Below are 60,671 nucleotides of genomic sequence, written 5' to 3' on the forward strand. Positions count from 1 at the left end.
TAAATGAAGGCTGTCGCAGGGTGAAACAGAGTTCACCCCAGCATACATCACTGCAGTGTTGATGAGTGCCAGCCACAGTTAGGAATTATAACACTTCAGTAGAGTCATAAAGAGACTTGTTGTTTGGGAAGGTGCAGTAAGGGACTTGCAAAATGTTAGATATAATTAAGTTAATTATTTTTGGATTGTATTCCTAAACACAGGCTCACTTTATGTCATATTTACTTGTCTGTACGCTCCTATTCTTTCATTTTAAATCATATAAATTCTTTTTTTAATGTTTTATAAGCTTATATTTTTCTATGTACATGCAGACATTTTTCTATATACGTGCTTATAGTTCTCTATATTTTTACACTTTTATATATCTATTTTTGACTGGAGAGAGAAGCCTCTTAAAATGTCATTGTAGCTGGATACAATGACAATAATGCTAGCTACAGTATGTTTAACTGTGAGTATCACACTTTAACACAATCACTACTTTCTTTAAAAGATTTGCAAACAACTGTATTTCCCCAAATTCCAAGAAAAAAGAATGACGTTTTAAATGTTGAGTTTAAGTGTCTCTGAGGAGATTACATAAATACATTGAAAAACTTTATTCTCCCACAGTTAGATAATGTTAATGACTAGTCACTGTCTGACTCTATGTGGAACTCATGTCTCATGAACTGTTCATCGGCTCAGCACTTGTGTATTGTAAGTAATAAAACCAAAAGTGACAGTATATTGTCGAACAGTTTGAAGAGGACTCACTAATGACAAGGAATAATTATGAAGTAACTCCGGAGCATAAACACAGACCAAACAGGCAGGTTTAGAACAAGCTCATGTTCTAGTGTTAAATAATATACTGTTCTTAATAAGTACAGGTAACCAAACTATAGTTGATACTTCATATGATGGACTATCTAGATAATTAAATAATGTACAACAAGATTGAGCTGTGATAGCTAAATTTGTGTCGTAGCTGTGGTTTACTGTTGCCTTACAACTGTGGGGAAGTTGCCATACAAATGTGTACTCGCATACTTTATGATGCTTACAGTTTTTGTCCTTGCGGTAGTGTTACTGCATTTTCTACTTTTAGATTTAATGTACTGTGAAAAGTGTTTGTATCGATGAATAGTAAAGATGAATACTTATGGTAATGACTTTCACGTGGTATGCTTATGGTCAGGCAGAGGGAGTGGTTTAAGGAGGTTTCTGCACAAAGACAACAAGGATGTAAACTGCAGGTTCAGCTCTTATTCATCAAACGAATCCATGGTAATTTAGTTATATTATGGTAATTACTTACTATTGTGCAAAAAGTATTGGATGATGCAAAATATTATAATTTGCAGGGAGATGGGGGGGGGGACGTAGTGTAAGAAAAAGCTATAGAGTAATACACACTGCATATTGAGTATTCTTCTCATGAGATTTTAGAAGGATGGTTCCAGTCTCTATTGCCAGCACCCAAATGCAACTACACGAAGGGAAGGATTGTTGTACCACAATTAAAACAATTGTGTCATTGTTGTATTTGGACTTTGAACTACTCGCAGTTTGAAAGTGTTAAGTGGGGTCATTTGTGTGTAGATTGAATAGAATAAGCTGCTTTAGCTGTAGCTGCATTTCCAGATCACACTGTTGAATTTGCAGAATCTCATGTTATTTTCTATTTAAGACTAATGAAAACTAGGATTTCACTCAGTATAGCACATACCTCTGCAAAGGCCCAACAGCCACATTTAAATTCACTACATCTAGATGATTACTTGGATCTGCATCAAATTGCACACGCTCATAAAGAGCATTCATCTAAACATGCATGATTTTTTTTTCGTGAAGACGTGTGAATTATTCTATAATAAAATTAATGAAAATATCGAAAGAAAGTGAAAAAAATCCTGGATCCAAACCATGATCCAGATACATCAAAATTGAATGGGTTCCTCCCTGAGCGCCAACGCATCCTTCCACCAAGGTTCAAGGTAGTCTAACAGACTAACAAACAAATGCAATTGAAAGCATAACCTCCGTGGCTGAGATAATAAGACCCCCCCCCCCCCTCTTTGGGGAACTCCTTTTACCCTTTAATAACTCAACTGATCATTCAATTATTTTTGGAACTTAACAATAAATTTGGGTTGTCAGTTGTTAGAATCTAATCTGTGAATTGTTTCTAGTGAGGGATTCCTTTTATCCTGAACTCCATGAACCCAGCCAGGTAGTCTGGATTTAGATTCCCCACACAGGACCTGCGTCACCACACACCAAGAGGCGTGACGGCTGAAAAACAAGGAAGATATGCGTCACAGTGGCAGGACCGGGGAGATGAGCAGGATGCGTGCAGTGGATGACTCGCGGATTGGAAAACTCTTTCACTATATGGCGAGTCACGAATGTGTCTTTTTTTCTTCCTGCAGCCGTGAGGATAGTCCTTTGAGCTGGGTGTCGACAGAGCAGTGGCGTCACTGCATGGGTTACACCTTGTCATACACACACACACACACACATGGATTGCCTGCCATCCTGAGGCAACCACGACTCCACAAGAGAGGCGAGGAGAGAGAGAGAGAGAGAGAGAGAGAGAGAGAGAGAGACAGAGAGAGAGAGAGAGAGAGAGAGAGAGAGAGAGAGAGAAGGGGAGTCGATGTATGGGTGTGACTGTGAGTGAGCTGACTGTGAGACATAATTACGGCAGATTAGTGAAGCCACACTGAGAACCTGAGTCGCAGCCGTCTGGACCCAGAGACAATGACCTCTGGGAATGACGCACTCTGTCACTCACACACACATACATACACATCATATCCTGGAGATTTACTTTCAACTCAACTACTACTTGCCTAACCTTACCGGACCTTTCACCTGAGAAATTGATGTTAATTGCTTTATGAGGACTTCCTTTTATCCCCCTATTTGGTAAACAGGTCTCTATACTGAGAGTTAAGAGCACACACAAACAAACACTCTTCTCAAGATCCTCATAAAAAGACAGAGTTAAATGGAGAAACAACCAGGTATCTTCACGCTTATCTCCTGCCTGTAAATTCCATCCGGAGCTGAGCCTGTCAGCTAGTTTGTCACTTTGTGAATCCCAGCGGTATCACAAAGTTCCGACGTGAATAACATCTGTGGGACAACGATAAGAAATTAGGCCACTTTGGTGAATCATCAGTAGACGTGGACCTGTAAGGCCTCAGACTCACATACACATGGTTCACATGTGCTAGAAGAGGCTGCTTCGGTGATAAATGTGGTTTCTGGATGGATCTCCTGTAAATCTGGTGTGACAGTTGCTTTGCTCCAATTAAAATGCAACATTAAGTGAACTAACTGAAACTGAGATCTGTCATCAACGCCCCTGTTGTCCAATCTGAACATCTGGAGCCTCTTTCACAGAAAACACTGCATATAAACAGACTTGGAGATGAATTAGAGTCCTTGAGGGCTCATGCAAGGGCCCATTTGTTTGCATAGGTGAACATTTACAGAGCAGGAAATAGTGTCATTATACAAATTTCAGTTTGTATGTTGTATTTGTTTTCTACCTTGTTTGTTTACGAGGCTTGTTTTACATTGTTTATTTCATATGAAAATATTCAAAACAACAAATTTGCCTTTCATACTTAATACTACAAAAAGTTAGCATTCTGTTGAAAATTGAAGGTGTGGTGCATGTTTTCATAAACACAGGAAGACTCTGCTTACAGACATGTACTGAATTGGATAATGAAATTATGTGGAGGGACTATGTGAGAATGCAAATGTCTGAATCAGAAAAAATTTTCCTGCCGGCCCTCTTATTGAAAACTCCAGATAATGTCTGAATGAGCCCATGTGAGAACACAGCAGGAAATTATCCGGAGAATTTACCATGGGCATGTGCCCGGTTTAAATATGTTTCTAACACGCAACCGTCAATGAACTGAAACTGTTAATCATACAAATATCTCAAAATAAAAAAGAGATACCACACACATACAAGACACAGATTAAAGATGTCAACTTGGACAGGCAACGAGATATGAGGCTTTTTCTGATAGGGGCCGAAGCTGGCTGTGCTATGCTGTAAACAGAAACATGTGATCACCAAAGCAGTTATGACCTCGCTCCTGCATGCGGCTCCACCTTTCCCCTGAATGCTACGGAGATGTTTCCACTGTTGTGAACGCATCTGACTGGAAAATTGGGCTGCTTTCTCAATATGTAAAAGGAAAAGTCTGTACCCGCTGTAAAGTCATTTTCTGGAGTTCATGTCTGAAAATGGCTTTACAGAGTTTGAGGTACTTTGGACTAAGCAGGGAGTCATGCAGACTTTACTACTCGAAAAGGGAATAGTTTAGAGAGAGGGAGCAGAACTCAGGGATCTGTGGGAACATAAAGTAACGTGTAAGGAAGTCACTCATTTTGTATATATAGAGATGTTTGTCATCTGCGAAGAAGTGAAGACAGATGTAATATTTGCAGGTTTTATAAACTGATGTCATCATATGCAGTCATAAAGAAAAAGGCAAAGGACTGAACCCTGGGGCACACCGACATAAGAAATGTGACTCTTTTTGAGTAAACTAAGGAAAACAATGTACTCTCAAACGAGGCCTATAAGCCTAATACAACCATTACATCCCTGCGTCTATCTGTTTTCTCCAGCGGAATGAGCCATACACTGACTTTTATTGTTTGTTAAGATTAAGGCTATATACTCTGATACTTAAAAAAGATACAGTGGGTATAAGCAAAAAAAAAAAGCATGTGTCTGTGCAGTGAATAAGAACTCATGTTACAGGTTCAACAGACAGTTCTGGGAACATGGTGTGTTTGTTTGTCAGAACAAAGGACTTACGGCCTTCTGTTTTCACTCACTTCTTCTCTCCCTCCTATGAAAGAATGACAAACAACAAAGAATACAGATTTTTCTTTTCTTTCTACAGAATGCCTTTTTTAATATCCTTCTCATTGCTTTGTGTGTGTGTGTGTGTGTGTGTGTGTGTGTGTGTGTGTGTGTGTGTGTGTGTGTGTGTGTGTGTTTGCGTCTGGGCAGCACTCCAGTCTGTCATCTCAATCTGATCTCTATCACCCATGGCTGTCTGGCTGGAGTTATCTCGCCAGAGGACCACCCCTGCTGAAAGGAAGACGAGTGCAACACCAGAGCACCACTCGGCTTACAAGCCTCTTTAAAATCTCTATTCCCACTTCTTATTTAGCTTTTTTTAATCATTCCTAAACATTTGCCACACTCTCCTTATATTTCCCCCTTTTGCTCTCTATTTATTGTCTAACTGCAACTCGTGTTTCATTCACACACACACTGTACTTGTTGAGACTTTTATAGGAAGATTGATTAAAGTAGCAGCTCCCAGGCTTAACACTAAGTTGAGCTAGGCCAAACACACTCCTTGTTTTAACTTAATGTTTAATGGACAAGCCAATATGCAGATCATGTATGATCTTAACCGATTTTGCGGAATGATTAGAACATAAGTCATATGTTTCTAAATGTAGATTGAGGTTTTGCATGTAACTTCATAACTTTATCACTTTAATAATAAATAGAAACATATGCACTTCATGTGTACAGATATAAATGTTAGATGTTTTTACAAATGTTTTCATTGAATGTCAAATCATTTTAAGGTTTTTTTTTCCAACTTATTCAGGTACATACAATATACCTAAATTCTATACCTCAAAGCTAAAGGAAAAACTGCGTACACCCAAACAAGGTGGTCTCACGTCGCAAGTGGCCCACCCTTTGTGTCAGTGTTGATGGTTCCTTCCTCACTTCCTTGCTGTGAGATAAGGAGTTGGTCCGGCCCTTCACAGGGGCGTGTGTCTTAATCAAGATCCCTCTGAACAGAAACACAAGCAGAGTGAACAAATTGGACTTGGCAGAGATCGGGGGGTGGGGGTGTTATTAGGATTGGGATCTTGGAGGGCGTACACTATAGTGATTTGGGTGCGTGCCTATGTACAAATTTATCCATTTCAATTGCCCATATTGTTTTGTCTGCTGTCTGACCTGGTGGGGCAGCCAACGTTCAGGCGTAGCGTTTCCGTCTTAATGCAGTAGAAAAAATAATTGGAGGGGGGTGTTTCTTTCTTTATGACCAAATACACTTCAGTTACTCTACATCCTTCAGTTCCTCTGTGTTTGTGTCTATTTACCTGATTAATCTATTCTTCAGACTCAACATCTGGCAAATTAATCTTCAATTCATCCCAGGCTACGATCCAGGATCATATTATAATCCTTTGATCATTAAATCTACCAGTGAGAGCTGAACTCGACAGAGCCAGACTGATCTCTTGCATGGCTAGGCAAGGTGATTGCATGTGAACTGTCCCACAGCCATTCCCCCCCTCAGTAGTGCTCTCTGCATATCATACTTAATAACACATACAGCAACACATGAGAAAGAGCTGACAGCGCACACACACACACACACACACACTCCACACACTCACATGAACACAAGCGCTGGCTTTCACACACACAAAACCCCTGAAGTCAGCTCCGAATGCATTTTCTGTAGCAGAAAGTGCACATTAACACATCTTTAAAACCTGACATTTATATCGCTCCCTCTCCGACTCCCCCTCACAAAATTGTTTGCTCTATCGGCTGCGGTGTTGTTGGCTTCATTTGAATCCCCAGCTACTAATTAGGCATTTGTTTTGAATCTTTCTCTTGATTCTGCCCGGTTGTTTCTTTTCCCCACATTTGCATGTGAAGCGCGGGGTACGCCCAGCCATTAAAACTATCTCAGGGCTGAAGGGGGAGAACGACACATTGATGACACGTGAGAAAGAAAGACGGAGAGGCGACAGATTATCAAAGCCACATTCCTCAGAGGCTAAGAGGAGGAGCGACATGATGATGAATGTGTTGTTATTTAGAATGGAAAGCACTGTTCACAGGAGAAGTCCACGCAATCACACGTTTCAAAAGTCCCCCAGCACAATCTCGGAGAGCTAATAGGAAGCAGACACATTGATATGACCTCAATAGAAATCTCGTTTCAGGGTGTGATTTTCCGGTGTAACGTTGAGCACGCTGCATTGGATCCGTCACTTCCAAAGTCTGAGTCAAAGTAGGACATTAGCTGTGAGTCTTAGGATACAGCGTAGTGTAAATAAAGCTTTCACACGCTTCCACCTTTAGATTCCCACTCATCAGCTGAAGTCGTGAAAAGGTCCCTCAGCTCCAGCAGACAAACACTCACGCTGCAAACAGAACTATGGCGACGTATTCACCACACAAGTCTGAGCATGTGCGCACAATGCAAACTACACACATTACCTGTGTGTGTGTGTGTGTGTGTGTGTGTGTGTGTGTACTCCTACGTGGGTGGCTCCTGTGTTGCCTTGACAACCTGCTGCCGTTTCCCTTTTTTGTTTGCCCTTGGAGCCGAGAGCAGGTTCACACCAACGCAAGAGCAGGAACAGAGGGAGGACGGACGCCGACATCAGCCGGAGCGATTCATCTCACCACTTGAGCGAGCAGCACCCACGGCTCTCCCACCTGCTCTTAACTGTCAAGCAGCAAATGGAGGCAGATTGTGCTGATATGTCTGGAGAGAGGAGAGAAGGAAACGTTGTGTCATCTGTGGGCTACTATTCTCAGAGATTTGCTGGAACTGCCAAACGATATGCAACATAGGACGCTTTTCAGATATGAATTCCAGAAAATGTCCAGATTCTGAGATTTTGTTCCCACAAACAGCTCCTCTAGAAAATGTCCACACTTCCGTGCGTGTCAGGAGGCAGCTGTAGAGGTCGAGGTTTGAGGTCAGCTCTTATATCTACTTTGACTTAAAGTAAACATGATACATAAAAGGAATTGTTCAACATTTGATAACCTACCACTTTCACAAGCTCAGTTCTAATAACATGTTACATAAATAAAAAAATCGTACAAAAATACTGCAAGTTGCTGTTTTATGTTTCCGTTAATTTCTTGGCTTGCTAGTTACCTCAACTTTTCTAATAATCCAAGCTAGCTGCTTCCTCATTTCAAGACCTTTTAAGGCTAACTGGATGCTGGCTGTAGCCTCATGTTTACCATACAGTTGTGATAGTGGTATCAATCCTCTTATCCAATTCTTGGAAACAAAGTGATAATGCTTAAAATGTTGGACTCTTAAGATCGGCATGGCCAAGAGGTCAGGATCTAGCTGCCATGAAGGCAAGAAAATGACAAAAAATAGTGCAGGTTTAAGGAGATAATGCTCAAAAAGGTTGGGCTCTTGCTTTAAGATCCACGGCCCCCAGAGGTCAGGGCCAGCTACAGAACAGTTGCCATACTGTTGTGGATATGCTGCTTTGGGCCGGGGACATCTGGTCCAGGGGCAAGAAAAGGACAGAAGAGAAAAGAAAAGACAATGGAGCGGAGCCAGGCGGTGTTATCTCTCGCTACACTACAGTCGTAACCTGGTGTTTGTTTTTCTGGGCATGTATACTGAGCGAAGTGTTGCTCCAGATGTCAGAGCAGATGCAAGAATTTGAAAAGACAGAACAAAGGAATCACTTTATGAAGGAAAAAATGGGCCATCTATTGTATTATAAAACCAACCTAATCCCATCTTCTATGACAGTAATGTTTAATAAGTACAGTTTTCGTCAGAAGCTTCACTAGAAGAAACGTGCTGATGCATACATGTGACTACAACGATCTTATCTCGTTACCACAGCCTTACACTGAGGAAATTATAGATTGTGCCGATCATGCTGGTTTCCACTTTACCCCACAAACCTCATCTCAGCAGCTGTGTTTGGCAGTCAACATCACTTGACTTGTGAGTACAAACAGCTTAACACTGAGTCAGTGAAAATGACCTGAAACACCCACCATCCTCCACAACAGGAAAGCAAAGAGCGTTGTGAATAGAAACAGTGCAGAACGGAGCAGGTAAACCTGCCCCCCCCCCCCCCCCCCGTAAATACAAGGATCTGTTCCTGGACGTCTGGCATTTCTCTCCCTCCATATCCCCCTTGTTTAGGGCGTGTGCACGATATTTACCAGAGAACCAGATACTGTGGCCCTGAGCCCCCACCTTCAGCACCTTGTCAAACTGCAGCATGTGTGTGCGTTTGTGCGGGTGGTTGGGTGTGTGCACATGTGCGCTATTCAATCAGCCGGGACATTGTGACTGCCAAACATATATCAGATGATTGGGGACCATGACAGCTCCGAGGCTTGTTGCCAAGGTTACGAGAGAAAAGAAATAACAACAAACATTTAATAAACATCCCGCAGACCGATGACAGATCCACGCGGGCAAGCTTGGCCTCCTTTGTCTGCATCCACAGTAACGGCCCTTTGTTTAATGCTGTGAGTCTGTCACACAAAAAAGTGAACTTCTGCCTTTGTGCTCCAACAGGTCACATGGTTCCTACTGTTCTGTTTCGGACTAACTTTTAATGTCAGACATATTTAACAACTAACATAATTCCTACATGGTCACTAGCAACTTTGTTCATCTCATATTTCTTTTAGTACAGAGGTTTGATAGATGGTTGACACATGAGTTGATTATTTCCTGATATGTTGTAGTTGAGGTTGGTTTTAAATCAGGCTTTGTTGCTAAAGAAACTGTATTGAAAAAAGTGTTTATACATTCATTTGTTTTGTACTAATATTCATCATCTTTTCCCTTTCACAGTTTTACAAAATTATCAACTAATGCAGTTCAGATGCATTTGCATCTCATTATTAGGTCACATAGTCGGCGTAACGGCGTGATTAATCCATAGAATATTTTCCCAATTTATTTTATTGTCTATTTCCCTATCTTAGGCCAGAAGAGACTTCATCAGTCAGACCACAAACTAAACGCATTTGAGCAGGAACCAGAGGCTTTTGGATTTTTCTCTAGTAATATTCACGATTATCAAAATTGTTACTGATTCATGTTTTCTGTAAATCGCCCAATCGCAGCCACGACCGGGTCGCTACCTGTCACATGATGCTACAACCTGTGATTTTGCAAAGCATTTATTAGAAAATTCAGGTCAGTAAGTCTGTGATTCATTTGATCAAACAGACAAATGCAGCCTGATCACCCCGGTGTATACGTACATGAAAGATGGGTGACTTGCTCTGAAATGTGCACAGAAATCTCTGAAGGATTCAGGTGAAGGGTGAAGCAACAGGCAGAGGCAGGACACGACGCATTCTGCTGCAGAGACCACGTGTTCTTGTTTACAGCCAATCGACTCCGGTGTCGGCTTTTATAACTCAAAGCTCTCCTGACATCTCGTCGGTGTACGTGTACGACACCACTTTTTTCATTCTTTTTTGATTTTTTGCCTCTGTCACATGCTAGACACATGTTACGCACCTGGCCTAGGGGCGCCAAGACGGGAGACAACAGTTTCCCAATCAAAATAAGTATTTAATCAAACCAAACCAATCCAAGTGCTCAACTTATAATAAAAGTATGGGATGTGGAAGTCAGTAAGTCCGTATGGTGGAGTGTGTATGCATGAGTGGATTATAGGTGTGTGTTGTTTCAACAAAAGTGTTGAAAGGTGTGCATGGCTATGGAGCTGCAAAGAACAGAGAGGGAAGGACTGGGGAAGCAGACTCTTATAGGGCGTTGGCACCCGGGCCCAGGTGCACGCCAATCACTCCTAATGACCAATTAAGTAGGTCTCTGCTCCCCAGTCCTAGAAACAAATGGAAGACACAACATACAGGGAACCGTCACACACGTCATCAACCCCCCCACTCGCTCCCGGTGAATCCTGCAGAGGATCTCCTGCTGTAACTTCTCACATCAAGTCCTGCAGACTTTTTACTGTAAGGAGACTGGCCGGACTCACTCGGACATTAGTGTTCACACACACAGCCCCTCCAGAGAATGTCAGAAGGATCTCCGGAGTTCAGTGCATGTCTGGAAGCAGCATTTAGCTCCAAATGGCAAAGCAGGGTACAGATCATGCAGGACTGACTGCAGAGGGCTGGAATGCAGGCCTGCTGTGGCTAGTTAGCCAGTGAGAGCTGAGCAGCATGCAGCACAGTAAATAAAGTGCAGTCTTTGCTGTTCTGGTACGTGGTCTGTTCTCTTCTGGTGTCATAATCAGGACGACTGGAGAGCAGCTGGTTTTTCCCCTTTTTTTGAGGGGGTGTGAGAGTGAAATAGTGCAGTTTTTACATGGGAAAAGAATGTGGATGAAATGAATGGAAAGGGAACAGGCCTGAGGCTACAAGTCAAAACATAAAGAATCCAGCCTGACAGGAGCTGCAGTGAGGATATAGGAGTTACACACAGATATATGGTTTCTGTTCAAATTGAACTTTTAGTATTTTTCCACCTTTAGGGATTCTCCAGGAAGAGGAGAGGTCACGGCGTGTAACACAAAGGTTAACGCTGTAATTCTTGAACTCGTTCTCAGGACTCCCCTGAGATCCCTCGGTATGTGGCTCATGCTATCGTGGCAAGAGGTGACGTACAGCGCTAAGCAGTGGAATCACCGGCTCTCAGTCAGGCGTGATTAGATCATGTATACTCTGTTCCATTCAATACACTTGTCTCCGTCTCTTTATATCTATCGCTCCGTTCCATATCTGACCTTTTATTCTTACCAGAGCCCAAAGGCCCTTTCCCTCCGCACCAGTCTTTTTCATTCGCATCCTCTCTTTCTCCTTTAATCTCCCTCACTATCTCAGTGTACAGCTCTCCCTCTTGCTGCCTGAGTGACTCCTGTCCCGTAGAGGGCGGGAAGCAGGGGGGGAGATTGAGGGAAAGAAAGAGGGAGAGAGGGAGAGAGGGAGAGAGGGAGAGTGGGAGAGAGGGAGAGGGAGGAGAGAGGGAGAGAGTGAGGGAGGGAGAGAGGGACAGAGGGAGGGATAAGATTCACAGACGTGCCACAAAGCTGTAGACATTCCTCAAGGGCTGTGCATCCTGTTCTTTCGTCCCCACCTCCACCAAGGCTCACACACCACGCTGCACGTACGCAGGCCTCACACTCTCAAGTCCTGCACCTCCATCCCCCAGCCCTCCTCCCACAATGGTGCCCACTCTTCCTCCAAAATACTTCCTATATGAAAGAAAATCGTGATTTTCTTTCCTTTCTTTCATTCTTTCTTATTTAGTCTTTCTTTCAAATGGTTCTTTATTGCATACTTGTTTCTGCTCCATAGCCGCAATCTGTCACTGGTTTTTGCCATGAAGAGCTGTTTCCCATTTCACCCTCATAGGCTGAGGGCCTGGGCGATGGGGAAACATTGGTAGAATTACATTATATATAGTTAAAGTATCACATTCAGGCAAATTGACCACACACCGATGTCAGACGCACATTTTCTACAAACCAATACATTTCAAGTATAGGTTGACTCAGCCCATCTAGATGATAACGACAGGATGTGTTTCATACAAAAGTCTGCTCCCTAAATTGCAACGTGAAACCAAAACAACCCCATCGAATTATGTAAAAAAGACATGAACCTCGGTTGGGACATTGCTAAAAAAAAACTTGAGGTCAGGTAACTGGAAAATGGCAAATCTAAAGAAACAATTTAACCACATTATGACACACCACTGAATACACAACCGTTTTTTTTTTTTATATTTATTGCCCAACTTCTGGATATTAGATGAATGAATCAGAAGGTCTGATGTTGCTCAATAGATTCACATTAAATGGTTCTCAGCCCTCTGCCAGTAATTCCAACCCATTGGTTTTTTAAATCATGAGTGAAGCATATGTTTGGGCCTGTGGGTCATCAGGTGTACATGTGCACATTTGGCAACATGTCCTTCCTGAATCAGTGTCCTGGTTCCACGAGATTATGCAACTCACAGATACTGGTTCCAAAGAAAATCTATCACAAGACACTCCTCACAGTCATTTCAACAAATAGAATATAAGAAGCCATTTCATCCGCCAACACAGGGATGTTGAGTGAAGTGTAATTAACCACACCCTAATAGTAACCACTTTGATACATGACACAATCTTCACTGATAACGATGTATGCTTTTTCAAATTGGGGTATGGGCATTGGATTGCTAATTAAATCGTATCTGTTTATTAAAAGTAATCGGTACCTCCACTCCAACCGCCACCACCAAAAAGTGATGCAAGAAGAAATATCAAAAGCACAAGAAGGTATCTTCTAAAGACCTGTCGTCCTGTCACTTATTGCTGCATTTCTAATGAGAGCACACAGAGTATATGTGCGATCAAATGTGCTCGATAAATAAAATTACCACTTTGGACACCGCGGCTTTTTCCGTGGAGCAGAGGAGCTTCTGTTCCGTTCGGGGGACGAGAATGAGCTGTAACTCATTTAGCCTCAGCTACAGACTTGGAGGGAGGAACAAGACAAACAGGTTCATTTATCACGCCGGGAGCGGCCATTAGGAAACCCTGCCGTACACAACGTGATAATAAGGATGGGTGAGCTGATTCACAGCCAGTTGTCATTTGGCAAGTGCTGGAAGTTTAGTCACCCTACGGTCTAATTGTTCGAGGTGTAGTCACGTCTGAATAAATAGAGGGTGGAGGAGATTTATAATGTTCTGGGTGTGAGAGACGTAAAAACCAAATGTCTGAGCAAACAAAATTCTGTAGAAGACTGAGTTATAGTGAGACTGAGCTCGCCTTTGTGAAAAGCCTGTGTGTGCGTGTATGTGTGTGTGTGTGTGTGCATGAGCTATAATCCTTGAGGCCTCAGGGAGGTGCACACACATTCAGTCTTTTCCTGTTGCTTCCCATTAATTCCACCTGTATACACTGGGAATGAGCCCCTGCTGGCCCTCACCCTTCCTGCCTCCCCCACCCTCCCTCTACTCCTCCCGGACTCTAAATCCCCAGATGTGGGCTCACACCGAACACCCAGAAAGATCTCTCTGTCTCTCTCACACACACACAGAGACACACGCCACACATTGTGTTCTCAGCCAGCGCTCCACACATCCCAGTTTGAATGGATAGGATGAGCACATTCAAATAAATCACCATATGAATGGACATGTCAATGGAACATGTAGGACAGCTACCACATGGCTGCTGAACTTTTAGATAGTGTTACCATGGGAATGAGCTTTGGCACAGCGCACAAGGCCTCACACTGCACACTGAGGTGGTTCTGGCTGGGCTGCACATTTGCATTGTGTGTCTGTTTGCACTGCAGGCACACAAACCAAACCAACTAACCTTGTTAGGACTTTGCATTGACTTCCAATCATTGTGGAAAACCCAAACATAAGCTTAACGAGAAGCTCAGAAATGAAGTTTGGCCTCATTAGAAATGAGTTTTGGTCTCTGTGAGATTTACTAGTCCTGACAAGGTCAGTGTTTATGATGGAAAAAGGTCCTAAAGAGGTAACAATAAAAGACACACACACACACACACACACACACACACACACACACAAAAAGCTACATAATGTTCAATGTCAGCCAGGTTTGGGAAAGCCACTTAAAAACATTTTTTAATCCCAGTTGTGATGAGATTTACACCACATACATCAAGAAAAACCTGTGTCCTCAGTAGTGAATTCGCCCTATATATATATAGTATATTTAATATTTCCCTAACTAGATCTCTTTCTTGATAAAATCATAACATAGATCTAGTCTTTGATGTAATAATAAGGCCGTGTTTGTCTTCTATCAGGTGTAGTGTGAGAAACAGTCTGTGAAAATGCCTACAGAAGTCAGTCTAGACTGGTTCTACGTAATGTTCATAAAATGTAATCCAGAGAACAAAAACAAACATGATGTCTACTCATTGTGTTATTCAACCTGCAGAGCGGAAGCTGATGCCTAATATGGTTGTGCCCTAAAACAAGAACTAGAGAGAGAGAGAGAGAGAGAGAGAGAGAGAGAGAGAATGAAATGACTTTACCAATTATATCTTTTTTGTAATCCCTTTGAATCTCAGACTCGTCCTGCTGGTTTATGACTCAGTGATCAGCTGACAGGCCGCACAGCAGGAATGAGTGTTAAGTAAGATAGGACTACTTCCTTAGTCGTGGCATGAGAGTGATACAAGATTCCAGGTTCTTCAGCGTGGCTGAAAGAAAAGTCACACGTTCTCTGGGAGGAGAATGATGGAAGGTTGATCCCACTATACTGTACAGTACCGCCCCCTTATCTCCCAACAGATTATGTTTGTTTGTTGGGCGGATTTTCATGACATCTTGCAGAGTGGGGTGACCCAACACGAGGAAGAATTCCTTCGATGTTGGCACGGATCTGCATCGGGGAGCGGATTCAGGATTTTCTTTTTTTCACTTTCTTTAACATTGGTGGATATTCATGAATTTCTCAGAGAAAGATTCACGGATCTTGATGATTAAAATCAGACATGTTTAGGGGACTGATACTTATGAGTGGGTGCTTTTTGGTGCAAATCTAAATAAAAATCTGGATCTAGTGAATTTAAATGTTGTTTCATAAGGGGACTTTTGGGTCTTGATAGAGATGTGCACGCTGAGCGACTTAATTGTTTGTTTGTTTGTAAACAAGATTACATAATAAGTACCAAAGGAATTGCCACAAAACTTGGTGGAAGGATGTGGTATGGGTCAGGGAAGAGCCGATCCAATTATGGTGTTGATTTATATTTATGAGTGCGCAAATCAAAATCAAAATCCGGTTGTCAATGTGGTTTCATAAGGGAACTGCTATGCCTTGTTTGTCTGTTATTTAGCAGAATCACACAAAAACTTATAAAAGGATTACCACCAAACTTGGTTTGGATGCAGGGATTTTTTAGACTTTATTCAACATTGGAAGATTCTGTGTTTTTTGACATTTTCGCTGATTTCTCAGATAATAACTCATGACAGGACTGATATTTAGAGTGGTTTAAATTTGGTGTAGCTTCACTGAAGTGGACTGTTGGGCCTTGGCGCAGGTATGGACTCTACTATTCTAGTTTGAATATATGAGGAACAACTAAGAACAAATAACTAAAATTCGCAGTCGGGACCACAAAAGAGGAACTTTCCAGGTGAGTGGAAAATGAGACTGGGTTCCCATTGGGCCCATGAAGTGGTGAATAATTGAGTTTGTACAAACAAGCTGCTCTTTTGATGCTCTCATGTCTGAGCCATGACTGACTACGAGAGGGGATCATGGTGTTTTACCATGTGCTTGTTAAGCCTCAATTATTAAGGCAGGATCCGCTGCACTGTGGCACGGCTAACCTTTTGAACCCGGCACAGACGAGTTTGCTTTGCATGCACACTGGCATTAATGCGCCTGCACGCATACACACTCCATATGGCACAATTAACCTTTTGAACTTCCAACAGACACACGGGCAGGCAGATGCACATGAACATACATGGTTGCACACACACATGAACGAACATCCTTAGAATTTTACAAGAGGCCTTGTGTGAATACGTTTGACGGATAAATAAGCTGTCTATCCTGTCTTCCTCGAAAGGCCACATTATACATGGTTGGATCAGAGAGAGAAGAAACTACCTGATTCTCATGCGTTTAAATAAGAGAACATGGCTACAGAGAGAGAGAGAGAGAGAGAGAGAGATTTCTTCAAAATGATCATGGTACATGTGATACTCAATACAGTTATTATTTATCTTAAAAAAAAACAATAATTCAATGACAACTTGTCATTACTCATATCCTAAGATGGTTTCACATACAACTTTAACTATATTTTGTTTTCAAGGAGTTCGGCCTTCAGGTATACAAAGTCATGAGGACTGATCACTTATTCCTCCTCTGTCGTACGTGTTTATCAACATTACATTTAAAGTGGGAGATTTAGCTTGAAATGGGCACTTTAATGTTTTGTATATATATATATATATATATATATATATATATATATACACATTTATATACAATTTTTATTTATATTATTATTATTACTATATTTCCTCTTTTGCTGCTACTTACTTGCTGTGTAAATAGGGAATTTCCTCAACAGAGGAACATCTTATCTTAGATCTCCGCCATTGTCCAATTTTTATTTAATTCACTAAATCTGGATTTTATTTGGATCTGCACCAATTTGCACACACTAATAAATATCAAGATCCATGAACTACTCTCTGAGAAATCATTGAAAATATTGAAGAACCTGAAAAAAACATCCTGGCTCCGCCCACCAGGTCCGGATCTGTGCCGACATTTAATTGGTAGTTTCTTGCGCCATGTTCATAAACGTTTCTCCTTGACACACATTCACATTCATCATGGAGACTTTCCCATCCGACGCAAATCTGTGGTAATTACTTCCTTGAACTTGCTACTTATTAATAGAACAAAACAAAGCACAGGGAATGTAGCAACATGTAAATGTCATGTGTAGCAACTGTTCAGTCCTGTAATGGAACAACATGGTACCGAGTACAATAATGTGTTGTGTGCTCACTGACCTTCCCAGAGCCTCAACCAGACCAACAGTACTTGTTTTATTAAACCACTGAAGGTTTTGTTCACCTTCCAGACGGCTAATAGATTCATGAACAAGCAAAATGACAAAAAAACATTCACATCTCAAGAGCACAGGGATTTGAAATAGAATTTGTAAAGAGGGATTGGTGATTAGATTATCTGGTTATTGTGTTTTTTTCCTCTCGTAATTCTCACAATGTGGACACTGTGCTGCAGAGTCTATGAAGCCCTGACTTCCACAGTCACTGGTGGAAGTAAACAGGCCTTTAAAACTGGAAACCAATAATCTTTCAGGAAGTTTACAACTGGAAAATCCACAGTTTGGACTGGGTTCAGATAAAAAAAAGTTTTTGGGGGGGGGGGGGGGGTCTGTTGGATTTGGGTCAGGCTTGGACAGAAAGGTGCACCCCGAGCTGCACTCTGGTGTTGACGACGATTGAAACACGCAACAGACGCAGAAATGAAAAAGAGATCTTTTGGGGATGAGGGCTGACTGTGGTCTTGACGTGCTGTAAACATTCTCCTGCATGCTCCAGGCGCCACCCCTCGCCTGAATATTCCGAACATTCTTCTGTTGCTGTGAACGTGTGTCCCAGAACACCTCCTGCTGCGTTGTTCATACGGAAAAACTTCATACGGAAAATGGCCGCAACCAATTTTTCAAAGATATCTTCCAGAGTTCTTATCTGAAAAACAATCCCTATCTATCCCTCCCTGCCTCCTCCTCTTCCTCACGTCCGTCTCCTGTCCCCCTCCCTGCCAGTCTCAAGTCCCCCGAACCATAATCAGATAAACAGGAGATGGGAGTAAGAACTGGTGGCGCAGAGCCACAGAGATGCTGGACGCACAAATGGAGACTGAAACCATATTTGTATCGGCTCAGAAGAATGAAGAGTGGGTATATGGGTTATTCTTTATTTTTTTACCACCATGCTTCGTTATGATGAGATTGCACAAGCAGGAAATATCAATTAAACTGAGGTGGCTCAGAGAAGTTATGGTATCATTATAGTATCTATCTCACATGTCGCGTCTTGGCACAGATACTGGTGTTGCCTGCTATTTGATACATGATAGCAAACAAGATTTTTCGAAATCTTGAGTAATTGACAATGATAATCTCCATTGTAGAGAACTTAACCACCGGGGAGACGACAGGTGAACATTTTGTGTCTGTTTGGCTTGTTAGCTGTCAGGCTGCACTACCACCTGTTAAGATATAAACCGGCTGGCTGGACGAAATTACAACTGCGATGAACCCGTTTCCTTAATCTTTTAAAGAGGAAGTGATAAAATAACAGTAAGAAAAAGAATGCTGGAGATAATTAGAAGGCCATGATCCGAGGAGGAAGAAGCAGTAAAATGAGCCACTGAAGGGCCCGAAACATTTGGAGAGACACGGATCATAAAACTTTTTGTAGGATCTCCCCGCTACGGTGTGCACACGCACGCCTGTCTCATCTCCGTGGTCATGCCAAACAAAGCCTTAAGCCCAGCCTGAGGCAGGGGTCTTAAAGGTCACGATCTCTGTGACGTTGTAGAAGGTCGCGCAAAGTTCATGACACAAGCCTGACCATATTTGGCTGCCAACTTTCTGAAAGGCTTAGAGCTGAAATTTGAAATGATAGAGAGCAAGGGAGGAAAAAAAGCTGTAACTGGAATGTTCATTGGTTGCAGCTGGGCATCGCTGGAGCAATATGGAACCAGGCTTAATGCAGGAAGAGTGTGTGTGTGTGTGAGTCTGCGTGAGTACACTTGTGCATGCAGGCCTGCTTATTCGCACATGTGTGTGAGAGGTGGAACGAGATCTTTGGTTTTAATACAGACCAAAGCTTAGATATTTGCAGATACATGCGTGTGAGTGAGTGTGTGTAAAAAATAAACACATGCATGCAAGCACCAGAGAGCATGTGTCTGCATGCATGCCGGTATGTGTGTGAGTGTTGGAGATATTAGAGCAATATGAAAAAGCTTAGGCCGGAAGTACGGGGCTACGGTTTGAAACCTGTGCAGAGTTTGGGCTGCAGAGAACAGAGGAACGCAGGAGCGGCTCTAAGAAGCAACTGAATCTCTGATGTTAGAATATAATCACCACAAAAGAAATATGATCAAATCTAAATAGCATGAATTATATAGTAATACACAAAATGTGTTGAATACATTTTTGGTAGGCATACAACATGTGAAGTATAGACAATTGCAATTCACACTACAGTCTGAATTGGTGTGTGTGAGTCCTCTTCTGCTTTTTTCAACAAATTTCTGAACTCTTCCTATTTCTCTGCAAATAAGACTCTTTTTAAAGCGAGCGTTCTTCCTTTGGTTCATTCCTTGGTTCATTTCCTGTCTTTTAGAAGTGAAAATCATGTGTGTGAATAGCTGGACTCAGACGTTACATCTGTTTGACTTTCTCTGTAAGTGTTTCTCATGTGGAGAAAATGTTTGTGTGCACGCTCGGTTCCCGGTTGTGCTGCAGATGAGCTGAGGTGATGTTCTGCTGTTTTTCAAACAGCATCATCTGTTAGAGAAGCTAAGACATCACCACATGTCTAGTACAGCCATTACAGAACTGTGTGTGTGTTTGTGTTTGGTACAAATCAGAGTGTTTAACTGTCATGTTTCTTTTCATTGAAAAAAACCCATTTCTACACTATAATTTAGATTGGAGAGTTTAATAAGCTTGACTCAAACAGAAAATTGAGTGTGTGTGTGTGTATGTGTGCATTTGAATCTAATGCACAATGAGACCCACATGAACTATGAATCCATCCAGAATTATTTTGACGTTGTTTGAAAGAAGCCTGGTCTCTATTCAGTCGTGCTTCAGATGTGGAAGCTGCCGTTTTAAAGATTTTAAAGGACACATGTGTTTGTAATGGAGCCGCGTCACATATCAAACTGTGATCGTGACCCTTCTGAATAATAACAAAGTTCTGACATTGCTCTTATGAAGGAAATACTTTATCTTTCTCTCTCCCAACCACACACTCACGGTCCTACTCCCTTCAACCTCATTTTTTCCTCTTTGTTTGTCTTATCCCCCCCTCATCTCTCGCATCTTCTTGTCCTCTTTTTCTCATTCGGCCTCTCCTCTCGTAACCTCGGCTAGCAGCAGGTCTACAAAGATGTGCTTTCTGTGAGCCAGCAGCAATTCCTGGAGGGCAGTCAGGCAAATAAACCCGACCAGTGCCGCTGCATGACTCAGAGAGACACAGAGTGAGAGAGAGAGAGGGGGGGGGGGGGGGGGGGGGGCATTAAGGTGAGAGGGCACAAGGTTTTTAGGCTGTTTTAAGAGCTGATGAGAGGGGGCGGGTTGAAGAAGATGATGGGACAGGAAAGGAGTAGGGGGATAAAGTGGAAAGAAACAATGATAGGCTGTTTACGAGGGGGAGGCGGAGAGAGAGAGAGAGAGAGAGAGAGAGAGAGAGAGAGAGAATGGGGGCAAACTGAGGGCAACCTGCGTGATCTTGCATGCACACGAGAAGAGCAGACAGGCACGCAGCTCAGGGAGGAGGCACGAAGGGAGCAAAATAACTCCTCCTCCTCCTCTTCCCCTCTCAGTCTCTCTCGTCCCCTTCCCTCTGCCAAAAAGCGAGCAGGCCTACACAACATATTGACCCGAGCAAAGAGTTGGCCGGAGGGAGTCAGGGGCAGACAGGAGGGGGGGACTCGTAGGGTGGAATGGGGGTAAGGGGCAGCACTGAAACATGTGCTGGATGAGGATTCACACGTACAGATAAACATATTACTAACTTTCAATCAATGTAATGCTGTGTTTTGTTTAAATTTACTTTTTAAAATATTATTTTTAATTGAACCATAACAATAAAGGTGGTTCATTATAATTCTAATTATTTGTTTTTGTTCTAATCATAATAAACATAACATGAAATTCCAAAGACTAAATAGGGAATGTATATTATTATTGTTGCATCGTTTGGATTTTATAATGTATTTCAATTGTGGATTATTTTGTTCCTTTTATCAGCTATAGTGTTTAATCATGGGTCTTTATACATTTATAGTGTTGTCTATTAATTCATGAGCACTGTCGCTATGATATAAGTAAAAAGTGGAATTATTGATAAGTGTATTTTAAACAAAGAGTCAACCAATCTTTGAATCAGCTTATAAAACAACCACCACCTCTGTTTAAATGGTTAGTCTGTGTGTGGAGTGAAGTCTCAGTGAGAAAAGGGTGAGGCTCCAGGAAGTAATTGCACCTGGCCAAGAAACAGCCTGGATCATAACGCTTGAGTGAAACCTTCATTTTCATTTTTACACTTTTGTTTTTGTGCAGCTTAAAGAAAGGAGAACATGATGAGTGAGCTCTAAAGGTCAAAGTCAGCCATAGCTGTTTTTCAATGTTTCAAGTTTGTGCTGAGCTTAGTTGAGTGTTTTCTTGCTGTATCTTATATTCAGATACGAACAGATATGAGGGAGGTCTCTTAAAACCAGTTTTTGACTTAAAAATCACCAAAAATAAGAAAAAAAAGGAAACCTAAAAAATAGTGAAGATGTGAGCGCGTTGCTCTCTGTGGTACCTTTGGCCCTGGTAACAAATAAAACCTGCACATTAAAACACGCGAGGGAGAGGAGAAAGGAGAGCGAGGTAAAAAAGGATGAGGAAGAGACAGACATCAGATGAAGTGAAAGATACGGCAGGAGGGAGGCGTTTGTCTGAGAAATGAGAAGTGAATGGGGAGGAGGAGGGGGAGGGTGGAGGTGGTGGTTGAGATCTGCTGCTTGGCCCATGTGAGCCGTGTCTCTGGGCCGGGTTAGACGGCCATACCTCTGCCCCGGCCTCCCTCTGAACCACATTAGACATGGTGCTCAGATATTACACTGGCGGGGGTTTGGTGGGGCTGTGGGTGGGAGGGCAGACGGACAGAATATATATAGTTTTATAATGCTCACTATAGAGTAAAAAACACAATTCATCGTTACAAGGAAACATATTTTTTGGGGGGATGGGACTACTTCCTGGTGTAGCTGTCTGCCGATGCGATCAACCCAAGAAAACAACCATATGTTAATTTATCTCACTATATTTACACGTTTAGATATAACAAGAGGTGTTACGGGGATGTTGTTAGGTTGGGAAAGGCGGGCTGTTTCCTGTTTTCATTTATTAATGCTAAGGTAAGCTAAACTTTCAACTGCCACTAGCTTTATTTTTACTATAGAGTGTGATATCGATTTTCTCATGCAACTCTGGGCAATACAGAAATGTGCCAGTATGCCTCCTCCAACCAGAGCAGTTTCCGTCTATATACATTTTGACCTTCAACCATTCAAATCAAATCAGTTCGAGTTTGAGTCCAAAAGAAAATTTGTACCACATTCAAGGCAAAGCCCTCAAGGTGTTCTCGACATATCGTGTTCGCAAGGCAACCAAAGTGTTTTGTAAGATCTCAGTCACCTTGACCTTTGAGCTAAAAAATCCAATTCATTCACACTGGACTCAAACAGAACATTTGTAACAAGATATTAAACATTTTCCTCGGTGTTGTTGAGATATCGTGTTTACTTGACTGGGACAGAGAAATGCACAACCTGAAAAATGCAAAAAAAACGTTTCTTTGTTTAGTTTGAATTGAGGAGTTGCAGTAGCTAATAGTATTTGCATTTTATAATTGAGTGTCTAATGCATGAAGTCTGTATTCTTGTCATTTTGCAGTGAGCTCATTCAACCTGCTCCACTGATCCCTCTCAGATTTACCAAATGATTACAGGAATATCAGGCTGGCGAAAAAAAGCAAATTACTGTCTCTAATAAATGTGAATTGACATGATTTGAATAAAGCACCAACTTCAGCAGGTAATCGTTTTTTCTCTTTTAGTTTGTTTATTTAATCAATGTTACATTAAACTAACATAAATAAACATTTTTATGAACAAAAGGCACACAGTTCAAATATAAACAGAGAACGTCTGTACAGTTTGTCTCAGTAAAACATGTCTACTGTCTCTGAGCGAGAGAGCAGTCCAAGAGAGATGAGTTTCAGGGGGTTCGCTGACAGAAAGCTTAAGTGCCGCCGCAGCTGCAGCATAGTCGTCGTCGGGTCTCAGTGAGGAAACTATACACTCTTCAGTCCCCTGCGAGGAGTCAAAGTGGCCAAGACAAAAAAAAAAGCCAACCTGCGAACAGCACTTGCTCGTTGTGAAACCTCTTCCTGGAGATTTTTTTATGTGTGGATGTCCATTGGGGGAGAAGTCCCACTGAAACTCACGTCCGTTGTCTGGTTGAAGAGGCCACAAGATTCATGTCCACTAAATTAAAAGATTCAAACACGCAGCACATACACTTGAAAAAAAAAAACATACGGGCCGGAGGCTGGGTAAACACTACGATTTTTTTTTTTTTTTGTAAGAGAATGACAGGGGGTCGGTGTTGCCTTGGTTTATCTACGGAAGCCTCTGACTGGCCGGTTTCTGCTTCCTCAGAATAATATAAAACGGGCCATCAATCATTCACAGTACTGACGAGATGCTAACCGGCTACAACAGCGTCTGTCCTGATGTGGAGTTCATATACAGCCGTACGACTAAGTCAAAATGATAAGGGGGACGAGGTTGGTTATTTTTCCAGAAAAAAAAAAGGTAGCTCAAATCCTCCCAGATGAGCATCACAAGGCTCCTGTTCCAACTAGATAACAAAGTGTGGGATCTGAGTCCAGTCGGGCGCGTTGCAGCTGCTGTCAGTTGTCATCCACGTCTGCGAGCAGGAGGAAACAGGTGCCGTCCTTTGCTATAGTTCCAGTTTTGTCTGGTTGTTCCTTACTGAAGTCCAGTCTGGTTTGGGATGCAGTTGGCCACAGACCAGGATCTTAAGATATTTGCAAATATTTCATAGATTTTGTTTTGATCTGCAGCAGATGTGAAAAAACATGATCCAAATGGGGTTGGCTAGAGCAACAACAGACCAGATTTTCATCTTGAGTGGCAAACTCTACCGACAGAGATGAAAGCAAGCTATAAGCAAATATTTGCAAATACAGACAGATCCAGGTCTGATCCGGGGGGGGGGGGGGGGGGGGGGGGGGGTTAGACGGAGACGGTGCTGGGTACCTCCTCGTAGTGAATGATAAAGTATGGGTAGCTCTGGTCGTCGTTGAAGATTACGTAAATCTGCGGGTCCACCCAGTTGTCCACACAGGAGTCATAAAGGTCACTGGAGGAGTCGCGAGGGTTGATGGGTGGCGGCCGTCGCATGGAGGGATTTCCTACAGTAAACCTGTGCAGACAAAGAAGATGGAGATGAGATTAGTTATGTGGTCCGGACTATAAAGAAACAAACAATAGTCTTTGCATTTCCTAGTTTTCCTGAAGAAAAATGCCTGCAGGTTCCATTCCCTTCCGTGAGTTACAGAAGAATAATATACATCTAAAAGAAAACTTGTCTAAATTTATTGATTACAAGGCACCTTAAATAATATAAGCATATGCTGTAAGTGCATGGAATGACTGTACTATAAGTATATGAAATAAGTCAGTGCATTTTAACCAGTTTGTTTTGCCTCCCTTAAATATTCATATCAAGCCCCAAAAATCCATAATCCATCAATCTTCATACAACTTCCATTGGGGTCATAAATAAAACATGTTAGAGTAAGAACATTTTCAGCTCCAGAAAAAGACACAGGGTATGACTGAGAGTCTGTGTGCCGGATACAGTTTCAAACAGGGGAGTTAATCACATTGTACAGATAACTTCTATAGTTGAACGGGGTCTGGAAGCAATGTCTCTGCCTGGGACGTGGAACAAATTGAACCCAGGTTCAGAGTGGAGGGGGCGCTGTGAGTGGGGTGTGTGTCTTTTTGGGTGCAACACACACACACTGTCTACTGCAGCATAACAACTTTGATGATGAACAATAGCCTCAGCCAAATCTGCCGTTTTGCATGCATCGCCCTGGATTTGACTCGCAGCTGATAGAATTTGGACGAGCGTCACGCATTGCATGACTTAATGCTGGTTGATGGAAAATAATCTCGGGATTTCAATAAACCAAATAAATGCTTTAACGTGTTTGAAAACACTGACAGTGAGTGGGAGGGGCAGACAAAAAAAAGATTTTGTTTAGGAAGAGGTGGAGTTTTAGAAAAACAAAAACATGGAACTCAAATACAAGCTGGAAACATAAGGCCTTAATTTAGCATTTACTAAACTATGTTTCTTCCAGTACACATCTCAAAACAGAGGATGGTGTCTCTAGGAATTAGAAAAAGGTTCTTCTGCAAACAAACTTATCTGACTGCTCGGTGAAAAAGAGTAAAGTGGATAAGACACAATTAAAAGGCGACCAAACGCCAAGACTGAAATCAAATAGTCACAATTTAACAAACAACATTACATCTATAATGACGGCACCCACACACACCTGCCAGTGAGGACTTTGGCCAGGAACATGCAGTGGACTCCTTTGGGCGAGCGCTTGGAGAAGTTGTGGGAGTAGACAGCCTTGCGGGCGAAGTAGGAGCCCTGGCCGAACATGGTGGCGTGCTTGCCGCAGACGCGCGGGTCGAAGTTGTGCTTGCAGATGCCGTCCACCACGTCGGCCGAGGTGCCGTGGAAGAGGTGGCGCTCGCTCAGCAGCCGGTCCATCTCTGACATGCGCCGCGACATGTACTCCTTCTTCCTGTAAGAGCAGAGGGACACAGACGGTTGAAACAAACAGATTCTCAGTGTTTGGGGGTATTATTATTTGTATGTACCTGTATTGATCAAAAAGTAATAAAGAAAGAAAAAGACAAATCTAAAAAAATATAATCTTTATAAAAACAGGCTGATGCACAAAGTTCAGTTGAGTGCAGATCAGCTATCTATTTTAAAGTTGTAATCAACAGCTTGTTTTCTCTAAAACAGGGAGAGAACATTGGGACTAATCCATTGTTTGAGCAACACACACACACACACACACACACATACACACATACACAAGCACGCACACACACACACAGCTTTTTGATGTGAGCGGATCAATCAGGCATGTTGAGGCGAAAGCGTTTTCGAGCCAGACAGGCTGTGACCCAGGCATGACCTCCTTTGACCCTGTGGCTTGACGCAGGACCAACACTGCATGCATCAAAGGCAAGCACGCACACACACAAGCACGCACAGACACACAAATGCACATACACAAATGCACACACGCAGCCAAGCAGTCGTGGTTTTGCGCTCATCACCCGAGCATGTGAAGGAGAACTTGACTGACACTGAGGGGCATCACTTTCAGACAAACACACACGCACCCTGTCAGTCATTGTGAAACTGTGCTGCACCAGCCAGTGTGGGAGAGTTTAAATGTCACAGCTGATAGGACCTGCTCTGCTCAACCGCAGCGGTTAGCGAACACCATCCTAGGCAAGCATCTCTCCATCCGCTGTGTTCACACACCACGGTGGACCTGTTCTCACGAAGTGCCACACAGCTGGTCCCACTTGCCCTATTTTCTTCCTGCTCAGTTTCTCGTTCACCCTGTGTTTGTTGTTAGGAAAGGTTTCTATTCTCGTTTCTTGGTGCAAGAGTAGCTGCGTCTAACATATTCCAATAGTTCCAACAACTGAAATCTGGATAAGAACAATACTTTTTGGACCACAACAGCAAATTATGTGAAACAAGGACAGAGGTGGAACCAAAGAATGTAAAGAAACAGAAACTTATCATCTAAATATAAGTCTGTGTCTCCAAGTGAGGTCAAATCTCTTAACTGGTAAAAAATAAATTGCTATTAAACAGACTAAAAGTCTTCTGCTTAAAATCATACCATGCTTATGACTGATCATTTCAGCAAATCTGCAGTTACAGTCAACAAAACAACCACAATTGCGTCAAACTGCGATCTCACAACTGCACCACAAAGCCCTTACAGGAAAAAAGACATTGAAGAGAAATTAAGAAGCTCAAACATGATGTTTGGTTACTGGAAATAGTTTAAGTATAGTTTAAATAGATTAAGCTTAACAGAACAAAGGAAGTTCTTTAAAAACGTTTTGCTTGTCAGCTCACCTCTTGTACTTCTCCCAGAGGAAAGGGTTCTGTACGCGCTGGATCTTGATGATCCTGAACTTGGTCTCAGACACGGTCTTGTGGAAAAGGCTGTACACCGTGCGGTAGCTGCGGTCCTCGCGTGATACCGGCACCTGCAGGAAGTCCTGGTTCATCATCATAGGCAACCACGTTTCTGGGAAAAGGCTTGGCGGGTTGGTGGTTGTCGGCGAGAGGGGGTGCGATAGGGACAGATCCATGGAAGAGGACGAAGAGGAGGATGAACAGGAGAGGGGAGGTGCAGAGAGGCCGCCCAGTGTCCTGTAAAGAATAAAAGAAACACAAAATTAGATCTTTGATTAGAGGGGAAATAAATCATCAACAGTTTGGATAATTAAATGCTCAAGCCTTTTATCAAGGGAAAGCATTTGCTGTGAAGTCGACGATTAAACTAAAAACTAACACACTTCTAAATAATGAGAATAAGTGGAGATTGCAGCTCATTCTTTGTGTGAACACTTTTTTCGGTTGCTGCAGTTTCCTCTCACAGCACATGTGATGCAACTGTAAATTCAGTAAGGTTCGTGAAACCAACTGTGTAATTTAGTACTTTGAATACAGGTAGTGCTCGATTGCTGAGTACCAAGCCAATTAATTCATTAAAATGATTGGATGATGTAAGTACGTCTACCACAGCAGGTCATCTGATGATTAACACTGTTACAATACAGCGTGTAGGGGGTTAAAAGGGAGCATTGATTTCTATTGGAGGAAATTTATCTTAAAATCAACAATTGATGATAAACTCCAATCCCCAAAAGATACTCAAATAATGGAATAACACCGGGTAAACACAGTGGAAAAGAAACTCTGCACATAAGGGAACCGCTGCCTCAGCAGACACCACAACTCAGGCAACAATAAGTTCTGGATCATGTGGGTAATACAAGAACTAACATTTCAACACATGAACCCCGGTCATCAGAGTAAAAGAGCTGAGAAATTAAAGTCGACAGTTCTCTCTTTTAGTTGCTGCACTGTATAAAAAAAGGGTTTCAGTTCACATCAGTCCAGTTGGTGCAGTCTCATTCACAGAGGCCCGTCCCTGCTGAGGGTCAGTGAGAGCAGCAACCCAGTCCCGTTCATTTAGAGCAATGGAAGCATCAGCAACACGCCACAGATCACAGCGTGCAACCCATCTCCCCGACTTCCTCAGCCTTCATTCCCACGTGTTTCCAATCAAGGCTGCATCCTGACGTAAAACAAAACTGATGTTCTGCTGCTTCAAAGTCTGCGCTTTCAGAAACCGTGTCCCAGCAACTGTCGACAGCGGCGTGACTGCGCTGCAGAGCGAAGCGGAGCCGCCAGCAGCCGAGCAAACAAAACAGCAGGGCAGCGTGAAAATGAGAGCAGCAACCAAACAAGACAATGGGGAGGCAGAGTGAGGGATGAGAAGAAGACAGTGGGGGGAAGAATGAAATGCCAAGTGTGGAGCTGTCGTTGAGGTGACAAAAAAAAACTATTGTGTCTGGCATTTGAGTCAGTAACAGTGGTTTGGCTGTCAAGTTATCACTCTGTAAGTGTAAATGCTGTTTGCCCCATCAGCCACAAGAGAGTGTGTGCATGTGTGTGTGTGTGTTATCAGAGTGTGACTCTGAGTCAGCGTGACAGCTTTCCTCATCTCTTTTCTCTCTCTGGTCTTCTTCATCCGGTCTCAATCTTTTGCTGCAATCAATGTCTCTATTCCCCAAAAAGATCACAGACAGGCTGCTGCAGAAAACAAGTGTGAAATGAAAAAGGGACAGATAACAAAAGACTGATGGGGTTGTAGGGGGTTAGGGGGAATAACAAGTGAAAAGGTGGGGTAATAAGGGAGGGATGGAAAGATTGAGATGACTGAAAATAACATCCCCAGGAAAGAGAGAGAGAGAGAGAGAGAGAGGGGCGAGGGATGGTGCCAATCAAGCTGATGACCTCAACCTCTAAGCCCAGCACAGATTGTTCCTGTACACACACACACACACCCACACACACACGAGAGATGCTCGGATCGGCTCTGACAGCTCTTTTGCCCATTACCCACCGCTACTGGTGTTAATATTGTAACATTTATCATGTACATGCTGGTTATAAATACATTTAAAACCAGCATGTTTTAGTCCCTCCGGTGACATTTGGGGAAAAAAAACATTGTGTGGCCACAAAATCATAACGCATGGGAACGACTTAATAACTTGTGGACTTATTAAATATTTTTATCCTTTCCTTAAAGTAGGTGAAAAAAATCCTATAAAAAAAAAAAAAAAATTACGGGAGACTGGTGCAGTCCACCCTTCCCAACATGACACTACATTGTGCGGTGCACACTGTCCTTAAAGCGAACGATGATGGAAGTACAATACAATGTCTGGATGATTAAGTCGATCGAGAAGTGTAAGAACTGCTTTGGTTGGTAGAACATGGCACATAGATAAGCTAGATAAAACACAGTAGTATGGATGCAGCCTAAACTGAGAACATTCTCCCAGAAGTAAAAAAAAATATATAAAAGTCAATTCAACCAAGCAAAAAAGTTTGAACCCTCAGACTTGAATGGTTTGTGAGGCCGGGACAGGCCTCTTTTTCCCTGTGATCACATTTTTGTCTCCACTGAGTGATTAACTGCAGCACAAACACAACAAGCAGATAAAAAAAGTCCCAGGATAAAATCCCTTCATCCAAATTCCAGTTTCCCACAGTTGCTTTTCACACTCACTAGCTCTACTCTGCAAAAATCCCTGGTCTGGAACCCATTTAGACCTCTCTCACTTCCTGTCACCATGCCCCCTCTATCTCCCTCTCTAACTCGCATTCTCTTTCTCCCCGTTCCTACAGCTAATTCCCCTCTCTCTATTTTGTCTCTTCTCGACAGTCGGGCCCTGCAGGAACAGCTCGTACTGTCGTTCACTCTGTGTGGGATGCTGGTAGGAAAATGCCAGAGCTGCCTGCTCTGCACAGGAAGTGAAGAAAAAATTATCTGCAATTGGAATTAGACCACTCTAGTCGTTTGCATCTGGTATCAGTAGTTTGAGGAGTAAAACTCAGGCGGGTGCAGGGAGGCCGGTCGCTTCACTGCTGTAAATAAAATGGCAGCTTTGAATTTCTGAAATCAAATTTTAGAGAATAAAAGTATCTCATATAATACAGAGATTTAGTTTGTTCACTGTTTGAGAAATAGGAGAATTAACACTGGTTTAAATGCCTGATTTATTAATTTTAGATTTTTTTCTTCTCTTCGTACTCTTGTCCTCTGTGCTATGTCTGTTCTCCTTTGCCTCATTATCTCTCTGTTTGTCTGGTTCAGGCCTACGTCACTCTCCCGTGTCCCGGAGACTCCACCTGATTTGCCAAAAATCTCAGCTGTTAATGTTGGCTTTGGCTTCAGCTCAGACTGCCAATGTGTCCTGGTCTTACAATTGGATTAAAGGTGAATGTGGTGTTCAGAGTCTTTTGAGTTTTCAGCCCTGACTGTGACATTAGCATTGTGTATCGACCTCCGTGTGCCTGCCTGTCTCCAAACAGGAACTCTGGACACTCACAGAACACGGAGAGCCACAGGGAGAGCCAACTGTGTGTGTGTTTGTGAGTATGTGCATGTGCGTGCGTGTGTGATGCCAGACACTTCGAGGACCTTGTTTTAATTGTCCTCGTAGGGTGCATATCCAAAATACAAGATGTTCTCTAACAAGGTGGCATATAAGAGAGAGAAATAAAAGCAGCATTAAGAGACAACGAGAGGGACATCTACCTCTGAACTGATCCTTCCTGTAACTTTGCAGAACTATTAACCAGCAGCAGTTCTAAACCCTCGTGCTTATCAGTTTGCTTACTTATTCTTCATAGCAGTTAATATACTGCCTGGAGATAACCTTTATAGGCTGTAGATAAGTTTGCCCTTGCTGTTTCCCCCCAGTTATGTTTGACGTCAGGTGCTCACCGGAAGCCAGTGCTGCATTTTTCACAATATGAAGAAAATAAAGTAAAAACACTGTTCTGTGTTGTTCCCAAGATGTAAATATAAATAGATAAATAATCCCACAAATGTTCATGGCTATTTATGCGTCAGTGCCCGGATGTTCAATGTGTGTCACAACATCATGACGGGAAAGGTCAACAGTAGCATCTCAAAATAAAGGAGAAGAGGAAATTAGCTTGTTCATTCACGTGCCATTTTAAAACACTGCCAATCAGAGTCGCAGTTGATACAAATCTGTGTCTAGAGTCACTTGATCTGATTGTATCCATTTCCATTGCAGAAAAAAGCCAGATGTAAGTGGGTGTTAGTGGGTTTTCTGACTAGAGGAAAAAGAGCTTTAGTTTCTGTGGGTGCTCACAGCACAGCACATACTTGAAAGTTAATTCAAGTATGTATTGTGAGCTGCCCTGATGCTCTGATTTGTAAGATAATAAAATAAAATAATTTTGTAATATGGATGATGATCTGGGAGAAGACAAAAAATGCTCTTTATTGAGTAAATGTATAGATATGTAGAAGTTCATTAATTCATATGTAAATTCATTTGAAAATTACTATAAATGTAGTGTCTTCTCTTATTCTTTTATGTAATGTCAGAAGATATTTTTTGTAAATTAGGGGTGTCTTGTATTCCCATGGAGCGATGGGCCCAATGATATGCCATGATGCATTAAATATATATAAAAATATGTATGTTAAAAGTGTTTACTTACTGTAGGTGGGGTGTAAGCATTACAGAGGACATGAACATGGGCCGCCTCTTGATCTGGCGTCTGAACCCGAAGATGGCGTTCTGCTGGAAGCCCTCCCTGATGTTGAGGATGTACTGGTTCTGGAGCGTATTGAACCGCACCTCCTTAAGACCCCTCGAGCTCGCCTCCTCTATGAGCTTCACCACCGGCTGAAGAGGAGAAAAAGGAAACGAAAGAAAAGAATAAAAGAGACAAAGAGGAAAAAGAGATGAAAAGAAGTTTAGACTTTTTTCGATCTATTTTCCATTTATATTTAATAAAAGAAGAGACATATCAGTGAACTGTGGTTCCATGTACAGAGTAAAAAAATGGATCACAGGCTAACAAACACACACACACACACACACACACACAAAGAGAAAAGCAATCTTCTAATTTAGTGGAATTGCAGTTGTCTATGAACAGCTGTGTCACAGGGGGTATTCAGGAGTGTGAGTGTTTTTGTGTCAGTGTGCATGTGTCTGAATTGATCCCATCACAATGGCTAGACAAGTGATTGGTGTGGGCAACGTTTATGCATCTGGTCTCATGTTCGTACAGAGTGCGTGCGCACACACACTCGCAAACACACACTGAGCGGCTCACCTCTGAGTATTCCCTCCAGCCAAAGTTGTCTCTGCAGTAGTACTTCCACACTGTGTGACAGCTGGGGGTAGGATTTGGGTTTGTTGTGGGCGTGGGCGAAGGGCTGGGGGGAGTGGTGAGTCGTCTGACCCGGTCAAACTCCAGATCACAAACTCGCATCGCCCCGAAGTCCAGAGAGAACACTCGACCCCTGCAAGGTAAAAGTCAGAGCCATTGTTAAAAAAAGAAGTGAGGAGGAACAGTAAACATTTATACAGTCACCTAACACAGGGCTGTGGTACGGTGACCTTGTCGTTAAATGGTCACAGTTTATATTTCCAACAGCGGGCATGCGGCTGCTGGTCATGCGGCTGCTGATGGAACCTTATTTTAACCCGAGTGCCCGGGAGCAGGACGACCAAACCTCTAATTGCTTGCTCAGTGTGAATCACACACGATGACAACAATCAGCTACAGAACTTACATGCCACTCGTAAACACGCATGGTCGAAAGCAAATAAGACAAACATGATAAAAACATGACACTCAGTGAAGACATGAATGTCATCTTAAAGATTTACACATTAATCATCTCAATCACTCTTGCTAATGGTGAAATTCACTCAAAATTGAGACAAAGCTTATGTGTCTTGCTCAAGGGCACGTCAGCACGTGACTGTTAAAACATGGTGGGGGTCATGCTAAGCTTTCTGGTCCAAGGTTAAACCGTAAGTATATTCACACTTTCCAGTGAACACACACAATATCTAACGTACCATCTGCTATATAGTACAAACACATAATACTATATTGTGCACACATACAACCTCCCTTAACCCCAGTTTGTCTCGACAAGCAGGGGTCAAAACCCCACTGTATGTGTGTATGCATGTGTGAGCTTGTATGTGCATCAGTCTCTCTACTTTACACTCCTCTATAGGACCTCTGGCAAAGGCTTTCTGGGTCAGACATACCACACAATGTTATAGCACGCTACGCCATATGACGGACACATACACTGCATGCTACAGATACACACAGAGAGAGACACAAAACACGCACACTGGTAAAATGCACACAAACACAATGAGAGCCTGTAAAAGTGTTAATGGATTCATTGATTTTTGCCGGGGAACTAATTGGATGTAATGTCAAAGGTGAGACATTGTGAGAGTGCATGTCCGGAAATGTGTGTGCGTGTCAAGCCATGGTTGAGTTCTGGTAATGTGTGTGTGTGTGTGTGTGTGTGTGTGTGTGTGTGTGTGTGTGTGTGTGTGTGTGTGTGTGTGTGTGTGTGTGTCAGGTCTGTGCTAAATAAAGCACTGAAGCAATTACTGATAGTTTCTATAACACAGAGATGCTGAGAAAGGAGGGAGTGTGTGAACCTGAAGACACAGAAGTGAAACCACATATTATAATGGCTACACGGTATACAAGTATTCAGTTTCATGTAAGTGCATTTACTGGACACACATGGTTTCAGTGATAATGAGGTGCTGAGTCATTTTCCCATTCAAACTTCCATGCACAATTGCACACGGATACAAATGCTAAAGGAGTTACTCTTACATTTACGGCTTGTGCTGCTGCTAAGTCATGGTGTGACTGCATCTCTGTATGAGGAAGTGAAACAGGAGTTCACTCGCTGAGCATGTGCAGAAAACTAAACGGTATTTGAGGAGCGAGTCAGCGACCAGCAGAACACGCAATTACGAGAAAGATCTATAAAGCAGATGTCCTCCAGGACTGCTCTCAAGTAACTTAAAAAAAGGGGGTTTCGGTTTCACGTGAGAGTATGAACAGAGAATTAAATTTATAAAAAAAAGGTAGAGGCAGTACATAGAAATGGGTTCCACGGACACCCTCACAAATTAAGTTCGAGAACAGAACATCTTTCAGTTCACATCTGGACACTTTGTTTTCTCAATTTCTGTCTCACTTTGTTCTATCACCTCTCTGCTCTGTTCCCTGTTTCACTGCTTCTTTTCTGGCTCTCCGCACATCTTTGTTCTGTTTTTCTCTTCTTGTGTCGGAACAAGAAAGTGCAGTAGATGCACCTGCACGCCCCCCCCCCCCCCCTCCCCCTCCTTTCTGAGAACAGAACGGTTTCTCCCAGGAGTGGTACGTCACGATCACAACAGCTCTCGCAGATGGCTGTGAATTCAAGTGATCTACGATGCACCCACTGACGCAAATCTGTATATATTTAGGTTTTATTAAAAGGGATTTAAGTGAAATATGTCACATTTACATCTCACTCCTTACCACTATATCTCTGTCTCTTTCACACACTCTGATGAGGACAGGTCTCCAGGGGAGTCAGGCTTACTTTTTTTTTTACTTACTTTCTCAGATTCCTTTCTCTCTGTCTTTCTCTCTCTCTCTCTCACACACAGACACAGCCTGGTTTGCGCCGTTCTAAAAATAAAATTCCGCCGGTTAAATTAACTGCACTGAGATTCGGTGCATTCGACCCGGAGGCCAATCAAAAGTTGGAAAGGGACACAAGGCGAGTGTAGACCGCTCCGGCATGGTCTACACTCGCAAGGCCATGCTTAACATGTCGGGATGCTCACACACACAGGCACACACACACACACACAAGAAAGTCAACTGAAAAAATGCGAAATAGAAGAGATCTTGAGAAGCGTATTTGAATTTGACATTTGGATGATGAAGGCTGCTGCTGACTTAGGAGGGAGTGTTAGTATGCTGAAGGCAAAAGTAAGAGGCCCTTGAGCATAAATAACTTGGCGCTGAACCATGCTCTTGTGTCAGGTAGCTCCCAGGTGTGAACGTGTGGATCAGTACAGAATGTGAGAGCAGGATGTTTCTGGGAAAAAAAGAAGTTCAGCGAAACCTTTTCCTGAATGAATAAAGGTTTTTAAAAAACGCAATGCAATGTTAAAAACTGTTGATAATCCCTCACACTGCCTTTACCACACACACACAAACACACACCTTCAAACTTTCTCACGGCTGCAAACATAAGAACCCGCATACCAGCATCAGTCATGCTATTGTGGACGTCACAGACTAGAGAGAAAAAAACAACAACACATGAGCGCTCGCTAACTTTCGTACACACACACGCACGCATTCTTTCAACCCATTTCATGTACACACACGCAACCTTCGTCCAGTCACGCCTAGGTAAGTCAGACAACCAAATCTGCTGACGAAGGCTTCCACACACACACACACAGACACACTACCTTTATGTCATGGGTTCGTTTTATGTCCTTGTGTTGAAAATATTTAATTTCCAGGCATGTCTTTCAGTAAGCTACGTTTGATTTTTTTTTTCAGCTCTAATAGCTTTAAATAACATGACGTCAACCACATAAACCCTCACAAACACACGCACACAGCTGAGAGAACAGTAAATAATGTCCACTGCTGTCTCCTGCATGTCCCGGATTGTTTTTCAAAGAGCATATCTCTCGGTCCTCCTCTACACCACATCATGAGGCTCATAGTTTAGCGTGTCCTCTTTAACCTTTTCTCTGAAAATTGAAAAGCCACCTTGGGCTCCTAATGTGAAGCAGTAAGATGAGGAGATAAAGAGTTTGACATTAAAAATAACACTTAAGACAAGATCTGATAGAGGAAATGGCAAAGAAATGGAAAGAGTGAACGGGTTGAGTGCTGTGGCATATCTCGCACACATTTTCATTTCTCTTACACCTCTTTGGGGCCCTCGAGGGACAAAGGAGGGATGAAATAATGACACAAAGACAGAGAGAGGGGGAGGAGAAGAGAGGCTGGGGAGGAAACGTATAGAGGACCAAAAGATCCACGCAAGATAAGGGGGAAAATGAGGAAGAGATTGAGAGACACGGGAAAAAAACAGATAAAGGCAGACTCTGAGTAATAAAAGGCCGAGTGACCCAGACCTCGCCCCACTGATTCATGGCATGGTCTGTCTGACACATTATAGTCACACACACGCACCCAGAGAACACATCTAGACTGATTATCTAACATTGCTGCTTCTCACACACACAATCAGTAACAAGCCCTTATACACACAACCATCCTTGACATCCTGAACGCAATGAGGTAACATGGAATCCCCCACGATATAAACACACACAAATTGGTGTCAGGTCACTCTGCCCTTGGTGCTCGGTGACTTTTTATGTCAATTAATGACAAGCAAGGCTTTTATCACCTGGCCGACCAAAACACCTCCCTCTCTCTATCTCTCTCTCTCCCACATACACACATGAAAAAAATGCGTGCTTCGTTGTGGTAACATAAAAATCAGCGAGCCTTTGTGGAAGACTTAAGTTTCCCTCTTGCGCAGATATTACAGGAAATTGGTCTAATTACGAGAGATTTGGAGGAGAAGTTGTGTGTTCCTGTAAATAACAAGGGTCACATTGTGGAGGAGAAAACTGTTTTGTCATCAGTCATACATTCATATATCCACACTAAAGCGCAGCAAAAGTCTGTTCACAAAAAAGGGAACGGCAGAGGATTATTACAGTATAACTTTTAGAAGCGATGACTGTGACATTCCTCCTTAGTGCTGAGTTCATGACTAAAGCGGATTAGCCAGTCTTCCATTCCTGCTTATCATATGGATGGGATTAACCTGCGCTATGGATCATACACACATGGGGGAACAGCTCAGAACACACACACACACACACTTTCTTTTCTGTCCACTCCTTTTCTGCCACACACACATATAAGGCAGAAGGCATAACAGGCCTGTGTTACCATACTGACAGAAGAGCTTGTTAAGTCATCTGATGCTCTTTAGATCACTAACAATGTTATCATTTGGCCATGGTAGCCATGGTGATGCCTCCATCTGTGTGTGTGTGTGTTAATGAAAAGATAGCCTGGATCGCATTTCTGATGGAAGTATGAAAGAGCACACACACTCTGTGCAACACAAGGCTTCTCATGTAAACGACTTAACCAAGTACCGACTAACCAGAACAGTGTGAACACAACACAGGTTTCCTGACTGTTCCTCTGACAAACCACTCCAGAGTTTAGTCAGTGTCAACATGCCCCCGAAAAACTAATTGAATCCTTTTCACACCCACAAACGGCCGGTACACCCTCCTGACCTCTCACTAGGTTGAAAGGAGGGCAAAAACCCAAGTAACCACTTCAAAAATGTAATAATATGAAAAACAGGAATTAGCCGGTGTATACGAAACCTGCAAACTTGTCGGAGCGGTCATGTGTTTCAGGAATGAGAATGTTCCACGTCACGTTAAATGCTTTACGTTTTCACTCTACCATTCTCAAACAGACAAACCTGTTTGAGGATCAGGGTTAGAAAAGCTTCCAACATATTTTAGACACATTTTCGAGTTTTATGCCTGAGCCGCGAGGAAGAACTCAAAAACTAAAAGAAAGGTCTATGATTAATAATGGCTATGATGAGATGGTATTGGAGAGTAACTGGTTATATGTTAATTGGTTGCTTAGTGTCCAGAATAGAATAATTAATCGGAAATGTATGTGAGTTCAGTGATTATCCAAAGACAATTAGTTCTCTTAAATAATTCTAAATAACCAAGAACCAGAGCAAATATCTCTGAGTAATACAAATATTGATGCTGTGAACATTTGCTGTGTTCATTACAAACTTAATTAAAGTCTTTTTGGCTGATCTGGTTTCTGCCGGACTTTCAGGCAAGTGAGCCAGATGGTCCTGTCTGACTGTATGAGAGTGGAACACCCTCAAAAGGCCTCTGAAGAATTTGGGTTGACACCACCAGGTGCATATCCTGTTTGTGGGGCAATATGCACTTTGCATAGAGTTTCAGTTTGAAACATGAGTCAACAAGTCAACCACGCAGAGGCATACAAGTCTTTGTACACAGCCACACACAAACCTGTCTGTGTGTGTGTGTGTGTGTGTGTGCAGTCCACACAGATGTAAACAAAGACAACACATGGCCGTTCAAAGGCTGTGGCCGCTCACAAAGGGTCTGATGATGTGATCGAGGGTGTGGATGTGTCCGGAGTGGGAGGATTTAATGGCATGATGCTGTGTCACTGGCTATGTAACATGGACGACAATTAGTGTTAAAAAAAAGAGCTTGAATTTGTTGATTATGTTAACAAATTGAGAGGTTGGACAGGATTGTGCATAAGACAATTAGTGTGGTGTTTTAATAAAATTGAGTTGCCCTCAAGACATCGACGCCTTAATCAAACAGTGATAGGCTAATTGAGCGCTTGCTGATTGTAGGACAAATAAGGCAGTTACTACTTAATACTGTTTGCTTTCAGGTGCACATGTTACTAGAGCCAAAAGGCGAGTTGATAATTTGATTAGAAGAAAACTCACTTGCAGCTGATATTTCAAACAGGAAAACACAAATGGTCTCCATTTCTTGCTTTTCAGGTGCGAGGATTTGCTGCTTTTCTTTAAATGATATATAATAAATATGAATAAACAATTATGTTGATTCTTGGTCTGTTGGTTAGACAACAAAAGTAATTTCAAGATGTCACATTTGGCTTTTAGATTGTGAGTAGGTCAAATTTATTTTGGAATGTTTAGTGCGTTGTTTTTTCGGGACCAAACAATAAATTGGTTAGTTGATATATCATCTAAATAATCATCTATGGAAGTAATCATTAGTTTGATGGCTAGCACAATAAATTCAGTAACAAACCTCAAACGAGAGAGACATATGTGTGGATATACTAATGAGGATATAAACTGAATAAACAATGAGGTTGACCTGTGTTTACAATAAACACAGGTCAACAGGGTCCTCAATGATTTCCCATTGTGTGTGTGAACACGCCTGCATACAGTACACTTAGACAGGAAGCAGTGCATGCTCCTTTATGTCACCCTACTAGGGCTTGCCAAGTGCTTGCATGTGTGTGTGTATCTATGCGAGTGTGTGGGAGAGTGAAAGAGAGGTTTATCTCTGTCTGCTAAAAGACGTGCGTGTGAGCAGGGCAAGCCACTGAGCTTCTCTGTGCAGCCGCTTCGTGTGAGCGTCTGCATGCCAAGCCGAGTGTGCGTGTGTGTTTGTGCGAGTTTACACAGTTGTGTGCAAGTCTATGACCGAGGGAAGGAGAGAAGCTGCCAAGTGCGTCTGTGTCAGTGACCGCACAAGGCAACCGAGGGTCAGGGAAGTTCACAGCTCTCTGCCATGAGTGCTGTAAAGTCTGGTTGGGACACAGCTCTGGCCAATCACTGGGCTCGCGTTAGGAGCAGGGGAATACAGGAAATAGATAACCGATATCACGGCTGGGAGATGGAGTGCCATGCCTCCGCAAGGGCACGAAAGCTGATACGAAAGTTCAAATAAAGTGATAGATGGAGGGTACACAATAACTGGAAGACATGAAGGCCAGACACACAAACACTGGAGATAGAGTGACTGACACATACAAACATGCAAACAGAAATCACATTTACTGTGCAAAGAGTCGGGAAAGAAACCCTCATACGGACATAGTCGCTTGGCCACCGTCCATTAGCCACACATGCACAGAGCAGCTGTGGAGTCCGAGCTTTCAGTTTGATACCGCTGGTGAAACTGAAGTGGGAGCTCGGGCTGAGGTCTACTGTTTCCATCACACCGGACCAGAAGTGGCTTATCATTCACAAGCAGCCTATCAGCTTACTGCACCATTGTTGCCATGTCACAAGTGCCTATCAATTTACTGCACAGTAGCCTTTTCAGCAGCGCTTACAACAGGGAAATGTACCGGTGGGGCTGCAGTGTACTGCCTGTTTCAACTCTATCGATCCAGGATGAGGATTTTGTCATAATTCTTGAATGTTATTCAAAAGTGTATAGCTTTTGGAGAAGTAATTCCCAGTATCATTTCAGTGTTGCTGCCCACAATGAACAGAAATGCTGATGCCCCTCCACAAGTGCATGAATTGTAGTTTCACTTCCTGCTCTGAACTGATTGAACTGAAAGCGAATTGACCCCCGACCCACACACACAGATCCAAAATAAAATTAGAGAAGAGCTCGGGTGTTGCTTCTCCTCACATTAGGATCCTGTATAGAGGACACGGTATATACACAGTGTAATATGTAAAAGCCAGCAGGTTGCAGTAAATGCTACAGTGGGATACTTACTGAAACTTGAGCCTGACTTGCTCATTGTCAGGGTTGCAGTAGAGTCTCTCCAGCTGTTCCTGGGAGTCATCCGCTATGCTCTGCCACGTCTGACTACTGTTCCTGTGGATCTGCCAGTGGAAGGGCAGCACAGTGTGGTGGTGGGCGCAGTCATTGCCATAAACACACTGTCCTTGTAGGAAATCCACACAGATGTCCACTGAGTCTGACTGGTGCGTGTGATACTGGAGCTGAGTGAGCAGCTCGAAAACCAGGTCCAGGGAGGCCTCTTCACTTTTATCCTGAAATAGTACTCCTTTGTTGGGCTGTAGGAGGAGGGGAAGGGGGTCCTGAACTCCAGCACAGTCTTTGACTGGAAGGTTTTTAGCCCCAGAGGTTAAGAGGTCATTGCTTTTGATGGGCCCCTCCTGGCGAGGGGCCTGGGGGGCAGCCAGGGGAGGTATATCCCTGACGGGGGGCGTTATTGTCACTGTGTTCCCGGCTGCCCTGAGGGCAGGCTTCAGCTGAAAGCAGCGGCTGTCGGGGGTCGGGTCGGTGATCTTGGGTCGCTCCCCTCGTCGCTCCGTCTCCTCCAGTTCCGCAGTAGTATCGGCTATTTCCACATCCCCGTCCCGGGCCAGCAGCCCCGCTACCCCAGTCCCGGCCGCGGCAGCGTCCGCAGCTCCCGGGGTCTTGAGACACACCTGGCCCATGCGGCCCTGCTTCACCACGGCCGCCGCGCACAGGTTGCCCGGCGTCCGACCCGGCTGGTTCCGGGGAACAAACACCCCATCCCCGGACACCAGCGTGTCCGTGCTTAGCAGCGTGGTAAGGATGGGGTCCTCCAGGGCTCGGTGGAGACATTTGGAGTCCAGTTTCCTCTGCTTCTTCTTGAAATAAGGTTTCACCAGAGGTATTTTGTCCGGGAGCCCCACGATCTGCCGCTCCGTGAAGCCTTCCCCTTCGTCCATGTTTAGACTCATATCCAGAGAGATGCCGGTAGGTACGCCCGCGTCTGCGGCTTTCTGGAGAATGTGCAAAGTTTTATCCATGATCGTCTCCTACACCCCGAGAGTCCTGTTAGAAAAATAAGAGAGAAAGAGGGAGTCATGGGAGTAAACACCTCCGATTCTTCAGTTTCCAAACTGGAGTCATCCTGCTGTAAACAGCGATGATTAATACGAGCTAATAAATAACTGTCTTTCCTTTCCTGGAAACAAGCATCGCTCCGTGAAGACTGAAACGAAAACCGCGTTACCCTCTGTAATAAATACACTACCGCTGATGTGATCCCATAACGACCCTGCAGATATAACCCGGTGTTCCGACATGAGAAGCTCCTACAGGGGTGTTACAGCAACAGCCTGTTCCGCTGATTCTCCTGTGGACCAGGCGCTAAGTGAAGCGGAAAAAATATTACCTAACCCCTCTGTGGGGAACTCGAGCCCGGAGTCACCAGCCTCAGATTAATCATATGAGAAGGGGAAAAAAACGCGGATCATAGCAGGACACCGTCCTCTAGCTTCTTTTTTTCTTACCCGGGTGTCTATAACGTCATGCCCGCAATTACAGCTGCGTCCCAGGAGCAGCAGCGATAAAATCACCGCTGTAACAAAACCCCTCTCTCTCTCGGGACTAGATATTTTGATCACGGGTCCGATATGAGGCCACTGCCGTCTACGTGCCGCTCACACACCGCTGCCCGAGCAAGTTTGCACGTAGGCTCCAGTCGACACACACACACACACACACACCACACACACACACACACACAAGGCATTGCGGCGGAGCAGCGACAAAAGATAAACGAGGGGCTCCCCGACCGGAGCTTTCTTTCACCGCCTCCCCCACAGCAGCGCTTCCGTCCCGGGGAAGCGCTTGTTCGACGCACCCGGAGCTTTCCCCCAAGCTTTTAAAAAATAAAGAACACCCGTCAGAGAAGCACTGCAGTGGGCAGGCAGGGTCAATTTTTACCACATGACCGGATCTAAGAACACGACGGATACCCTGGCTGGATTTCTGATACACACACAACAAAAAGAAAAGCCTACCTGCGCGATAAAGTCCGCCCGTCTCCCCCTGGTCTCGACACTCTTTGGTGGGTAAAATCCAATGCGCACATCGGCGGAGCTCCGTGTCCAGTCTGGGGGATAAAAAAAGGCCTGGAAGGTAAGTATCCGTGTCTGGACGCCACCGTAGTCCGGTTAGCGCTGCTCGTGTTCCGCCGCTGCCCCCGCCGCTCTCATGCTCGTGTCCTGTTTGACTTCATGTCGTCCCGTCCCGTCCCTCTCTTTGTGTCCGTCTGGCGGAGAGGAAAGAGGCGCAGGAGCTGAGAGGACACACACCGACAAAGAGCGGAGCACAGCTGTGGAGAGAGACGCTGCTGCTTCCCGGCTCCGCGCAGCCAGGCCCCGCCCCGTAACCTGCTCACAGGCGGGGCTCCGCTGCAAGCAGGCGGGGAGAGGGAAGAAGGGAGGGAGGCGTCTGCTGGTGAGCGGAAGAAGCTGCATGGGGGTGTGGAGACCCGAGGGGGCCCTCTATCCAGGGCCCCGGATGGAATAATAAGTGGAGACTAGTACAACACACTTCCCCAACTGCCAAATGAAATTAGACATGGAATTTGTATCCAACAAAAATACTTCCGTGTGTAAATGTAACATATAAAACCCAAATCCATGGTTGTAGCTCAGTAGTGTTCATTAGCACAATCAACGATTTTTTCCAACATGGGCGGATTCATCTGTTTAGAGCCCCCAGGTTTTTTGTTTTTGTTTTGTTGGGCCCCCATTGCATTGTGTACCTAAGGGATAAAGGGATAGTTCACTCATTACCTACTCAGCACTATGCCGATGGAGGGGTGGGTGAAGTGTCCACATAACACCTAAGGAGTTTCAGGGGTAAACAGAGCAGCAGTCAAATCCAATACAATTGAAGTAACTGTCGACAACTTCTTCAAACGTAGAAAAAAAACCCAGCTCCTGTGTCCGCAAGCCCCGACATTCAAATTAGACTCAAAACGGAGTCATTTAAACCCCAGCTCACAACCACCCCTCCATCAGCATAGTGGTGAGTAGATAAAACAAGTGAATTTCTTTCTTTCAGTGAACAATCCCTTTAAAATGTACGGACCCAATCTTCTAAATATTGGCCCCACTTCCTGTTTCTCACTTGTGCAATCAGAACATGTGTATATGCAAACAGACTAAACACAAGTAAAGTAAAGCTGTTTGCATGAACTGAAAATGTTCCGAGAATTTCGTCCAGACCTTTTTTTCTGAGTTGGTCTTTACGTATGAAGAACACCCCAGTAATCTGGACTTGCTCGTAGTAAAAGTACTGTTAAAACTGGCTCCACTACACGTAAACTAAATATTTCTTTCAACATGACAACCCAAAGTCTGCCTTAGAATGACCTACAAATAATTAACAATGGCTAAATTAATAATTAATCAGGTGTAATAAAGTAATTAGTTATAAATTCTAAACCGTTTATGAGGTATTTCTTAAAAGAAAGCGTTGATCAGCATGATAACGTTGCAGTTGGTCTTGTTAAACTCAGTTAGGTGCAGTTGAGGCTTCTTATCAGTAAGAATGCATCTTAAATGAAGGCTGATTGAAAGTAGGTCATTTGTTTGACCAAATACATTCCACCAAGGAAAATGTGTCAAGGAACGTTGCAGTTAACGTGTCTTGTGAACAAAATCATCGGTGCATACAAGGATTTTGTCATTCCAACTATATTCTTAATAATGGCTTGTTGAGATGATTATCTTAAATTGACAGTTCCCGAAGAGCTGAAACTGCTCTAAGAACATTTGGTTGTTTTGTCACACACCGCCGTGTAATTTCACAGGAGACTAAACATGAAACCTGCTGAGACACGATTATAATTCCGGAAAAAGCAGATATAGAGGGAGGTGAGTCATTTTTCATACACTAATCCAACATCCACTGGTTTCTTAATAATGTATTCAAGAAGCCAGACTCTGTCCCGTGCAACTGATCACATTTCCATCAGGGAGTGTAATGTTTACTGAGTCAGCTTCCCTCTCCTCCCAGTTTAACCACAAGTCGTTCTCAAGAACCTGTTGTGCTGCAAGTGTCTTCCGGTGCAAGTTTCGTTGTTTGCAGATGAGAAGAGTTCAGCGGTTTTTATGTGAGAAGCTTGGTGTTATCATTGTATCAGTTTCCACACAGCACTATCTATGTGGCTTCAGCTGTGTGGCTTTAACAAGCACGTTATGAGAGTTTAAACCTGCTGTCCCCTCTCAACAGGAACTAGAAACAGGATTCTGTAAGAAGTCAATTTAAGGAACTAAATACTCAGCCAAGCATTTAACTCATTTTGTTTTACTGTTGAGTTGTCTCTGTGAGGATGAGAGATAATAGATAGATGAAACATTCGGCCTTGTTCTTTTCCCTACTCTTTTAAAAAGTGAAATAACAGGAAATTAAAGTAACCGTCATACCCCCCCCCCCCCCCCCCCCCCCTGGAAAGAGAAAACACTATTGAATATGTAATTCATGAGATTGATTATCTATTAATAACCCTCTCAGCTGGGTTTAAGCACGTGTGTGTTTTGTAACATCTGCCACCATTAACCCCTGAACTTAAATGACAAAGGGTCAAAAGGGCATTTGTGCTAATGCACCGCAGCTATTTACATGCAAATCCCTTCACACCACAAACCACCAATGGACGGCTGCGCTGTTCATGAGTGGTTCACTTTTCCGCGTGCGGGCCACTAGCTGTGGTTCAAGAGGCTAGGGATTAACATAAATGTGTACCACCGTACACCATGCAGACAAACACCGATTTCGTCAGAGCAGCTTCCAGTAAGGGTTAGTAATTGGGAAATTACATGCTGGCAGCTGAAGACACTGGGGAGCTGACGTACTATACGAGAGCCTGGTTGCATACCGACCGATCTCGAGCATTCCTCCTCAGCTGACAACCATAACGAAGTCTCATTGTTCGAGTTGCGACTTGTCTCGGAGGACGCCCCAATAAAAGAGATACCTGCCTGCCAACCCCTGCTCACTTATTGTCTCGCAAAAGTCAGTGAGGGAGCTCAGCGCATGAAACAACAAGTTCTGCGATGATCCTTTAATACAGCTGGGAAGCAGCTGCTCTTATGATTGATAGTAACCTAAAGGAATATGGCATACGTGTTGTAGTCGTGAGATTAAAAATAGCATACCATAGAGATCACCTGTACTGTGAGTATTATTAGAGTATTTATATGTCAGGAATCAGAAACTCGCACAAAAACAAGGTCATTCTCAGACTTAGGTTTGTTAAACACCAGCAATGTAGCTCTGCATCAGTAATAACCCCTGTGCTACTAACACACCTGAAAAGAAATACCACATGACCGTTTACACGCACTGGTCATGTGCATGCTGGTGTTAACAGGAAGCAGACTGTCCACTCTGAAGTTTGTAGCTCTGAGAAGTAGGAGCAACAATGAGGCAGAACTGTCAATGAGGCCACTACCGTTTTAGTTTGAAACTATCCTTTTCCAGCTTTAAAATCCCATACATATTAATATAAATATAAACTGTGTCTAACACGCTCCCCTGAGTTTTCAAAGTAAAACCGGGTCAACAGCCTTTCCAAACTTCTCTGTTTGACGTGCTCAAAAACTCGGGAGTATAGTGGACAGCAGCCAAGAACGGAGACTTCATCGGTCCCAGTAAACTTCTGCCGTGTTGCCTCCCTGAAAAGTAGATCAAAGGTCGGAGCAGCAGGGCGGATGCTTTTCAGGGCGGCAACATGAGCCCAGGTGTGTTTGGAAACCCGCGGCGGCCGTCCGCTCTCTCTCAGTCCCCAGTAAAACAGACAGTGGACTAATTCTATGAAGCGACGGCACATGAAAGGGCATTGGGCAGGTCTTTGTAAGTGGCTGGGTAAAGGTGCTGTGTTTCATCCCCCCCGCCCTTCTGAATCTTATCAGTTCACATGCCTGCACACAGCACAATTACTGGAGGCAGATCAGTTGACGCTGGTGACAGGTCCTCAGCCTTGACACGCCTGTTTTACACATAAACTGTTCCACTGCATGGAAACCAAAAATACTTTTATTGAGGTGATTAGCGTCGGACTGGCAGTGGAAGAAAGTCTCTGTGTATAATTACCGTCATTATAGGCTACTCATTATTTCTCACAGGAATCATAATGGGTAAATTGGATTTTACTCAACCGTTTGGAGTGTGTTGTAATAGGGTTAAAGGTTGAAGGTAAAACATCTATATAACTACATGATACCTTATATACTGTTTTGTATGAGTGCAACAAGTTCATTCTTTACTCTTACTCGGGGAAATGACTCGTAGAGTATCTGTTCATTTGCATAAGTAACTCAAGTATCTGATGAACTCTTCCACCACTGATCAGGCTTCAGTGATGTGGTGGATAGCATGTGAGTGACCTGGCACTGTTTGTTTTATATGACTAAAGGTCCGGATATGTGTTACCTCCAACGCCCATAGCAGGTGCCTCACTGAGTCAGCAACACAGCTTGTAGCGAGCATTCAAATCAAAACTGGTTCTGTGTGTCTTATACCACCTCAGAGACATGCTTTTAGAAGCGACTTTTAACTAGCCGATAACTGCCTTCTCGTAACACATGATGCATCATGCAAAACAAGGAGTAAATGGGCTGTACGAAATAGCCACATGAATGCTGGGAACATGTCGGTGATGTGAATAATGCTAAATAAGGGGTATGTTTTTTATTATCCCAATGTTTTAACCCAGCCAAAGGCAGAAGACGTGGAACATGGCCTGTGGTATCCACAAGGATAGAAGAAGTATGAAAAAGCCATTGTAGAAGGGAGATAAAAACCCAGGCCTAAGCAGAACATTAAAAAATATGACGCATATGCTTGGCTCACCCTGGATGTTTCCCATCTAAACCATGTGTTTTTAGGTCATCGGTACAAAGAAAATCCCACAGCTGCTTTGTGTTGCATGCAGCATGAAACAAATCTGCATCGGAATAATCAAAAAGCTGTCAAGCAGTCTGAATGAATGAGTTTAAAAGGCAAACAGGCTTTTAAAAGACACAGGTAGCATCACCAGCTGCAGCCAGACAGAGCCGATGTGCATTAAATGTCTTTCCCTCTCACAGATTCTTTTTAAATTGGTTTTTGCAGTGCAGCTTTAATACGTGAACACACCCAGAGTTATTCGAGGTAATCTCTGACTAAAATAGTTCTCTTTGTGTTCTGTGTTTCAGCTACACATAGGAAAACTAAACAAGAGTGTCTGTTTCAGATGTGTTGGGTTTCGCGTGCACCAAAATCTACTTTTGGGAGACTAACAGTAAAAAAAAAAGGTGAAAGATTTGAGAGATGATGTAACCAGGTATCTCAAACAGTTCAATGGGATGTTAATGGAACAAAGTGCTGGCGGGAATAACATTACAAAGCTGCCGTCCCTGCTGGAATATAAATGGCACCAGGAATTCCTCACATCTATTGAACCTTCCTGCAGCGCGGCTCGGGATCTCTCCGCACACCGTCTCAACTTTTCCTGCACACAGACAGGCACACTCTTGTTATCCTGCAGCTCTGAAATACAAACCACAGAGACATCATTCCCTTTGTGATCTAACCAGTCAGGCGACCTGTAAATTTGTCTCTCAGGCGCTCTCACCATCACTGACAACAGGAATTAACCTGAAGTAATTAGCAGAGATATGACAAGCACGCTGCTTTGTGCGGACGGAGTGCAATCCTAATATGCCAACTATTTTTAGTGAGTGTGTGTGTCTGTGTGTGCATACATTGTACGCAAACTTTTCTGCACGTGTTGTCCACCCATGTTTGAGTGTGTCTGAATGCATGCACATTTTAACTACCTTACACAATGAGTTATGTGGCCTTGGGCACTTTTACAGCTGAGTCACATGCACTATCATGTGTACCAGTGCCTCATCTGCTGTCGGGATGTGGGTCTAATACTGGGGCGGAGTGGAGGGTGGTGAGATCATTGCAGCCTTTTACAGGTATTGATTTTCAGTACTTTTGGTATTAACATTTATACAGTACAGCAAAGAGTGTCACGTGCGTGTGAGCTGCATTAATGTAGCCTATGTTTGAAGGTTTGTTAATTTATGTTACTCTGGCAGAGCTGTAAATATGTCAAGTTGAACCAGACTGAGAGCCTACTACCTTGTCACCAGTGTAGTTGTAACACAAGTGATATGTGTGACTTTGCCTCTGTGTTGAACATTACGTCCCACAAAGGAGGTTGTGTTTTCACCCCCGTCTTTTGGTTTGTTTGTAAGAAACATCAGTAAGACTTGGAAGGATGGGACATGGGCCAAGAAAGGGATTCTCTTGGAATGGGCATTTTTCTGAATTTTCTCAGGGAATAATTCATGGATCTTCATGAAAAGAATCAGCCATATCTAGAGGACGGATATCTAGAGCGGTTCTCAGACATGAATTCTGGAAAATGTCTGAAAAGAACTCAGCAGGAGAACATCCGGGTCAGATGCACGACAACAACAGAAAAATGTCTGAACCATTTAGGTGAGGGGTGAGGCCTGCAGAGCATGCAGGACATGATGTACAAATTGTGCCGAGGAAATGCTTTTTGTTTACAGCACTTCGAAAAAGAAATCGGCCCTTATCACCAAAAGCTGTTGCATCTCGTTATCTTTTCTCGTATGTGTATTCTGCGTGTATAAAACCTTTTTGCATCCTACAATTCTTCTTATTCTCGATTTTGTGTTAATTGTGTAGAACTCCAGTCACTCGCAGGGAATTTTCCTGACATATTCTGTACATTTTACCAGGAGACTGGCAGGGGAAGTTTCGTGAAAAGTCTGGAGCAACAGACTTCGACATTTGCATTTCACAATCAGCCCCTCCAGAAGATTTCAGGGAAATGTCTGCACTCCAGAGCACGTCGGAAAGCAGCTTATGAGTGTGTGCAATCTGGTGTGGCTCCAAATAAAGGGAGCTGCGGAGCCCTGGCGGAGTCATGCGCTCGACTGAGTACCTTTTCGAGTTTAGTCGTCTTTTTTTTAACCAACAAGTCAGTGTATAAAGCATGATACCTTTTTCAAAGAATTTTTAGGCGTCTCACCATACATTAACGTTTAGAGGGAAACGTTTCAGTGTCATATCCAATTTGTCTGAAACGACCCCTAAAGGTGAGAATGACCTACTCACACACAGGCTCAAAGCAGGTTAGCCTATCAAGGTTATATGCTGCTATGGCAACATAACAGGAATGTGTGTGTTTGTGTGTGTGTGTGCTTTGGTGGTCTCTTTTGATGATCAATTCCAAGAGTTCGGCATTAGTGTATGTTCGAGGTTCAAGGAGAAGGGGGGGGGGGGGGGGAGAGATTGAGAAGAAAGAAAGAGGGAAGGGAGACGGGGAGGGTCAGAGGAGAGGTTGATGGTCAGCTTCACAAAAGGCTATTTGCCCGTGGTTCCCGGGTCACGGCTTAGAGGGCAGGAAGTAGTGCAACAATATGCGGCACTTGAGGTTAGGCCCTCCCTACCCCCCCCTCCCCCTCCCACCCACACACACACACCCACGGGTCACCCAGTGTGCCTTGACAATGTATGTTGATCAAAGGCAGGCTCTGGCTCTTTGGGGGAGGCGGTATAGGAGATTAGCCCCCAGACAGAGTGCGAATGTGTGTGTGAGTGTGTTTGTGTCTGCGTGTGTGTGTGTGTGTGTCAGTGCGCATTCTCATGTGCTGTGCAGTGCTGTAGGTCAGCAGGTCTTGAGTTATTTCTCTAAAGCCTGCCAGTCATCTACGTTTCTTCAGAGCAGTGCACAGTTTAAGTGGTTGATGCTGTTGTTAGGAGATTGCCACAAGTAATATTTGCCACTGATGAGTCAAACATAAGACAAAAGTACCTAACTACAGACTACATTTCCCATGATGCAAATTGGAATACTTTTCATAAAACCCTTTCTACCTGGTAAATGAGTGGATGGTTCCACCTCCATGGAACCAGTTTGTCTCACAGATTTTTGGTTATCCATTTTCTTCAAGACCAGATAACCCTGGTGAACTCATAAGCTGTTTTCAGACATGACCTGCGGGTAAATTCCGGAGAATTGGCTACACAGTTTGCTTTTCACACATGCACAACTCAGGGGGGAGGTTCTCTGCACAACGCAGTTCTCAACAGCATCAAATCCTACACATTATTAAGCCGAGAGGTTTAGCTGCCGGGTCCAGCAGGCAGAGGCAGGAAGTGACGTATTAACTCCACTGCGTAGATCCCATGATTTCCTTGACAACACACAGACACCGTCTTCAGCTCTTAGCACCAAAAACAAACTTAACATCTTCGTCTGTGTCTTCTACGTGTCTTTCGCCAGAAGATATTTGTTTTCTTATTTTTTGCGTCTGTGGCATGTTGAAAGTCTAATCAACCCCCCCTCACTTGCTTGCAGTGAATCCAGCAGGGGTCCCCTGCTGGGTTCACACATTGACTTCTCCTGAATTTCTATGGACATTATAATAGGAGGCCAGGCAGACACTGCAGAGCGCTTCACTGGAACATTTTACTTCACACATAAACCTCCTCCGGAGAAAATACGGAGGAACTGCAGAGTTCAGTGCATGTCTGAAAGCAGCTACAAGGACAGAGATTTGATAAAGCTCCCTCAGAGCTACAGAAGACATTGCACAACGATTTAAATTGATCCTTAAACTTCCCCCTTAGAGAAAATAACACGGCTTTGGATTGCTTAAACGTGTTTCAGGGTAATGCTTGGCACCACAGATTATGCACAAACAAACAAACAAACAAACACATGGTGCCAGTTTCTTTAGTCACACATGGGGGAAATTAAATTCCCTTCCTTTCTGTCTCAGCTTTTAGGGTTTAAAGGGAAACTACAGTATATTTCAACCGGGCGAGTTGCAATATGATCTCAATAAATCGTAAGTTCTGACTCACCACCTCTAGTATAGAAGCGCTGTGTTAGAATACAAACTCGGATTAAATCGATTTATTCTTTACATAGTTCTTATTGAAAGCACATTTCAAAAAAGATGGACGACATGACGGCTGCTCAAAGGGTGAAGCCAAGGCATCTCTACTCTCCCCTGGTGGCTGATAGCGGTATAGGTGATAAATCCGGCCATCCCGATGTTAGTGGATCATTTCTGGATACTGGGAGATAGTGGAAATGTGCTGCCCGTCTTTATGTTAAAGGATAGTTCCCCCTGAAAAATGAAAATCCGCTAATTATCTACTCATTACTACGCCGATGGAGGGGTGGTTGAATTGTTTCACTCCACAAAACACTTTCAGGGGTAAACAATGTTGCAGCCAAATCCAACACAATTGAAGTACTGGTGTTACATTTTTCAAATGTAAAGGCCAAATTATAGTCGGGTTTCACGCAAGACACGCAACACGCCCCTTCCGTGCCCTCTGCGGACTTGCGTGCATCCGCCAATTTTTCTAACTACACGACAAAGCGACGCGAGCCTCACGCAGCCCGCAAGGCTTGTGATTGGTCTGCTTACTACATCCCGTCCGGAGTCTAGTTTCCGGTTTCATGACCCACAATACGCGGAAATCACGGAAGATTTAGAAGAACGAATATGGACCAAATAGAAGAGCACTTGGCAAAAGAGATCCGAAAGTATGACCACTTGCATAACCCGTCACTGACTGGCCGATTTGTCCACCAGAAATAGGCTATGAGGAGCCGGAGTAGCGATGTAAATAAACAGTCGACGAAGAAGAAGACGTCTCTTCTTTGTGTGTTTTGTCTTTGAAAAAAAACGTTACTCCGCCTAGGGTTCTGGCGGTGAATTGCGTTGCAACACGTGCAGCACGTTAGAGAAGTATAAACCAAAACGAGTCCGTCGATGCAGCTGCGTGGCCTTCCGTGGTTGCAGTCGCAGGACTATAATTAGGCCTTAATAAAAACAACAGAAAAAAAACACAACAGGCCTCCTTACAGCTCATGTGTCATCCTGATGTCTGGAAGCCCACACATTCAAGGATGGGACACGACTCATGGAAATCTTCCGTGGACCAGTCAGTCATATTTTCAGATTGGCCTTCACGCAGAGCAAAGTTTGTTTTGACCCAGATTAGGCCCACATTATCACACTGCCAGTCATCTGGCCCACATAACGCATGGAACGAAAGCCAGAGCAATACCTCATGTCAACCATAGGTGCCAAAGGTCGCCCGAATTAGTTTTTTGCTATTTGAGCCATATTCCCTATTCACCACATTGGCCACTGTAGGTTCACATCCAGATTATTACACATTACCCAGAGCACCGCATGTTTCCCATAAAGAGGCCCACATTTGTTTTAGGATATTTGGGTCACATTTGCTATTTTGCAAGTGGGCCAGAAGGGCTGCATCATTGCCTCAGGTGGCCCACATCTGCATGCTATCTGGGCTCCAAGGACGTGCCTGAATTGGGACACAGTTTATGGGTTTCTCTTGCTAATACTTGAAACATTTTACATGTAGTTAGAACTAAAAATATATAGGATGAGTATCATGTTCATCCCAAGTTTAATGGGCAGAGGAGCAGAGGTAGCTAGAGCTGCATAGCCAATGATGTATTTCTGCTTGCAGTCTTGATGATTCATGCTTCTCAATCCATTGTTGGTTGTACGGACCTAGCTACTGTATTGACGTGAATGAATAGCTAAGTAGTTGCGTTAGCCGAGTGAAGCCAAGATATTCGACAAATTCACTTCAACATGTACAGTCACGGCTTTTGTAGTTGAGCCGTAGCTGTTTTGAGTTGTATTTGTTGTTGTTGGCTCTGTTGTGTTGGTGACACTTGTTAAAATGCTCGCGAGCTCAGGTTGCTCGCACATATTTTTGCTCGGGTCAGGCCTGTTTTTGTTGTGGTTGTTGTTGTTGGCAGAGGCTACTTAAAACAAGCGCTAAGGAGTCTGGGCAGGTTTGACATCTACTTTGTTCGCTTCATCATCTCAGATTTGAGCAAAAGTGACACTCCCGAGGATACCGCCTCACACGCCTCACTGGAGAGAGCGAGCAGACGCCAGCCAGAGGAAGGTGAGTTGAAGAAGGAGAACACACACACACACGCACAAAGTTGCAAGGGAGTGAATGCGGACAAATATGAGGGATGACTGTCTAGATCTGTGCCGTCACAGAGGATTTAATCATATCTGGATCCGGAAAAGTTGGAAAGGGGGTGACACAGAAGCGAAACACAAGGGCAACGCAGAGAGAGAAGAAAAGTCCCAGAGAAATGTCTCTTCCTCACTCACAGAGGGAGCTGTGTGCTCTGCAGCCGGGAGATAACGGGGGGGGAAGAAAGAGGGCGACGGCGGAGGTGACGAGGGGAGGCCGAGCAGGTGGACATGAGCCAACACGTCCATGGGGCAGAAACTGTGGCTCCGGAGAGGAGAGGAGGAATTTTAATGACCCAGAAACTAGCCCAGCAGGTCTGCAGAGGTTGGATGCCACAGATACCTCACTCTAAATCTCCCAACTCACTCGGTAGAGAAGGACCCCTCTACCCTCTGTACTGTGTATAACCCTGCTGCCAATACGTTTTTTTAACTGGTCAGTGTCTCTATGTGTAGCTCTTTGTATTTAAAATCCAAAGTCCTGTTTTGTTTAGATCTTTTTATCCTTGTGTAAAAGTTAATGTGTACTTTAAGTGCATGACTCTCCTTTTCCCTCCAGCTGATGTCCCTAGTTTCACTCTGACCCGTCATGTCCCCCTCCTGCAGTCAGAGCGCTGGGATCTGCTATTTTCCTTTCTCCGTCAGACTCAGTTTCGTTCTCGCAGGCCTCAGGAATCTCTCCCTCTCTTATTCTAATCAGTTTAGGAGCAGACGGCTGAATGTCCTACTGTAGCTTTACTGGCAGTGTTTACATGGCTCAATGTGCGCATGTGACCTGTGTGTGTTTGTGTGTGTTGGCTGGGACAGTATGAAGGCCGAGAGAATTTTTGGTTTTCATTCTCCATGCTTGCATCGGTCTTGAGCTTGGTTATTATATTTCAAGTTATCTATAGACTACTTTAATAAAACACTGTCATTGTAACTGTTGTTAGGAATGTTTTATTGTTTTTTAAATGAATTAATCATATTCAATACTATTTTTGATACCTTCTCCCATCGACGTAACTATAAAAAAATCGGCCTCGTCTCTCCTGATTTCATTTTATCATATTTTCCAAGCGTCTGTCTCCCACATTATCCTGCTCAGGTTATAGAAACAATATAAACCTGAGATGATGTCTGCTGTTGAGAATTTGATTATTAAACTCAAGGAGGAGGTTATGTTTGTCTGTGTTTGTTTGTTAGTTGGCCGGATTACGAAAGAACTACACAACCAATTCCCATGAAATATTGTTGGGTGGGGTATGAGTCGAGAATGAATGCAATGAATTTGGGATCGAATCAAGATCAGGAGGCGGATCAAGGATTATTGTTTTTTTACTCTTCAAAATTGTGAGATGCAGTATAGGGTATTTTTCAACCTATTTATTGATTTTTTTACAATTCATGGATCTTGATAAAAATCCAAAATCACATGTTTAGGGGATTGATGTCTTTGATTGTTTGAGAGTTGGTGCAGATCCTGATAATACTGTGGATTAAGTGAATCTAGATGTGGTGACTCGTAAGGCGACTCCAATGAGTGGCCTTCTAGTTTGGAAAATGTAACTGAGCGAGTAACTGAAAGTGTAAAATATCGTTGCAGTTAACAGATAAGTGGACATTGACACTGACACTATTATGCCACTTGACCGTGGTATCACCTCGACCGAGTGTTGCTGTCGTTTCCATGGTGACCTGGCAACCCTGGCGTGCAGGTTTTAGCCACAGAAACTTGAGGTGGAAGCAAACGGAGAGAAAAGAGGACGTGGAGGATCTTTCTGTTCAGGAAGTGGCAACTGTTTGCTTTGCTTGCATCTCTAAAAATGGTATGAATGTTGCCATTGGACAGGATGTTGTACATCTGTTCAGTTGTGTAATTATACTACACGATAATGCAATCACTATGTGGACACATCCATATCTATCATATGGAGTGAGTTATATTCATATTGTATCTAATCCAGTTCGGAAAGGGGAAATCACACATGATCAGGGTGATTGCTGTTGATGAATAAAACTTCCAAACAGCCAAAGGTTACTGGACGGGAATAAAAAGCAAAACAAAATAGCCTACTCTTTACTTTAGGACACTCCCTAGCCAAACCTAATATACTTCAGTAACTAATTATATATCTTTCCCTTTTTTTCTTTTTATCTCCCTCTCTTCCTTTTCCGTCTCCCTGCTTGTTTTTTTCCAGTTATGTTTTTGATCAATTTGGGATGTTGGGACTGTGGATGGGAGTGGGTGGGATGTGGGGGTGGACAGTGCTCATTGTAAAGTCGAGTGGTATCTACGTCTTCGTGTTTCTCTCTCACCACTGTCAGGGATCATTTCCTAAGAAATAAAGAGTATATATTGTCAGTGGTTGACCAGAGGGTTTCAGTGTCAATCGTTTGCTCCATCTGTCCATGCCTTCATCTGCCCAAAACTCTGCTCCAGAGCAGGATATCCCAAACACCAGCAGCCAGGTTGCCATGAAATACATATGTAATCCCCACAGAGGGATTCTTAATGATTTTAATGACCCACTGACCTCACATCTGTCTGGATCAACACTCTAACATCAAATTAAAGCGCATATTCATTCTCTCCAGCAGATAAACATGCACATTTAAATATGTGAGACTCGTCACACTTGGACTCTTCACAGGATATTCTCTTACACAAAAAACTCACACAAGATTCATGTTATTTATAGTGTATAGGGCAGATTGTCCCACCATGATACACAAATACAAATATCACCAATGTATTGTTCTGTTGTTCTATTTGGAACTTTCATACAACTGCAGGGTCACGCAGAGGGGTTTAAAACTTTACTTTGATTTTGAAACCAGGATATTAAAGTATCAGTTTTATCACTGGAGTATTGTATGGCAGTAAAATGTAATTTATTGCTCCGTTGACCTGTGTACACAGCATCACATTCTCACAAAATCACAAGATTTAACTCAAATTTTTTGTTATTTGTCCACATTTTTCTGTTTCAACTTCTCTCTGTGTGTGTTATTGTCTCTACTCCTGCTGATCTGCGATAGTCATTTCTTCTACTTATCCTGTCATATTAGGTTTCCCTTTCCTCCTCCCTCGCTGACCATCCATCATTCCAAATGACAAGTACACAAAGACATCAGACGGATGGGGAGAGAAACAAGAGAAAAACAATGAGAAAGAGAGCTGGAGGGCTGTTGGCTATGGTATTAAGATTTCTGCTGTATCACTGACTGAAGGAGCATCGGTGGAGGATGATAGAAAGAATGACACTCCGGCGTTTCCTGACTGGAAAAACAGTTTGGCACAAATGATTGTTGCCGCACACTCACTCTTACACAGAAACAGCAATGTTGACAGGAAAACAGCTTGTTGCCAGGACGGTGATTTCATTTATTGCTTCCCCTCGACCTCCGTTCATGCACCGTAGAGTACACCCACACGCACACACAAGCTTTGATATACACATTAACAGATTGACCTACGGGTGAAAGTATTGTTATCGTGGGTACATGTGCCTTTTTGTTTTTTTAAAGGGTCTGTGGATGCTCGGGACACAGTCCGTCTCTGTGTTGTTTGTGTTTGTGTGGGTTGTCGCACAACTGACTCACACCGATGCTGAACTTTATCCCCTGTACGTTCTCCACAGGAAGCGTGTGCACAGCGGTTGCCTTTGTGTTGCGACAGGGTTTGCAATGGAGTCAATCACCTCATTTCCTGGCAAAAGGGCAGAGTGGTGTGAGAGAGGGAGGAGAAAAAAAAACAGCAGGAAAAAAAAGCAGGGGACAAATCAGCTTTTTAATCGTCCAGGAAGTGTATAAGCAGCAGGGCGGTGTAATGAACAACAAGTTGTCCTCCATCCACAGTTCATGACCTTCTATAGATAAACACACTCCCTGCTGAAGTGTCCTTGAGCAATAATAGTCTGAATCCTCACCCGCTCTGTGGAGGGCGTTCTGATCTGAGACCGAAGAAAACAAGACATTGTCTCTCTACAGGGAGCCACCAGCAATCACGCTCAATTAATTAAGAATAACTCTATACTAATTCAATGGAGAACATATGAAGACTTTAGCTCCATCTACTGGTCTAGTGCTGCCATACAACTGCTGCATGAGAGGGACAGAAGGAAAAGACAGTCGAAAAGAAATTAAGGGTGAGTCAGGTAAGGAAGAGTCACACACACACACACACACACACACACACACACACACACACACACACACACACACACACACCACGTCACACCACACCACACCACACCACACCACACCAGACCCCACCAACAGCTCTGCATTCTGTTTTCTAAACATGTGGGTATGAGGCTGTTCAGACTTCCCAAAAATTTAAGACAGAACTAATCTGGACCAGATGGATTGTTTCTTACAGTTAGAATAATACTCAGTGCCACTGTACAACACCTCCCTCTCACTCTCTTTCCTTGTGTCAAACCCTAAAAACACTTGAATTAAAGATTCCCTATTTATTTTACTTTGTCCTATTAGCCATGTGCAGCGTTCACAAAAAAATCGTCCTACATATAATTTATCAGAAATGAGTTTGCAGTTTTTTGACACTTAAAAACATCGTATAATAAGCGATTTCCACGACAGATTCACTGTATAGATCGATTGATTAGTAGTCTAAAGTAATTTAGGAAGAGAAAGGGGAAAAAATGACATATGAATAGGTTAATTATATTAATATGTAGAATGTGCAACATTGTTTTTTAACACAGGAACATTGCTTAGACTTTAAACAAACAAGATATAACATGTTAAATTATGTGTTTTTTTAAGCGTTGATGGAATTTTTTTGTTTTTGGAAAGCTGTCCACCCACAATCCATCTTCACATATATCCATCCACAAGGAAACAAAAATGTGAAATATTCCTCTGCAAGGGAGTCAAATTAAAAAGGATGGCACACATACGCTGGAAATACAGAACCAATCATAGACAAAGCGAGGTGGAGTAAACCTCATAGGACACTCTAACAGAAACCAGAGATGGCTACATATGGAGGCGGACAGAGAAAGTAAAACAGTTGAGCAGAGAGAGGAGGGGAGTCAAATGCAGCAGTAGGGAGGAGGTGGTAATATGGAAAATGTGCTGCTTGCTACCGGCTCTGTGCAACGGTTAAGTCATAGAGATTGTATGATTCACTCGAGGACTGCTGACCCATCTGGAACACAGCTGCAAATGTGCTGGATGTGTTTGTGTATGTGTCTGTGAGCACACAGCAGTGTCTGTGCTGCCTACGTGTTGGAGATAAAGCCACCATGTGTTTTTTTAGCTTGAACTAGAGGGTTTATCTCACCCCACCCTCCCACAACCGTTCTCTGGAGCGGGAGGCTCACGTACGCTCGCTACGTTTGATGAGTCGGCCCTCACCCCCTCTGAGTTCACCACCAGCCCGACTGTCATCCACAGAATTTCCAGGAAGCTCCTGGAGGAGGACTCAGGAGGGTGCCAGGAAAGACATCCTGATCGATTTATGAGGATTTCACAACAAGTACGAAGGACGGATTAGTCTGTTTTTACTGCCCTGTTTCACTTAATAACTAATAGCTTTGACCATCATCTCCTACAGCTATTACCTTCATCATTCATCTGTAAATGTCTTTTAGAACTGGTAAAAAACCACAACGTATTCACATCAATAAATAACTAGGAATCCTAACACTCCGACATGAAGGTTTCCATTAAAAATAACTTTTCTACTGGCAAAGCCTTTTTTGAAAGTACTAATTTGATCTACTTTGACTGTATATATAGATTTCTGAATGTTTTATGTTTCCTTACTGGGTTATTTCACTGTAACCTATTTATATACAGTCTATGACTGTGACACATATTTTTACAACACTTATCTTACATACTAGAGCACTTAAGCAAGATGTTAGATATTTCCTGTATTGTTTGTATTCTCAAACAATAACTAACGCCGGTGTTTGATTAGAGATAACTATATCTCCGGTCATGACTTTGGGTGGAGGACCACTAGCGTTGTTATTCACTGTCGCAGCAGCAGCATCAAGGATCCTCTGTTTTCCAAACAGTGTAGAAATATTAAACAGTGAACGTGCCACGTGTGAACATGGCGTTCTTTAACATAGCCTGTAACACGACAAAATAATGTTGAAGAAATCGTTTTATTGGCCTTCGATGAAACTATCTTGTTCATGTAGTTTCTCAGACATGCTCACGTTTGTGGCCGACACAAGGACAATAACCACACAGCTTCAGCTTTTTCTTACACTTTTGCTCTTGTATTGTGGTTTGGGTCAGGGTTTAAAAAAAGGAAAATCTGAATATGCCAAGAATGCAGCCCCATGCATTCTGCTTCAGCATGTGGAATTATCTAAAACTAGACAGCGCTGTCGTGTCTAGTTACGGTTGCCAAGCCATGATTGTACGATTGCTGTCGGGGGAGGGGTTTAGTAATGCTCACCTGTCAAAAATGTAAAAAATCAAATTTTCTTTCAGAAACAACAACATGGTGCTTTGGGTGTTTTTAATACACTTCCACACAAGCTCATTGTGGAGCATGCTGTTATCATACAATATTGCCTGAACCCATCCTCACACATACACACACGCAGTCATGATGAAACACACTATTGTTATCCTGCTAATGCTCCCCAGTGCATGTCAGCAGGGCTGTCTGCTTTCCTGGTGTCAGACCCGTCTATCCTTCACGCCAGCGGCTTTATGACCAAGTGCCTTGCGTGCCTCTGTCTGCATGCATGCATGTATACTGTGTGTGTGTGTGTGTGTGTGTGTGTGTGTGTG

At 43.3% G+C, this 60,671-nt stretch overlaps 1 protein-coding gene across 1 annotated transcript; it reads right to left on the reverse strand.

Moving 5' to 3' along the window:
• Window positions 1–23,213: 23,213 nt before the first annotated feature.
• Window positions 23,214–43,178, reverse strand: tiparp (TCDD-inducible poly(ADP-ribose) polymerase). The gene is made up of 7 exons (XM_053422005.1): window positions 42,831–43,178; window positions 40,801–41,856; window positions 32,732–32,921; window positions 32,108–32,295; window positions 27,401–27,700; window positions 25,773–26,030; window positions 23,214–24,625 (listed from the first exon to the last, which is right to left on the reverse strand). The coding sequence occupies exons 2-7, from the start codon at window positions 41,829–41,831 to the stop codon at window positions 24,436–24,438; spliced, it is 2,157 nt and encodes a 718-aa protein (XP_053277980.1). The 5' UTR covers window positions 41,832–41,856; window positions 42,831–43,178; the 3' UTR covers window positions 23,214–24,435.
• Window positions 43,179–60,671: the final 17,493 nt, after the last annotated feature.

Source organism: Pleuronectes platessa, chromosome 5 (genome assembly GCF_947347685.1).
Source record: "Pleuronectes platessa chromosome 5, fPlePla1.1, whole genome shotgun sequence".
Lineage (NCBI taxonomy): Eukaryota > Metazoa > Chordata > Actinopteri > Pleuronectiformes > Pleuronectidae > Pleuronectes > Pleuronectes platessa.

Coding starts and splice junctions, on each gene's coding strand:
- tiparp (XM_053422005.1), bottom strand. CDS start 41,831: ATGGATAAAACTTTGCACATTCTCCAGAAAGCCGCAGACGCGGGCGTA. Junction 32,296..32,731: donor GCTGGAGGGAATACTCAGAG/GTGAGCCGCTCA, acceptor TCTCCTCTTCAG/CCGGTGGTGAAGCTCATAGA. Junction 26,031..27,400: donor CTCTGGGAGAAGTACAAGAG/GTGAGCTGACAA, acceptor CTGCTCTTACAG/GAAGAAGGAGTACATGTCGC.